The sequence below is a fragment of the Taudactylus pleione genome, unplaced genomic scaffold (assembly GCF_031769625.1).
Source record: "Taudactylus pleione unplaced genomic scaffold, aTauple2 ptg001845l, whole genome shotgun sequence".
Taxonomy (NCBI): domain Eukaryota; kingdom Metazoa; phylum Chordata; class Amphibia; order Anura; family Myobatrachidae; genus Taudactylus; species Taudactylus pleione.
Window position 1 is genome coordinate 240858 of NW_028286242.1, and position 60948 is coordinate 301805.

At 45.6% G+C, this 60948-nt stretch overlaps 1 protein-coding gene across 1 annotated transcript; it reads left to right on the plus strand.

Moving 5' to 3' along the window:
- Nucleotides 1–21748: 21748 nt before the first annotated feature.
- On the plus strand, nt 21749–52895 carry LOC148436272 (uncharacterized). The gene is made up of 9 exons (XM_088465085.1): nt 21749–21949; nt 22224–22341; nt 24374–24512; nt 30031–30222; nt 30296–30475; nt 41360–41602; nt 41709–41900; nt 41980–42103; nt 50543–52895. The coding sequence occupies exons 3-9, from the start codon at nt 24435–24437 to the stop codon at nt 52597–52599; spliced, it is 3066 nt and encodes a 1021-aa protein (XP_088321211.1). The 5' UTR covers nt 21749–21949; nt 22224–22341; nt 24374–24434; the 3' UTR covers nt 52600–52895.
- The last annotated feature ends 8053 nt before the right edge of the window (nt 52896–60948 follow it).

Consider the following 60948-nt stretch of genomic DNA (forward strand, 5'->3'; position numbering starts at 1 on the left):
AGGTAGCACTGAACAAGGACTTTCCAGCTATACAGGTTGCATAATTGTTGACCCCATGGATCGATAACTCAAGCATTTAAAGCAAATGGAAATCTCCATTGACTTAAAGTGGGACCGGAGGAGCTTAGGAACCCTTTCTTTGACTGGCTGTTTCTCCTAGGAACCCTTCTTTTGATGGCTCTTTCTCTGCTGCATGATGGTTAAAATGGCCCAAAATCGGTGTGAAGGTAACTCTGAAAAAGGGCTTTTCGTGCATTTTTGGAATCGGGACCGGAGGAGCCTAGGAACCTTTATTTTGATTAGCTGTTTCTCCGCCGCCTGATTGTCAAAATGGCGCAAAATTGGTGGGGAGGTAGCACTGAACAAGGGCTTTCCAGCCATACTGGTTGCAGAATTGTAGACCCCATGGATCGATAACTGCAAGCATTTAAAGCAAATGGAAATCTCCATTAACTTAAAGTGGGACCGGAGGAGCCTATGAACCCTTCCTTTAACTGGCTGTTTCTACTAGGAACCCTTCTTTTGATTGGCTGTTTCTCATCTGCATGATGGTTAAAATGGCCCAAAATAGGTGTGAAGGTAGCTCTGAAAAAGTGCTTTTCGTGCATTTTTGGAAGCGGGACCGGAGGGATTCTTCCAATTGATTAACCAGCAGTACCTTTGCAGGAAGGCAATGGTTACCTGAAGATGGCGTTGAAGAACCTCAGGGGAGCTTGCTAAGAGCAAGAGGTCATCTAGGTATGGCAGGAGCCTGAATCTCCCACCTAGCAGGTGGGCCGCAATGACCACCATCATTTTGGTAAAGACCTGTGTAGCTATAGAAAGTCCAAAGGGCAGAGCCTGAAATTGGATATGTTGCTGTAGTACAGCAAACCGGAGACATCGCTGATGAGAGGGTGCTATAGGTACATTTAGTTATGCGTCCTGAATATCCAGCGATACCATAAAGTCCCCAGGCTCCATAGCCAGTACAATAGACCAAAGGGTTTCCATGCAAAACCTGGGCACCCTGATGACTATGTTCAGGGATTTGAGGTTGAGTATAGGCCGATAAGACCAATTTGGCTTCTGTACCAGAAACAGAAATAATAACCATTCCCTCATTGTGACAGCAGGACTGGAACTATTACCCCTGCTTGTAGCAAGGACTGAATGGCTTTCTGGCTCAGCAGGGCCTTGTTCTGGTCTGAAGGAGGGCATGTGTAGAAAAATTGGTGGGGTGGCCGTCTTACAAATGAGAGCATACCCATCAGAGACAACATCTCTTACCCAAGCATCCGTGGTGATCTGACACTATTCCTGGGTAAACTGAAGAAGTCTGCCTTCTACTCTGGGGTCCCCTAGGGGGAGGCCCGCCCCATCAGGCTGATGGCTGATCTAACAACCTGGACTAAAGCCGATATATTAAGTTTGTAATGAATCTTTCTCCCCAGAGGGAGACTCAGTGTAAGAGAGATCAGCATTCTGAGCATCCTCAGAATCTGAGAGCTGCGTATACTGTGAAGATAGCACAGAACGCTTAGTAGTCTTACTGGGTAGGGGCTTCTCACCTTGCAACATATTTTGAAAGGCTGTAGAGGTGGCCGCTAAACTCTGTACTGATGTAGAGAGTATGTCTACTCATGGAGGCATAGGAGGTACCTGTATTGCTTGTACCTATTGAGGCAAACCCATAGGGGGTGTTACTGCCGGGACTGAAAGCAGTCCACAATAGTATTCAACACCTGAGCAAAGGAAGTCCAGGGGGGCTCCTGAGCTGGGGCTGGAGGGACTGATTGGCCTGGTGGGATATAATACCTGGCACATAGCCCATCCTGTATTAAATCCTCCTCATTTAAGCCTGCAAAACATAATTTGCATGAGAGCAGTACGGGTGCAGCTGCTTGCTACTCTTGCCTTTGCTAGGCAGATAGCTGCAGAGTAGTATAGCACAGAATATGCCGAGTAATATGCAACCACTAGGTATGTGATATACAAGTGGGAATGCAATATACTGATCCCGTCTTATGCTTGGGCAAGCTGCAGGAGAGCACACCACAAAATATAGCACAGTGCAGTAACCAGCAGTATGTGACAACATTCACTGATCCAAGATATGTGAGGTACAGACAACCCTGAATGCAAAATGTGTTAGGGCAAAGATGAGAAAAAGGGAAAGATATATGCTGACAGTATAGAGAGAGAAAATATACAGACAAGCAGTAACCCACCTTACCTGTCCCCTGCCTCCGAGTTGCACTCTGGGGTTTCCGCAGGGCCAGCTAGCAAGGTCCCCAGGAGCCCTGCTGAAATTACTAAGCTATGCTGTAGAATTGCAGCGCCTGGAGGGGTGATGGAGCAGCAGCACAGGTGTCCCACGGACAGCCTGTTGCTGCGCACTTAGTAGTAGTAATAACACGAAATAAAATAAAATAAGCTTTGGGCTGCATACGGCAGCCCACTGTGATAGCGGTGAAGAGACTCCTGCCTGACACCAACTAAACTGATTTTCCTCAGGCTCAGGGGTGGGGTATAGGGGGAAGAACCATTGCATCACGGGATGGCAAAAGCTTTAACTGTGTGGTGTCCGGTCCTCCAAGTCTCACCTACACCCCAAGGTCTCCCTGTGGAGCCCTATGGACACTGAAGAAGAAACAGGCGATATCTGTTCGGAAACACTGTCTGCTACTCACAGCATGGGGTCTACAACCTTTGTTTGAACACAAAACTGAGCACATGGGATCTATTGTGAAATATATACATATATATATATATATATATGCTGGAATAGCGGTCACTCACGGCGTCTTGAATAATAACACATCACATACTCGTGGTGAATGAATCAACGTTTCAGGACTCTTTACTGGTCCCTTCGTCAGGATACAAAGAAGATAAATGACAGTTTCTTACCTTAAGTACATGTATGCACCCAGTGAAAAGCCTGCCGAATCTCGTCCGGACGCCGCTACTGTGACGTCACTATTGAGGTGCTCCCCATCACCATAGTAACAAAAGAAGCTAAGGCTACGGAAGCCTGCAAGTGTCAAAATACAATAAAACTCATAACAAATTGTAAATTAGTGAGTCAATTAGCGCATCAAACAATAGTATAAATATTCAAATAGAATGGTATTTGTATGTTTGTGCCAAGCTGGCTGCTTAGGTGAGATCTCCTAAGGGGGAGGTATCTAACTCCTCCAATAATAAAGCTTACACAAAAATATATCAGGTGTCCCACCTTAGCGCCTGCTCCAAAGAATGATCAATTGATACTTAACTTATATGTATCACGAATGTCTTTGGACTTCTTATCTCCAAATCAAAATGAGGTGTAACCAATGTATGTCGTAATATGTGAAGAAAGACAAAAGAAGAAAAAAATCTAGTGCAGATTGTCTCACCATAAATTCATAAACTACAAATAGAATATTTTCAAAAATGATCCCGATGCTATATGCAGAATAAATGCTTGTGTGAAAAAAATCCTTAATGTATAACACACATTTATTCAAAGCACAAATTAATATAGGCACATACAATACAATATACAAAAGGAGCTTCTAGATGAATAATGAGCCTCCTTTGAAACATCAATTCACCAAAGTTACAGGTGAAGTTGGCCTCCTACCAGAATCCAGGTAAGTAGATGCATATAATAACTGGGAAGATGTAAAAAACCCGGGTTCAGCCTCAGCTATTTGTCCTCATCTATCCCACACCGGTTCTGGATGGATCCTATGGTCCCTCTTTGCTGCCAACGCGTTTCTACCATTAAGGTCTTTGTCAAGGCAATGAGGGTCTAGTAATGTGGGCCACCTTAAATACCCTTATCAATCAGGAACTGGATTACTGGGAGGAGCCACCTTCTTTACAATATATAATTCGAAACATCAATTCATATATCACAATATATATAATCATTAAAATCCCCTATACTTATATATTTAAGATTCATAAATTATCCATATTGCACCAACCCCGAATTTTTCTTTTTATTACTTAAAAAACGGCATCCATATCACTTCCGGTAAGCAGGTCCACGTGTGTCCCCACGCGTCTCCTTCCGGTGTTTCACGTAAGACACACAGCACTTTGGGATAACTAATTCCTTCCCCAGGTGTCCAATACCAATACAGGTGATGTCCTAACGTTATGTCCTTACGACGGACACAAAGTTCCGTTGCTCTGAGCGTAATGGCCGGAAGTACGCGTCACGCGGCCTTAAGGATTCTGGGATTTGTAGTCAAAAAGTCCCGCCGATCCCGGAAGTCCACGTAACACTGTGTGAGGATGCTTGGGGCTTGTAGTAGAGATGCCTCACTAGTTCTTAGAGTGACATATCGATAACCATGCCTTCCATGTAAATCGATACATCTGCACTAGATTTTTTTCTTCTTTTGTCTTTCTTCACATATTACGACATACATTGGTTACACCTCATTTTGATTTGGAGATAAGAAGTCCAAAGACATTCGTGATACATATAAGTTAAGTATCAATTGATCATTCTTTGGAGCAGGCGCTAAGGTGGGACACCTGATATATTTTTGTGTAAGCTTTATTATTGGAGGAGTTAGATACCTCCCCCTTAGGAGATCTCACCTAAGCAGCCAGCTTGGCGCAAACATACAAATACCATTCTATTTGTGTATTTTGTTGTGCAGTATCTAGGTGTTGATTTGTTTGCAGCCAAAACATGTTCTCTATAAGAGAAAATAGTAAAGTGGTTTTTGAGAATGCATTTAATGAAAACCAGGAAAAGATCATCCTGGAAGATGATGACATAGAGGGAATAATGAAAAAATTAGAATATAAATTAATGAAAGAAAGTCGCATCTGGTGGGAAGTGAGCACCCTGGAGAGATATGTGGCCCATCAATTAATTCCTAGAGGACTTCAAATTAATAAAGTTTCCTCATTCCATACAGCATCAGAGTCCTTTAAAAAAGAATGGACCGGAATTATAGAAGGGTGTTCATTCCAATTAATGAATTTAATAATTAAGGAACGTCGTTTGGAATTATTAACTCTAGAGGAAGAAATTTGTGTATTAAAAACTCTGATTGCACCTTTTTCCAAATCAACAAATTTTAAAGAGATGGAAAAAGATATAGAGTTTAGATTAAGAAAAAATGAAAGAGAATTGATTAATAGAAAGATAAAAAAATTTAATAGAGATAAACAGGAAGTTTTAGAAATCAATACCCCAGAGGAAATGGAGGGAGGAACAAGAAAGATAAGAGGTAATCTGTCAGTAAGCCAATCAGAGGAGACAGGAGATTTGGACAGATGGAGAGATGTAAGAAGGAGAAAAAATCTTAGTAATAGAAGCTCCCAATTTAAAAAAACTTATAGTAGTAATCAGAGACAGTATACTTTTAACCAATATAATAATGAACCAGTAATAGAACATTGGGATTATGATGATAGAAAATTGAAATACGACAGTCCACCAACACACAGAGGAGACAATTATAGGACTGGAAAAAGATGGGAAACTGATAGATTAGATCAAAGGCTCTTCCCTCAGATATCAAACAGATTTCAACCTTTAAAAAAAATGAGAAGTGATCATTTTTTAGAGAGAGAGAGGCAAGACTTCAGAAAAAGATAACTAATAAAACACATAGAGGTAAAAGGGCAGGTATTAACCTCAATAGAAAACATAATCCAAAGAAAAAAAGAAAACGTGATGATAACGTTTCGAATAGTAACACACAGGTAGAAGAAAAAATTAGTAAAGTAAAGATTTTTAATCTCAGCCAACATGTACTAAATCCTTATGAAGTTTCACTTTTGGAGAAAGGATTAAAATTTGCCCCCACGTGCCATATGAATAAATTTAATGTATATGTTGACTTACAAAAATATATACGTAAACTTTCATTAAAAAGGTTCTTTGCTCTTAAAACCGATGAGGATCCCACTATAGTTGAGGAACCTACGAGTTCCACTACGTTTAGACCACGTTCGGTATTTTGCCCTACATATATGAGGGGCAATTTTGTTGAAACTTTTAACCAATTAGTTCAAAAGGATTTAGAAGAACTACCTAGAAGCAAAATAAAATATAATCTGACTAGAAAAGAAAACGAAGCATTGAAACAATTGAAGGAAAATAAAAATATAATTGTAAAACCGGCAGATAAGGGGGGAGGGGTGGTATTGATGGACCGAATAAAGTATGAAAATGAAGTGTTGAGACAATTATCGGATAATACTACTTATAAAAAACTAAAAGGAAACCCTACAAATAAGATTCTAACGAACCTGACCAATTTAATTAAGGAATATGTGGAAAAATTGGCCATAACAGATATAGAATCAAAGTTTATAATTAATGAGGAACCAGTAATACCGGTATTGTACATTCTACCAAAAATCCACAAGGACCTAAATAATCCACCTGGCCGCCCCATCGTGTCAGGAGTTAATTCGGTCACAGCTAACCTATCAGAGTATATTGATTATTTTTTACAAAGTCTTGTTTTAAAAAAAAAAAAAAAATAGGTCTCATCTTAAAGATACCCTGGACATTTTGAAGTTATTGAAAACGATTAAATGGGAGGAACATTTTTTACTTATTACCGCTGATGTGTGTTCACTTTACACCATTATTCAACATCAATTGGGCTTAGAAGCAGTATCCTTATATTTAGAAGAAAGTGAATATGCTATAGTTTTAAAAGAATTTTTATTAAAAGGGATAGCTTTTATTTTGGAAAATAACTACTTTCACTTTAAGGATAGTTTTTACCTACAAAAAGTTGGGACAGCCATGGGCACCAGATTCGCCCCAAGTTACGCCAATATTTTTATGGGCATGTGGGAATCACAATATGTGTGGAATAATTGTAAATATGGGGCGAATCTGGTGTCATGGGCGAGGTATATAGATGATATTATTTTTATCTGGAGTGGAGGTCGAGAAAAATTAGAGGAATTTTGTAATTATCTAAATGAGAATACTTTTAACATAAAATTAACTTTTAACATTAGTGATTGTACAATTAATTTTTTAGATTTGACAATTTATATACAGGAGGGCAAAATCTTGACACGCAACTATACAAAACCCACGGACTCAGGAACTTTTTTAGATGCTCAGAGCTGCCACCATGAAAATTGGCTGGATTCAATTCCTAATAGCCAATTACGAAGATTAAAGAGGAATTGTTCAGAGAATAATATTTTTGAAGAACAAGCGAACAATATGATAATAAAATTTGAACATAGTGGGTACAAAAAAGAGAAGGTACGGGCAGCTATGGCAAAATGCATAAATCTCGAAAGAGATACATTACTAACTGAGAAAAGGACACAAATCCAAAATTCTAATGAGGGTTTTAAGTTGGCGTTTATCACAGATTACAATTCACAATATAAGCAAATCGAACGAATCGTGAAAACTCATTGGCCTATCCTGAAAGCAGATCAAGTTCTTAAACCTTTACTTCCGGATAAACCAAGATTCATTTATAGAAGAGCAAAAAATATTAAGGATAAGGTTACCAAAAGTGCACTTTCACCCCCTAGGACTAGTGGTAGAATTACCACTAAGGGCTTTCAGAGATGTGGTACATGTATAATGTGTCAAATAGTTAAGGGGGTTAGGAAGTGTTTGAATATAAAGATTAATGGCATAGAGAAAAAAATAGAAGATTTCTCTACATGCAACTCAAAAAATGTTGTATATTATATAGGATGTAATTGCAATAAATATTACATTGGTAGAACATCCAGACCCCTAAAGATAAGACTTGCGGAACATATCCGTAACATTAAAAAGGGTCTAGAGACCCATGCATTATCATCCCATTTTAAAGATATCCATAACAAGAATATCAGGGATATCAAAGAATTTGGGGTTTTAAAACAAGTAAAAGTAAATTGGAGAAACAATAATCTACCTTATGAGTTGGCTAAAGCAGAGATGTATTATATCTATTCCCTTAAGACTCTACATCCGGGAGGGATCAATAAGGATTTTGAAATTAAATGGTTCTTAAATTAAATTGTTTTATTTATAAGTTCATTATTTATATGTAGTTTTTATTATCTATTTATTATGTACATGTGGTCATTTTAATAATATAAGGCTGCTTTATATAATATATTTTGTACGTGTCATTTCACAGATATATTTTACCGATAGGCTAATATGGGATAAATGGACTTTCTAAACCATAAACTTCAGCTGTTATTAAAGCACTGACAATGTATCGATTTACATGGAAGGCATGGTTATCGATATGTCACTCTAAGAACTAGTGAGGCATCTCTACTACAAGCCCCAAGCATCCTCACACAGTGTTACGTGGACTTCCGGGATCGGCGGGACTTTTTGACTACAAATCCCAGAATCCTTAAGGCCGCGTGACGCGTACTTCCGGCCATTACGCTCAGAGCAACGGAACTTTGTGTCCGTCGTAAGGACATAACGTTAGGACATCACCTGTATTGGTATTGGACACCTGGGGAAGGAATTAGTTATCCCAAAGTGCTGTGTGTCTTACGTGAAACACCGGAAGGAGACGCGTGGGGACACACGTGGACCCGCTTACCGGAAGTGATATGGATGCCGTTTTTTAAGTAATAAAAAGAAAAATTCGGGGTTGGTGCAATATGGATAATTTATGAATCTTAAATATATAAGTATAGGGGATTTTAATGATTATATATATTGTGATATATGAATTGATGTTTCGAATTATATATTGTAAAGAAGGTGGCTCCTCCCAGTAATCCAGTTCCTGATTGATAAGGGTATTTAAGGTGGCCCACATTACTAGACCCTCATTGCCTTGACAAAGACCTTAATGGTAGAAACGCGTTGGCAGCAAAGAGGGACCATAGGATCCATCCAGAACCGGTGTGGGATAGATGAGGACAAATAGCTGAGGCTGAACCCGGGTTTTTTACATCTTCCCAGTTATTATATGCATCTACTTACCTGGATTCTGGTAGGAGGCCAACTTCACCTGTAACTTTGGTGAATTGATGTTTCAAAGGAGGCTCATTATTCATCTAGAAGCTCCTTTTGTATATTGTATTGTATGTGCCTATATTAATTTGTGCTTTGAATAAATGTGTGTTATACATTAAGGATTTTTTTCACACAAGCATTTATTCTGCATATAGCATCGGGATCATTTTTGAAAATATTCTATTTGTAGTTTATGAATTTATGGTGAGACAATCTGCACTAGATTTTTTTCTTCTTTTGTCTTTCTTCACATATTACGACATACATTGGTTACACCTCATTTTGATTTGGAGATAAGAAGTCCAAAGACATTCGTGATACATATAAGTTAAGTATCAATTGATCATTCTTTGGAGCAGGCGCTAAGGTGGGACACCTGATATATTTTTGTGTAAAATAGTATAAATATTGACTAACCATTTTCAAAATGTGGAATAATCAGTTAACAGCATCGGCTAATTAAAATTGATAGAAAACTTTATGCAAAGTGATACATTCCTAGATATTTAGATCCGCTTGAAATCTCTAACCCATATGTTAAGAAATGGTAGTTTCACAAAAGCAAATGTAATGCTATATCATATGACTACAATACCTAAATGAATGCTGTGAATAGACTTACAATATTATCAAATATATGTTCACCAAAGGCAGTCAAACAGGTTAATTTCATTAAATTCACAGAAAACATTGAAAACATTGAAAATTTAATTGCTCATTAAGTCCCTTTAGTGACATTGTCTCTAATCTAAAAATCCAGCTGGATTCTAGCTGAAGCAATTTTTTTTGCTCTGTCACCTCCACGAATATTTGGTGGGACGTGATCGATGATTCTATAGCGAAGGCTTGAAAGATTATGTTTTGCCTCCACAAAGTGCTTGGCCATTGGCTGATCACTTCTAATAGCACTTCTGTGGACAGCCATGCGCTCCTTGAACATCCGTTCTGTCTTGCCCACATAGCATTTGCTACATGGGCAAGTGATCATATAGATCACAAATTTTGATGAGCATGTGAGAAAGTATGACAGTTTGTACTTTTTGCCTGTGTGTGGGTGATGAAAACTATTACCGCTAATCATGTAATTGCACGTTGTGCAATTAGGACATCTAAAACATCCTAGCTTCTTCCCACTTAGAAAATGACTACCCCGACTAGTAACCTTCTTAGAAGTGACATCAGGTTTTACTAACAGATCTTTAAGACTACGTCCCCTTTTATAACAGTGCATTATAGATTTATCATGTAATGATGTTAGTTCAGGATCACTACTAATTACGGGCCAATATTTTTTAACTGTTTGAGATACTAATTGACTGCCCATACTGAAATGGTTCACCCAAGGTATCCTGTTCTCTTTAGTAGTTTTAACTTTGGCAGTTAATAAGGAGGCTCTTGAGTGTTTCAAAGCTTTATCTCTCTGTTTGATGAGGTCAATTCTTTTGTAACCTCTTCGCTGAAATTTGTCTAACATTCTAATTCGCACTTAAGGGAAGATATATTATTCGTAATCCTACAAATACGTAGGAATTGGGAATAAGGTAAACTTCTTATCAAACTAGTAGGATGAAAGCTAGAATAGTGTAATAGATTATTACGGTCAGTAGGTTTGTTAAAAACCGATGTACACAAATTGCCACCCACCAAAGAAATGTTGACATCCAAATAATTAATTGATTTTAAATTCATTTCAAATGTAAATTTCACCGGATGTGATAAGCTGTTATGTTTGACAAAAACATTTCTTAGGTCATCCATATGACCCGTCCACAACACAAACAGGTCTATATATCTAAGAAACACATGTAAATGCTTTGATATTTCAGGATCAATAAAGAATATTTCTCTTTCTACACAAAACATGTAGCTATTGGCGTAGCTTGGTAATACCGCCGAGCCCATGGCACACCCTGATACCTGTAAAAAGAAGTGGCCATCGAAAAAGAAATAATTCTTAGTTAGAATAAATTCAAATAGACAGATAAAAAAGTTAACCTCAGGGTCAGTATCAGCAGGATTATTTGTAATCAACTGTCTTACAGCCCACAAGCCTTCCCTATGTGGGATACATGTATATAGGCTTTGAACGTCTGCCGTGCACATAACTAAATCCTCCGGTATTAAGGTGAGAAAATCCAGTATCTTCAGCAACGATGTAGTGTCTTTAAGCCATGTTCGTTCTTTTTGTATACATGGTTGTAAATGGCAATCTAAATAGACTGCCACAGGTTGCGTTAATGACCCCCTGGCCAAAATAATCGGTCTTCCCGGGGGTTTCACCATCGATTTGTGTATTTTTGGTACAGAGTACATCAAAGGACAAATAGAATGATCCACTGTTAAGGCACGCTGTAACTCCAATGAAATAATGCCCTCTCCTACAGCCTGTGTCAAGATAGTCCAATTCTTTCTTAAAGGATAATTATAGGATCACCTGAGGTGATCACCTGACCTGAAGCGAGGAGTTCATGGGAGGAAACCCATCAACATTACAGAGTTGAAGCTGTTTTGTACGGAGGAATGGGGTAAAAGTCCTCCAAGCCGATGTTCAGGACTAATCAACAATTACCGGAAATGTTTAGAAGCTGTTATTGCTGCACAAGGGGGTAATTCCAGATACTGAAAACAAAGGTTCACATACTTTGACATTCAGGAATATGTGATATTGGATCATTTTCCTCAACAAAAAATGAGCATGTCTAATTTTTTGGTCTCATTTGTTTGATTTGTTTCTCTTTATCTACTTTTAGGATTAGTGCAAAAATCTGAGGTAGTTTTAGGCCAAATTTCACCAGAAATCTAGAAAATTCTGAAAGGTTCACAAACTTTCAAGCACCACTGTACATGCTCCTCCTCTTACCCTGTCCTTAGATACTTGGCTATATCTGTATGCCTCTGGACGCCATTATCTTTTGTGCAGTGTTGGACTGTGACAGGAAAGACCCACTGGGCAATAAAAGGGTAGGGGCTCACCGCCTGCTGTCGAGGCATTGAATGGGCCAGCCAATATGATATTTGTTCCTTTTCTACTTATTATAAATGACTAACTCTGACTGATTCTGGATTCTTAATCTGCTTGAGTTGAGAACGGATCTAGTTCAGCATATTTTTCTATACTGCACATGGGGCCTTGTTCCCAGTGGGATGTTTATAACACATGGTTATTGGTGAAGAAATATCACGTTTATTGAGTAAAGATATGCATAACCAGATTTCTAAGGTTATATGAACAAAGCAGTTTATTATCAAAGTACAAAACAGGTACAAATACAGTATATTGGTGCAGCAATACTCAACTTATATGTGGTCACACATGTCCTTCATATCTTCATTCATGGGATGTCTGCTTCATATCTTGACAATGGATGGTCTGGCCACTCTTGCAGGCATCTCTGCACAGGTGCATGTTAGTCATACTGCCGTCCAGGAATCCCTCATCCTTCCTGATGTATTCTCTCCTTCCCCCCATAGGGCACCACTGTTCATATACCCTGGTTATTGCTGACCACACTCTTCTGTATGTGGTTCTCTCACACCATACAAGGTACTTCATTACCAACTGTTTCAAAATGAGCTCAACATTGTACCTAGGTCCTTAATGACCAATTTGACCTAACAGTTGGCCATTCTCTAAAAATAAACATGACTGTATGGTACATTTGCTGCTTGAGACATGTAGAAATTAAAATATTAAACCTTTGATTACAGGCCCAAATGTGGTAACAGTATTATAATGTCCAAGCTATTAAAGATAATGTTTATTTTATCCTGTAGCCTCTCATAATTTTGTTTTTCTCTCTTTTTTACCCTCAATAAATCTTGAATTCCCATGTTATGAGTGTGATAAATGTTTTTCAGATAAACATGGCCTTATTAACCATCAGAGAACTCACACAAGGTAGATGTGAGTTCCATGTCCTGAGAGTGAGAAACATTTTACACAGAGAGGACATCTCAATAGACATCTGACAACTCACATGGTAGAGAAGCCATTTCCTTGCTCTGAGTTTGGGAAACAATTTACACAGAAACAGCAACTTCAAAAACATCAGCTCATTCACACAAGAGAGAAGCCATTGCCATATCTGGAGTGTGGGGAATGTTTTTTTTTTTTTTTTCATGCATTTACAACTTGTGGCACACTTCACACTGAAGAACACATTCAGAGTGTGGGAGGAATTTCTCCTTAATATCAAATCTTGTTTTGTATCAGAGAAATCGGGCATGTTCGGTTCAGAGAGAAGACAGAATGGCTGGCTAAAGTAGCCAATACACTGTTTCGGCAACCAAATGGCTGGCTAAGGTGGTCAGTGCACCTTTTCGGCGCTGGAATGGCTGCTATACCTGGTCAGAGCACCATTCAGACAGAATAGGAGGAGCATGTGTGGAACAGACAGATGAGGGGGAGATAGACAGAAGAGGCAATCAGACAATTGCTTCGGTGCCAGAATGGCTGGTGAAGGTGGTCAGAGCACCATTTCAGTGCTGGAATGGCTGTCCAAGGTTGTCAGACCACTGTTCTGGTACAGGAATGTCTGGATAGCACTGTGCCGCAGCAGCTGGTAAAGGTAGTCAGAGTACCATTGGTTAGTAAATAATTTCTGAACTCATTATGGCTTGCTAAGTTGCTCACTGAACCATTCCGGCCCTTGGATCAGCTGGATAAGGTGGTTAGAATACCGTTAACGCACCCAAAACAGCGGGCTTAAGAGGTCAGAGAACCGTTCTGAAGGTGGTAAGTGAACTATTATGGCACCCAAAATGACCAGCTCACATATTCAGAGAACCATTCCGTCACTTGGAACGGCTGTTTAAGGTGATCAGTACACCAACAAAAATGGCTGGCTAAGGTGGTCAGAGCACCTTTTCTGGCACCTGAATAGATGGCTAAGGTGGTAGGAGCACTGTTACAGTGCTGGAACAGCTGGTTAGGTGGTCAGATCACCATTCCGGCACTCTGAATTGCTGGCTATCATATTCAGTAAGCCTTTCCAGCACCAGAAACTGCTGGCTAAGTTGGTTAGAACACCGCTCTGGCACCCAAAATGACTGGCTATGGTGGTCAGAACACTGTTCTATTGCTGGAAGAGCTGGCTAAGTTGGTCACCATTCTGCCACTTGCTGGCTAAGGTGGTTAGTAAATCATTCCGGTACCCGTTGCGGCTTGCTAAGTTGGTCACTGAACCATTCTGGCACACAAAATGGCTAAAGAAAGGCTAGCTTATGAATTCAGTGAACCATTCCTGCGATCTAACAGTTGGCTAATGTGGTCAGTGCACCATTTCGGCAACCAAACAGCTGGCTAAGGTGTCAGAGAATCGTTGTGGAACAAAGACACCCTGCTAATGTGGTCAGAGTATGGTTACAGTGCTAAAACGGCTAACTAAGGTGGTCACAGCACCATTCTGGCACTAGAACAGCCAGTTATTTGTGGTCAGGGCATCGTTCTGACAAAGAGGAGGGGCATGTGAGAAACAGACAGAAGAAGAGGGGGCTAGTTGGGCACAGATAGAAGAAGTAATCAGATCACTGCTCTGGTGCCAGAATGACTGGTTGAGATGGTCAGCATTCCAGTGCAGCAACGGCAGGCCAATGTGGTAAGAGCACTGTTCCAGCACCAGAACAGCCAGATAGCACTGTTCCTGTCCTGGAATGACTGGTTAATGTGTTCAGAGCACCATTCCAAAACCAGAATGGCTGGCCAAGTTTGCCAGGGCACTGTCCCAATGCAGGAACGGCTGACTAGTACTGTTCAGGTGCCGAAAAAGCTAGCTAAGATGGTCAGAGCACCATTCTGGTACATGGAACGCCTGGATAAGGTGGTTGGAATAGGGCCTGATTCAGAATGGAACACACTTTTGCAATCGCAACGCATTCCTACTGTGAAATTATACAAATTAATGAGATTGCGAGCAATTGCAATGCCACTACAGCACAACATAAAGATGCACACTTTCCTTTACTTATATCTGTCCTACTTGTGCAAGACAGCAAAAACATCGGAAACATCGGACCCATACCCAGTTAAAGGTTGATCTGACCTTACTCAGAAATTGCTAAACTTCCTGCACAAACGCTGCATATGTCGTCGCAGTGGCTAATTTCTGCACGCCCATGCAATGGCGTCCCAACGCACTGACACGTCTCGCCTACCACCCCGTCACACCCACAAAAGGTCACTTCCTGTCAATCACTGTCTGATGGGACTGCGTGCTCACTGCGATCACAGTGACCAGTTTGCACAACCACACTGTGATGCATACGCATGTGCAGATCGGAACAATCAGCCAATTGGTTGCAAATTCTCATCTGCGTTCCTTGCTGAATCAGGCCCTCAAATCACTGTTCCTCCACCAGAATGTCTTCCTAAGGTGTTCACAGCAATCTTCCAGTGTCTGAATGGCTGGCATGGGTGGGCAGAGCCTGGTAATGACTGGCTATGGTGATCAGAGCACTTTTCTGGCACCAGAATGGCCAGATAGCACTGTTCCTGTGCTGGAATGACTGGTTAATGTGTTCAGAGCACCATTCCAGAACCAGAATGGCTGGTCAAGGTTTTCAGAGCACTGTCCGATGCAGGAACAGCTGGCTAGCACTGTTCAGGTGCCAAAACGGCTAGCTAAGATGGGCAGAGCACCATTCTGGTACCTGGAATGCCTGGTTAAGGTGGTTAGAAAACCATTCCAGTGCCGGAATGGGTAACTAAGTTGATCAGAGCACAGTTGCCGAATCAGAATGCCTGTCTAGCATTATTCAAGTGCCAGAACAGCTGGTTAAGGATCTCAGATCACTGTCCCTCCACAAGAGAGGCTATTTAAGCTGGTCACAGCTCTCTTCCAGTGTCGGAATGGCTGGCGTGGTTTTGTCAGAAGCACGGTAACGACTGGCTTTGGTGGTCAGAGCATTTTTGCCACCAGAATGGCTGCCTAAGCTTTTTCGGAGCACTTATTCACTTTACCATGCTGGCACCTAGAACGGCTGGCTAAGGTGGTCAGTACACCATTCCGGCACTGGTACAGTTGGCTAAGGTGTACAGAGCATTGTTCTGGCACCCAGGAAAGATATATAACGTATTCACCCAGAACGTCTGGCTAAGATGGTCAGAACACCATTCTGGCACTGGAATGGTTAAAAAAAAATCTGGTCTGAATAACATTCTGGCACCAGAAACAGATAACTAAGGTGGTGAGAAAACCATTCCCGCACAGGAATGGCTGTCTAGCAATGTTCAAGTGACAGAACGGCTGGTTAAGTAGCTCAGATCACTGTTCCACCACCAGAACGGCTTCCAAAGATGGTTCCGGAACGGATGGCTAAAGTGGTTAGAGCACTAACACTGCTGAAATGACTGACTAGGGCAGGCATGCCAAACATGCGGCCCGCGGGCCACATGCGGCACATAAACATTTTCTTCGGCCTTTGAGTGTGGGCTCACATATATATAATATGCGGCCCACACCCCTGCCAAGATAGGAGCACAGCTCCGGTTGGGCGGTGTTTACTTTACAGGCTGGCAACAGTGGTCTCTGAAGCGATCAAAAGCCTCTGATAGCTCAGAGGCCAGCGTTCCCAGTGCTGCAGCGCGCGGGTGAAGTCATGACGTCACCCGCGATGAGCGGAGCCTGTCGCTCTGGATCTGATTAGATCCAATCAGCAGCAGCGTCTACGCGGGACTGTGTGGACTGGAGCGGTGCCCATCGGCCGTCGTGAAGAAAGGTAAGTACTGCACAGACAGGTGAGTGGGGCCTGTTCTATACTGGGAGGGCGCATTACTGGGGGCACAACATAAGGGCATTACTGGGCGCACTACTAAGGGTATTACTGGGGGCTTTGCATAATCGGGCATTACTGGGGGCTTTGCATAAGGAGCATTACTGGGGGCTCTGCATAAGGGGCACTACTAAGAACATTACTGGGGGTTATGCATAAAGGGCATTACTGGGGGTTCTGCGTAAGGGGCATTACTGGGGGCACAATATAAGGGGCATGGGGGCTCTGCATAAGGAGCACTACTAAGGACATTACTGGGGGCTCTGCATAAAGGGCATTACTGGGGGCTCAACATGAGGGGAATTACTGGGGGCTCTGCATAAGGGACACTACTGGGGCTCTGCATAAGGGGCATTACTGGAGGCACAACATAAAAGGCATTACTGGGGGCACTGCATAAGGGGCACTTCTAGGGACATTACTGGGGGGCTCTGCATAAGGGGCATTACTGGGGGCACTGCATAAGGTGCACTTCTAGGGGCATTACTGCGGCACTGCATAAGGGGCACTACTAGGGACATTACTGGGGGCTCTGCATAAGATGCATTACTGGGGGGACTACTAGGGACATTATTGGGGGCACAACATAAGGGGAATTACTGGGGCACTGGATAATGGGCATTGCATAATGGGCAGAAATTCAGGGAGAACTGCAAAAGGGGCTCTAATACAGAGTGGAATTGCATAAGGGGCACTACTACAGGGGGCACTGCATTGGTTTTTATTAATAAAACTTTCAAAATTGCATAGAAGACTTTGTTTTTGTTGCGGCCCACACACTCGTAGAGTTTGACATGCCTGGTCTAGGATTTTCAGAGCACCACTCCGGCTCCCAGAATGGCAAGATAATGTACTCATTGAACTATTTTGGCACCCAATACAGCTGGCTAAGGTGGTCAGAACACCATTCTGGCACCGAAAATGGCTAAGGTGGTTAGAGCACAGGGCCTGATTCAGAGCCGCTCGTAAGCGGCCGCTAGTTCGCTCCGAGCGATGTTCGCACATCTGCGCATGAGTTGTAATGCGCATGCGCCAACCAGTCACTGCAGTCGGAAATCGTGTGCTCGCAAAATAGTGAGTGCCTGCTAATTTGAGTGACAGGATGGGGCGTTTGTGGGTGGTAACAGGGGAAGGTGCTTGAAAACGGGGAGTGGAGATCCAAACGCAGGCGTGTCAAACGGTCAAAACGGGCGTTTTAAGGGTGTGCATAATTAACAAAGCAGCGTCATCGACCACGTCACTTGGTTGTCTTTTAGCCTGAACTGCTCGCATGATTGCGGTAGGAAAATGCTACCAAGAATAGCGAGCAGTTCATATGCCTTTCGTTGTACTCGATTAATCTAATAAATAGCGGAGATGACGTATGATGCGAGCGGCCAAGGGGCGTCTTTACAAAATAGCGAGCGCATGTTTCATTCGCTCGCTCGCTCAGACATAGAGGCGTCAACAGACCGCAAAGAGTGAGCGCTCAATTTAAATAGCCAGCCCCTTTTTCTGAACGAGCGAGCGCAAATAGCGTCCGGCTCTGAATCAGGCCCACTGTTCCAGCACCAGAATGGCTGTTAAGATGGCCAATACACTGTTCTAGTGCCAGAAAAGCTGGCTGAGATGCTAAGACACCATTCCAGCATCCAGAACTGAATGAAGTGGGTAATAAAACATTCCAGCACCTGAGATAGTATGGGTGGGAAGACTAGTCAGATCTCTGGGCTGGTAACACACAGTGACATGATGTGAGGGGGGCAGGGCAGGAGTATAATAGTGGCTGATGGCTCCTGATGTAGGAGATACACCAGAGTGTGGGGAGGAGACTGGTCAGGTCTCTGGGCTGGTAACACACAGTGACATGATGTGAGGAAGAGAGCAGTAGTATAATAGGGGCTGATGGCTCCTGATGTATGAGATACACCGGAGTGTGGGGAGGAGACTGGTAGGATCTCTGGGCTGGTAACACACAGTGACATGTGATCATGAGTCAAATGGGGCTGAAAGCTCCTGATGTACGATTTACATCATGTCGACATTTTCAGAATGTTGCCGGTTAAGATTAGGCTGCGAGGGGAGGTTACACACTAGGGGGAGGGTTATGGATAAAATACTCACTGGAACGCCGCTCTGTCACACATATCCACCAGAACTGCTGGTCACATGGCCACTAGGACCCGGACGATGATGCAGGAGACGCTACAGCCGACGAGAACAGGTGACAGTTGAGCCACCAGGGACTTTATGTTGACATTCTATCATGATGACATGTCTCACATGTAGAAACGATAAATATTGACATGCTATATGTCTACCCAATGCTTGTCGATATGAGAACTGTCGACTAAACATACCGTACCCTTTATAGCATGAGACAACATTGCTCTGGAGACTTTGTAACTTCTATGCTTATGCCCATCATATATGCTTCTCTGCAAAACATACACTAAAGTTTCTCTACATGAGATTCTGCTTATAATATACTAGTTAGCTGTGAATATTTTCTTGTCCATCTGCGAGTTCATGCAAATAGCTACAATCTCTATCCCTGTGCCCGTGCGGCTGAATGTGCAAGAACTAAGACGCCCACTTTTAGCGCCCATGCAGGCTGTAATACTGATAGGTGCTACCTTATACACCGCCATCAAAACTTGCACCAGCCCCATTGCAGGGGCAGTCTCTCTATGTGACTGTGGCCTCCTATGTCTGCAGCTGTTACCAATTATGGCCTGTATTCAATTAGTTCCACGATAAAGTTTCGCCTGCCTCACTTTTCGCTTACATCGCGTGTTTTGGTAGCGGAAACTTATCGTGCATCCCCCCGCTATTCGCCATATTCAATTCCAAAGGACACGAAAACGTGTCCCAGCGAAAAGTGATGTCAAAAATGGGGAAATCAGCCTGACACCCCCCCAAAAGATGCACTAACATTGGGGATCAATATAGATGTCACCAAATAGCCATTTGGGGTACTTAAGTGCTGTCAATTGCTTCTAATTAGCGTCTTTGCACAAGTGGTGAAGAATAGCATTAAGCTGTTTTTTTGGGTGAAAATAAGTAGTCCTGTCAAATTTGGGGTACTTGAAAATGGGTGCTAACATTGTTTAGAGTCGCTAAAGTGAAGTTTTAAAAAATGTGAAAAACTCACCTTCAGCAAGCACCTGCAGTGAAAAGAAACACCTCCCCCATACTTGCAGACCCCCCCCAAAATGTCTGTTTCACTACTTTTTATGTTTTTACTCCAACTTTGTACTTTTCAACCCCCATTTTCAAGTCATTTTTTGGGGATTTCCTTTTTCTTTAGGGATATTTGGACGCAGTTATGCTTTGGAGGACTGTTCCAAGGGTGCTGAGTGGTTTCCGCACCCTTGCACCCCAAAACTGCAATTCTGCACTTTTTTCGCCTGCTATTCAGAGGGAATCTTTTTCGCCTATTACATTACATTGATTTTCCGCGTACGGGAAAAGTCTTTGCAATTGAATACGGCGAAAAGTTTCCGCCTGGCGAAATTATGTCATCCGTGATACTTTTTCACGGATTCCGATTTTTCGCGGCTAATTGAATACGGCCCTATATCTGAGGTTCTCACAACCCTCCAATTAAGTCATTATTTAATCCCCACATTATCAATTCATTCCATTTATACTCATTATCTCCCACAGGGTGTGACTCAGAGGTGGGGGCAATGCTGATGTATGTGCAGATGAGCGATTATTTGCTAGTGCACATGCGCGAAAAGTCTTGAAAACCGATATGGCACATACGTTCCCGAGTGTACAGAGTCCTCGGCTGCGTTTGGTGGCGCTGGCATTAGAACCGGCGAGGCAAAACCATGGGCGTTCCTTGGTGGTGTTTGGGAGGTAGCCTGGAGTGAACATACAAAGATGGCTGTTTCATGGGCATGTTATGGGAGGTTCCTGAATGCAAAACCGCAGCTACACAGGCCATGTTTATGAAGGAGACACTGTGCCTGCCATTGGCTGGTGTGTCACTGAAAATTCGCGTGTCAGACCTTCTAATGTCCGCAACACACTAGTACACAAGGGGAAGGCTGACACTAACATTTGCATACTATCGCTGATGTGACTCTGCAAAAATCTGTACTGTGAGGATATATAGATCCGTGGGGAGGAAGGCTAATATGAGGCAATTCTACGACAATCCCATCATTTTAGTTCCGTCCTCTCTTCTTAGACCTGTGATTTTGCGAGATTATATCGCAATGGTGCGGGGCCTAAGGACAAAAAGTGCCCGACCCCGTCCCTTCAGTAGCCAGGTACTTCTGAAGAGGAGTTAAAAAAAAGTCAGCAGGTAACAGTGCCTGTCCCTGTACATACAGTATGTACTAAGTATGTATGTCCCTGTAACTGTGTGCCCAGTGTACTTGTCCCTGTACATACAGTATGTACTAAGTATGTATGTCCCTGTAACTGTGTGCCCAGTGTACTTGTCCCTGTACATACAGTATGTACGAAGTATGTATGTCCCTGTAAATATGTGCCCAGTGTACTTGTCCCTGTAAATGTGTGCCCAGTGTTCCTGGGGCAGGTAAGGAATGTGCTGGGGCAAGAAAAGGTAGATGAGGAGGTGGCTGCTGGGTGAGAAGAGGCAGGTGAGAGAAGCCGCTGGGCGAGAAGGGACAGGTGAGGGGTAGAAGCTGAGTGGCAGAAGCAGTAGGGCGGGAACGAGTAGGTGAGGCAGAAGCTGCTGGGCGGGAAGGCGCTGGTGGGGGGGGGATGTATGGAGGAAGCTGCCGGGTGAGAGGTGACTGTGTCAGGTTTCTGTACTGTACGGGCTGGCGGCTGTGACAGATGATGACATTGCTGGTGGCAAAGTCCCTATTGGGACCTCCTGTAAATGAAAGCAGATGTTACAGTACAGTTACGTGGCGTCTTCTGTGCTTACGCCATTTTATGTGGGACAATCAGTGCGACTTTCACAGGCAACGTTGGTCTTCGGGACAATGGCCGACACCAAAGAAGTTTAGTTTAGAGTCACTGCATAACTCTAGTGTTTCTGTAATAGTCCAACCCCGTCTCTACACGCCAGAGTGCAGATACTGAAGGGGATCTATCCACTAATTCCATTGCCCTCTAACAGTACTTACAGTACTGCCGGGCACTAGGACACGTGTCAGGTTCCCCATGTAGGCGCCATCTGCTCCTTATTTCTCCCTCACCCCGCGCCGCTGATGAAGAGGAGCATTGAGGCTGCCGAAGAAGAAGGTGGTGACGAGGGGGATGTTCATTAAGTGTGACACAGTGGGCCGGGATACTATAGTGACAGCAGGCTGGGGTGTCGGGGTGCCTGAATGATAGGAGGCCTGAATGAAAGGAGCCTGATGTGAGGATGGGGTGACAAGATGCTGGGGTGTCAGGGGGCCGGGGTGACTTTAGGCTGGAGGCTGGAAAGACACTGGGTTGGAGGTGACACAGGGGGCACTAGTCGTGTTAAACCTCTGTTGTATGATGATGACATTGGTTATATATATTTTTACAGGAATCTTCCAGACCACGTGATCTCCTACATGAAGAGTGAGTACCGACTGAAGACACTGTCTACCCAGGGAGGATCAATTTCTCCAGAGGTTCCCCATTGCAGGGAAACCACCATATAGGTAAGGTGCATATTTATTTAGTACATTTAGGGAGGGGAATCCAAAGGGGCTTTTCGTTCTAGAACCAGTCCTGGCTGAAGGTGTTATGTCGTAGTGATTGCTCTCTGTGGGTCTTATACAGAGTCAGCCACAAGTGTAGGCTGTTTTTTCTGCCTCAATTTAAGATTACATTTTTTTCAAATTGTGCATTTGTGTCTTCTCGCAGTCCACGTGTATTTATTTGTTTCAAGCCCCTGACATCCCTGCGACTAGAGGGCAGGAAGGGGCGCGGGTGGAGGACAGAACCTGCAGTCTGTTCAGCGGGGCGCAGCGCTGGAGGGCAGGGTGCTTTCTGCCCTTCAGAAATAGGGCGCGGCGCCCCGCTGAAACAGCCTAGCGGGAACGCTACCTCTTATCTGGATTCCTTAGCTTCATAAAGTATCCTATCTAATCTGGAGAAAGGTTGGGTGAAATACTCTCATTTGCGCTCTATCTAAACCGTGCTGGGGAGAGCCAGGAGGCAGCCCAGTAAGTGATGGAAACAGGGGGGGGGGGGGGGGGTGCTGCAAGGTTACACACACTTACAGTGAGGTCGTGTCTTTTTTTGGGGGGTCCCTTTTCTGATCTCCCATATTTTGGGAGCTATGTGTAAAGATGATGGCGTCTGGTCGCATATGTGAGAAATGCACCCATTTCTTCAGGATCCATAGGCTCCACAGGGAGACCTTGGGGTGTTGGTGATGGCTTGGACATCGGACACCATGCAGTTAATTTTTTTTCCTCCCAGGATGCACCGGGCCACTCTCCCTATACCCGCCCCCAAGCCAGAGGCACCTCAGTTTCCTTTGGTGCCCGGCCTGAGGCGGGTCACTGGAGACACAGAGGGGCTGTTTACAGCCCCAGAAGATTTAAAGTAATTTCTTTACAGAGCGGACAGCGCTGGACAGTCCAGTGGACGTCCACGCTGCCGCTCCATCACCCCGCTGACGCTGGTACTGAAGGCGGCCACATGGTCTTCTGTCCAGACCTCTTTAAGGTTCTACGTATTTGATACATTTGCTTCTCAGGATGCTTCCTTCGGGTGCCGGATTCTCCTGTCAGATCAGAAGCGTCCCCACTCTTGAAATACTGCTTTGGGACATCCCCAAGGTCTCCCAGTGGAGCCTATGGACCCTGTTAAAGAAAATGAGAGAGATGGTAAAAACGTACCTTTTATCTCTCTTTCTTCGAAGTTCACAGGGCACCCACCCTGACGCTCCTTGCTTCAGATGGGCTTCGCTCTGGTCACCGGTTGTTCAGTCTCCTATGTGAGAATGTGATTCCTGTGTGTTCCAGCCTTCCTTCTCTCTTTTATCCTCCTCCAGCCTTTGGCTTATTACCAATTGAGGTGCCTCTGGCTCAGGGGCGGAGTATAGGGAGAGTGGCCCGGTGTATCCTGGGAGAAAAAAATTAACTACGTGGTGCCCGGATGTCCATGCCATCACCAACAGCCCAAGGTTTCCCTGCGGAGCCTATGGACTTCGAAGAAAGATAACAAAAGTAAGTTCTTACCATATCTCTCATTTTATTCACATGCACAAGAACAACAGTAGCAGTGTCGCAGCTCCATGTGAGAATGCGGCTGGCTGTGAGTAGGGCGCAGAGATGGTACCTTTTTAGAAGAAAAAAAATTCCAAATTTGAATTAAGTTTCAGAATGAATAATAAATACCAGTGGTTGGGCATGCGCTCTCTACAAACTATAACTACAAACTAATCAGATGTACCTCTCTCTCTTTATTTTTATTTTCTACCATACTTTAATTGATGGACCATACAATATGTAACCAAATACCTAGTGATAGATTAATAAAATAATCTGACTTTACATAGTACAATTTATTGTATAGTGTACTAAGCGTAAGATCACCTTTTATTTGTCTTCTACTATTGCCTTTCATATTGTTCAGTCTACAACTAGCAGAATTAGTTGTATAGCAAATCTCTATTATTGACTTACTGACTATGGAACTTGTAAACTCTCTCTTTATTTTAATGGTTCTATTTATTCCAAGACCATTTGGCTGTGAGGAATCGGAGAGTCTTTCCTAGAAGTCACGTAAATTACATCAGAGGATGAACGAGGACAGGAGTCACATGACTGAAAGAATATTAAACCTCGCTCTGGAGATTATCCAGCTGCTGATAGGAAAGGTGAGAGGTTCTGGGAAAATCACAGGGACCTGACTGGGGAGGTGAGGGAGTCTGGGAGTGTCACAGTGACATCACTATTATCTCTTTTACTAACACATGAACCGGACTGGGGAGGTGAGGGAGTCTGGGGGCTATATTTACTAAAGTGAGAGTTTTTAGAAGTGGAGATGTTGCCCATAGCAACCAATCAGATTCTAGCTATTATCTTCTAGAAGGTGCTAGTTGAATGTTAAGTAGAATCTGATTGGTTGCTATGGGCAACCTCTTCATTTCTAAAAACGTTCACTTTAGAAAATGTACTCCTGGGAGTGTCACAGTGACATCACTCTTATCTCTATTACGAACACAGGGACCTGACTGGGGAGGTGAGGGAGCCTGGGAGTGTCACAGTCTGATCACGATCATCTCTATTACTAACACATGGACCTCACTGGGGAGGTGAGGGAGCCTGGGAGTGTCACAGTCTGATCACTACTGATCATTGACAACATTGTAAAACCATTTGCAGGGATACTATGATGTTGGACACCTGAAGGAGTCATTGTAAATGTTGTGTGTAAGCCACTCTACCAAATGAAATGATGGTGTGCTGACGTGTCCTTTGTTTGTATAGTGATTTACATTTGCGTTAGGTTTTCACTTCTCGATATAGATATATATACTTCACAATAGATCCCATGTGCTCAGTTCTGTGTCAAACAAAGGTTGTAGACCCCATGCTGTGAGTAGCAGACAGTGTTTCCGAACAGATATCGTCTGTTTCTTCTTCAGTGTCCATAGGGCTCCACAGGGAGACCTTGGGGTGTAGATGGGACTTGGAGGACCGGACACCACGCAGTTAAAGCTTTTGCCATCCCAGGATGCAATGGTCCTTCCCCCTATACCCCGCCCCTGAGCCTGAGGAAAATCAGTTTCATTGGTGTCTGGCAGGAGTCGGTTCACCGCTATCACAGTGGGCTGCCTTATGCAGCCCAAAGCTTATTTTATTTTATTTAGTGTTTTTACTACTACTAAGAGTGCGCAGCTTGATACTTTCAGCAGGGCTCCCAGGGACCTTGCTAGCCGGCCCCGCGGAAGACCCCAGACTGCAACTCTGAGGTAGGGTGCAGGTAAGGTGGTTTACTGCTTGTCTGTATATTCTCTCTATACTTTCGGCATATATCTTTCCCTTTTTCTCATCTTTGCCCTAACACACATTTTGCATTCAGGGTTGTCTGTACCTCACATTTCTTGGATCTGTGAAGGTTGTCACATACTGCTGGTTACTGCACTGTGCTATATTTTGTGTTGTGCTCTCCTGCAGCTTACCCAAGCATAATATGGGATCAGTATATTGCATTCCCACTTGTATATCACATGTTACTCAGTGCCATATTCTGTGCTATACTACTCTGCAGCTATCTGCCTACCAAAGGCAAGAGTAGCAAGCAAGCAGCTGCACCCGTACTGCTGTCATGCAAATTATGTGCTGCAGGCTTAAATGAGGAGGATTTAATACAGGATGGGCTATGTGCTAGGTGTTATACCTTACCAGGCCAATCAGACCCTCCAGCTCAGGAGCCCCCCTGGGCTTCCTTTGCTCAAGAGTTGACTACTATTGCGGACCGCTGTGCAGTCCGGCAGTAATTCCCCCTATGGGTTTGCCTCAACAGGTACAAGCAATACAGGTACCTCCTGTGCCTCCAAGGGTAGACATACTGTCTACATCAGTACAGAGTTTAGCGGCTACCTCTACAGCCTTTCAAAATATGTTGCAAGGTGAGAAGCCCCTACCCAGTAAGACTACTAAGCGTTCTGTGCTATCTTCACAGTATACGCAGCTCTCAGATTCTGAGGTATCATCTGAGGATACTGATCTCTCTAACACGGAGTCCTCCTCTGGGGAGAAAGAGATTAATTCCAAACTTAATATATCGGCTTTAGTCTTGGGCTGTTAGATCTGTTCTTCAAATAGAGGAGGATGAGCCAGCCCCTAAAGCAAAGCAGCCACTAAACGACAAAAAGTAGCTTCTGCAGTGTTTCCTCTTTCAGATCAACTAACTGAGCATATGGCAATGGCTTGGCAGATACCTGGTAAGAGGCTTCAGCTATTGCTCGACCGAACATGGCTATGGCCTTGGTGGCTAAAGCAATTGAAAGCTGGGCATACGCTCTAGAAGAGTCTCTTCCCTCAGTGGCTTCTAGCAATCAAATGTCCTATATATCTGACATAAGAGATGCAGCTTCATATATTGGTGAAACGACTTTGGATGCTAGTCTCCTAGCCTCTAGACCAGGGGTGGGGAACCATTTTTTCTGGCGAGGGCCATTTTGATATATATAACATTATTTATGGGCCCGGTGCGGCCTCACAATTGCCAGCGATTACAGCAATGCCTGAGGATGCTCCGGGGAGCTGTAAGGGCAGCGGCGTGACAATCTGAAGTATCCTAAGGACGCTCCAGGTGGCACTGCTGCATAGATTCTGGCTGTAGGGTGCATTCTAGGCACCCTGATAGCCAGATGAAAATAGCTCCGAGGGCCAGACCACATCATTCCGAGGGCTTTATACGGCCCCCGGGCCTGAGGTTCCCCATACCTGCTCTAGAGCATCGGCGTCATCAGTGTCCTCCCGCTGTACTCTTTGGCTGCGGTTGTGGAAGGCGGATGCAGACTCGTAAGAAAGCCTTAATGGCATTCTGTTAAAATGGAGAAATCTTGTTTGGCCCCGACTTAGATAAGATTGTGGCCACACTGGCAGCATCAGAAACTGCTTTTCTAACATCAGCAGCTTCTGCAAAGCCTCGGACAACGTTCTTCAGGACCTTTCGTCCTCCGGGAAAACCTAATTGTCAGTTCAATCTGCTTCCACTAGGGCCACAAAGTCTAGGACCAAGCAGACCTGGGTCACCAGACGTCCTGCTTCAAAAATCTGAGGACCAACCTTCAGCCTGATGGGGTGGGCCTCCCCCTGGGGGATACCAGAGTAGGAGGCAGACTTCTTCAGTTTACCCAGGAATGGCGTCAGACCACCACGGACGCTTGGGTAAGAGAAGTCGTCTCTCAAGGGTACGCTCTCATTTCTAAGACGGCTACCCCACCAATTTTTCTACACATGCCCTACTTCACACCAGAACAAGGCCCTGCTGAGCCAGAAAGCCATTCAGTCCTTGCTACAAGCAGGGGTAATATTTCCAGTCCCGCTGTCACAATGAGGGAACTGTTATTATTCTACCCTGTTTCTGGTACAGAAGCCAAATTGGTCTTATCGGTCTATACTCGACCTCAAATCCCTGAACACATTCATGAGGGTGCCCAGGTTTCGCATGGAAACCCTTCGCTCTGTTGTACTGGCTATGGAGCCTGGGGACTTTATGGTATTGCTCGATATTCAGGACGTGTAACTACATGTACCTATAGCACCCTCTCATCAGCGATATCTCTGGTTTGCTGTACTATAGCAACATTTTCAATTTCGGGCTCTGCCCTTTGGACTTTCTACAGCTCCACAGGTCTTTACCAAAATATATGGTGGTCATGGCGGCCTACATGCATTGTCGGGGAATCCTGGCTGCTGCCATACCTAGATGACCTCTTGCTCTTAGCAAGCTCCCCAGAGGTTCTTCAACACCATCTTCAGGTAACCATTGCCTTCCTGCAAAGGCACGGCTGGTTAATCAACTGGAAGAAGTCCTCCCTGAATCCTTCACAGAGGATGGTCCATCTGGGAGCTCGTTTGGATTCTCAGGGTCAGAGCATCTTCCTGACAGCAGACAAGATCTCCACACTGTAAATACGTGTGCGCAGATTCCTACGCAGTTGCCGGGTGTCAGTCCACTCAGCAATGCAAGTTCTAGGATCCATGGTATCAACCTTCAACATGGTGGAGTACGCTCAGTTCCACTCTAGGCCCCTGCAACAGCTAATCCTGTCCCGGTGGAACGGGCTGCTCATTTGTACTCAGATTTTCGCAGCCTCTCCATAGACGGTGCGGCCTCTGCTACCTCAGAGGCCAGACCTGTTGTCTCAAGGTCCCTGTCTTCACCCGGACCTGGGTCCGTCTGTGTTTGACGGCTGGCTCTTGAAACATCCCTCCTGAGGTCTAAAGGGTTTTCTCACTCTGTGGTCCAGAATATGCTCTGTGTGTGAAATATCTACTTCCAATGGAGTGATGCCAGAAGCTATGACCCTCATGTTTTTCGTGTTTCTAGAGTCCTGGACTTCCTCCAAGCTGGAATGAACCTTTGAACTCCGCCTTACCTCGCTGAAAGTACATGTTTATATTCTCTCCATTTGGTTCCAGGGTAGAATTGCTTCACTGCCGGATGTCCACACCTTCCTTCAAGGTGTCCTCCGCATACAACCTCCCTTTGTCCCTCTTGTGGCTCCGTGGGATTTGTCAGTGGTTCTTCAGGAACTACAGGGAACTCCATTTGAACCCTTGAAATCCGTGGATCTCAAGTGGCTCACAGCGAACATTCTTTTCTGGATATGGCGTCCGCCCGAAGGAAATCAGATTTAGGGTCTCTCTCGTGTCGTTCCCCATTTCTAACCTTCCGTGCGCTCAGGATCTATGTGGACCTTACCAGTTCTCTGAGGTAAACAGACTCCCTACTTGTGCTCTATAGATTTCACAAGAAGGGATGGCCAGCCAATAAACAAACATTGGCCAGATGGTTTCACATGACTATCTCACAGGCTTCATGTACCAGCTACTGTCACTGCTCATTCCACTCTGTCTGTGAGTCCCTCGCGGGCAGCTCAACGTGGCGCCTCCGCTGAACAGCTTTGTAAGGCGGCCATGTGGTCCTCTTTCAACACTTTTTTTTGGTTCTGTGCCTTCGATACATATACCTCCTCAGGATGCTTCATTTGGACGCCGGATTCTCCTCTCAGCACAGGAGCGTCCCCACCCTTGAATAACTGCTTTGGGACGTCCCCAAGGTCTCCCTGTGGAGCCCTATGGCCCCTGAAGAAGAAAACGAGAGTTATGGTAAAACTTACCTTTTTTGTTAACTTTCTTCGAAGTTCATAGGGTCCACAAGGCACCCGCCCTGACACACCTGGCTTCTGTGGGCTATGTTTCCTGGTCAATCCTGTATCAGCCCAAAAGGATTATTATGTACATGAAGTGTCTATCCTATCTGTAACCATTGGTACAGTCACTGTCTAATAGGGGATATGAAGCAGTTACCACTCCTGCCATCTGTGATTGGCCACCTGTACTCTGCCTATGGCTGGACCCTACAGATGCATTGTTAGCTTTGAGCCAAGTAGCGCAAACAGCAAGGGGATGTGGCTGTGGTGGCTGTACATAGACCAATACTCCGAGCTGCTGACCCATTGGTTATAGTCAGAGAGGGAAGTGCTATATACACTGTACTAGAGAGTATATATGATATCATTACGTATAGGAATGAGGTTGTATTTATAAAATATACCATTCGTATCAGTTATGCATGGTTACTCTCACTAAAAAAACTCAGACATAGGTTCAGTGTCCCACCTAGTTTTTATTTATGTCTCTCTCAATATACAGGATTACACAGTAGTGAAGAAGACATCCGGAGAGTGTGAGACATCCAGCAGCCGTCCCCGCGTGTCAGGGGGACTTAGCAGGACTGATGGCCCCATCACGGTGCCTCCACCTCACTCTCTGACACATGAGAGACGCAATGGCCAGAAAATATTGGAACTCTACAACAAGATCATCCAGCTGCTGACTGGAGAGGTGACTGCTGGGAATGGGACATTGTACAGTAACACCAGGGGATGTGTCTGATGACTATCATTGTGTGTGTCAGGTCCCTATGAGGTGTGAGGACGTCACGGTTTATTTCTCAATGGAGGAGTGGGAGTATATAAAAGGACACAGGGGTTTGTACAAGGACGTGATGCTGGAGAATCACCAGACTGTGAAGATAGATATGACTGACGGGATATTAAATCTCTCCCTGGACATCATCCGTCTGCTGACTGGAGAGGTGAGGGATTCTGGGAATGTCACATTTTCCTTGTCTTATCCATAAGCAGCAGAGTCCTGTAGAATATAGGTACATAATAGATTCTTTATACATATGATGATTTAATTGCATTATTTCTCCTTCACCCACCAGGGGACACTGGAGCTTAAGATACTGGGGGTATAGACGGGTGGATGAGTGGAGCTGGCACTTTAAATTTATAAATGTGAATGACTCCTCCCCCTCTATCCCCTAGAACACCCAGTTTTAGAATCGTGCCCGAGGGAGCCGGTCACATAGTATATTTTATTTTATAGCTTCTCACATTGGGGACAGGCTGACAGCTGCATCTGTGAGCGTGCTACAAGGAGGCATCAGGGGACCCGTCACCACTATTATAGAGTGAGTGTCCGGGGCCCAGAAACCCTGACAGTTGCTCAGGGAAGAGACATGCAACAGCCTAATATAGAGGCTGTGTCCATTTCTTCTTTGCCCACTGTAGACTTGATGTTGGCAGCTGGTAAGTATAGCCTTTTCACCTGATTAACGGGACTAGCTGCGGTTCTCACTCCCACCCATCCTCTCTTTATAGCTGATGCTGAAACGCTCATGTGCTGCACTTGTTTAACCTGGAGAGTTGGCGGTTGCAGAATGGTTCATTCATAGTGAACGGCGCTTGGAGGCGAGCGGCTGTTACATGCGGGGGGTCCCGCGATCACAGCGCTTAATGACCAGTTCAGTCACGTCTTCTAGCAGGCGGGAGGCCGCCTTCCAGTAAACCGGCGGGGGACGCTGCAATGACAGCGGGAAAGGAAGGTGGCAGAACCTCCTCAGTGCGTCTTGCCAGTGTGTCAGACACCAAGGCAACGCATCTATTGGCTCTCTTCAACGAGAGGGAGGGCTAGGACAGCCCCTCGCATCTCTTCGGCGCCATCTTACAGAAAGGCTGCACTGATTGCAGAGAGACTGCAGCCTTTTCAGCAGCATCATCAACTGTTTTAGCACTCCAACACTCTCCCTTGGAGGTCGTGAATACACTGGGGTATTTTCTGGGCTGCTAAGTGAGGCGGAATGGTGACTCCTCTCCCTCTGTACCCTGGAGTTCCTCTCTTTAACTGTGTGTGAGGTTCCTTTATTCTATCTGTGTGTGTGCTTTCTGCCCAGAAGTTAACCGCATCATGACAGGTAAAGGGGTAGCTGCAAAAACATCCCAGAAGGTGTTTGCTTGTTCCAGATGTAATACAAAGCTATCTCAGGCACGCTCTGATGGGGCGGCCCTATGTGATTCTTGTAATTTAGTACCCCGTTGTTGCGGGACCCTCTTCAGATACAGTCCTTACGCCACCTTGGATATTTAACTTGGCAGGCGTTATGGCTGATCTATCCACAGAATTGGCTGCAGCACGCAGAGACAGGGAATCAGCTAGGTACCAGTCCTTTGTTTCAGGTTCCATGGAGAGTGAGCCTAGTTGGGCGAGAGATCTAGCCGTTCTGTGGAGGGCTTGGCTAATCGCATAGGTTCTTCTACCCCTTCCTCTTCTAGGGTCAGTGCACAACCATCAAAAAAGAGGCCTCTGCCAGCTGTCCTCCAGTCCAACAACTAAACGCAGAGGAAGAAGATGAGTTGGAGACTACCTTCACGAACAGACCTCTGATTTGGGTGTCCAGGGAGTGGAGGCCCTTATCCTGGGGGTTCGACAAGTTTCCGGACGATGAGTCCACGATATCTCCTGATGCATCCTTATTTGGAACCAAACAAAGATCTACCATTTTCTTTCCTTTTTCACAGTATTTAAATGCACAATTGTCTACAGCTTGATAGCATCCTGACAAGAAATTTCAGATACCCAAGCGGTTTTGATCCATTTACCCGTTTCCTAGATCAGTCACTGAAAAATAGGAAGCTCCTCCTTTAGTAGATTCATCAGTCTCACGGTTATTCAAAAAGACCATGTTGCCTGTACCTGCAGCCACAGCCCTTAAGGACCGTCCACTGTTCACGCTCCGCCCTCAGGCTGGTCCTTCTTTTCGGGCTCCTCATTCCTTTCAGGGACATTAACTTGGTGCCTCCTCAGCATCCCGTGGAGGTAAGGCCTGTGGTCGACAGTCTGGTTCCACCCGCCGTCCTAATCCAAAGCCTGTTGACAAACCTACCGCGTGACTGGCTCCAGGCCCACCTTGGAAGATCCATGGTGGGGGCTCGCCTCTTGCGATTTAGGGATGTCTGGTTTCAAACTAGTTCATCAGTTTGGATCCACAATCTGGTGTCTCTGGGGTACAAATTAGAATTTGCAGAACACCCTCCGCATCGGTTTTTCACCACAGGTCTTCCTATCTGAAGCAAAAGGTTGTTTTGCAAGCTATCCAAATGCTCGTGGCTTCCAAAGTTTTGATACCTTTTCCAGCCCATCAGCGTTGTCTGGGTTTTTTACTCCAATCTCTTTGTAGTTGAAAAACCAGACTGCTCTGTCAAGCCTATTTTGAATCTGAAATCGTTAAATCTTTATCTGGCATTTTACCGATTCAAGATGGAGTCTCTTCACTCTGTGATTGCAGGTCTGGAACAGGGAGAGTTCCTAGCATCCATGGATATCAATGATGCTTATCACCTTGTCCCAATCTGGAAGCCACATCAGGATTTTCTTCAATTTGCTATCAGAGAGGAACATTTTTCAGGTTCTGCCCTTTGGTCTGACGTCGGCACCTCCAGATCTTTACCAAGATATTGTTGGTGGTGATCGCTCATCTCAGATCGTCACTATTGTTCCGTATCTGAAAGCTCCATCTATTCAGATTCTCAATGATCATGTAGCTTTGAGACACCAGGTCCTTATCCATCACGGTTGGATAATCAACTTCCAGAAGTCCAGGCTGATTCCATCTCAACGCCTCCAATTTCTAGGAATGATCTTGGATACGGCTGCTCAACGAATCTTCCTTCCGGGGGACAAAGTTCTCAAGGCGAAGCGGGTATCAATTTAGCTATGCATTAGTCTTCTAGGAAAGATGGTGGCCGTTTTAATTCTCGTCCTTTCCAGTTGAATTTTGGCCCAGTGGTCCGGATCACATCTCTATATGCACCGCCTGGTACGACTGTCACCTCAAGCACGAATTTCCCTTGTTTGGTGGATTCAGCTTGACCACCTCACTGCAGGTCGCCGGTACAGCATTTGAAATTGGATCATTCTGACAACTGATGCCAGCCTCAGGGGTTAGGGACCATTACTTCCAGAGCCATTGGTCTCGACGGGAGATGAGTCTACCGATCAACGCGCTGGAACTCCAATCGATTTTTAAGGCCCCTCTGGAAGGGGTTTCTCGCTAGATGGTCAACCTGTTCGTGTCCAATCGGACAACACGACAGCCGTTTCGTACATAAATCGTAAGGCCGAGACTCACAGTCGCAAGGCCATGTGCGAGGTAAGTCGCTTTCTTCGATGGGCAGAGATACACGTGATAGTGATCTCAGCGGTGTTCGGAGTAGACAATTGGGAGGCAGACTATTTGTCGTCACGACATCCATCCCAGAGAATGGGCTCTTCACCCGGACATGTTCCATTGACTAGTACAGAGATTGGGTATGCCAGAAATAGATCTCATGGCTTCCAGACACAAACCATCTGGTACCCAGGTATTGTTTCAGGACTCGAGACGCTCCACACAGTTCCATGGAGTTACAGGCTCATTTACCTCTTTCTCCCCCCACCCCCTTCCCCTTTTCCTCTTCCACGTGTTTTCAAGCGGATGAAGAGAAGCAACAACCGGCATTTTAGTGGCTCTGAACTGACCTCTAAGAGCGTGGTTCTCTGATCTATAACAGCTCCTTGTAGGGGATCCCTTGACGTTGCCTCTTCAACAAAACACCTTCTGCTTCGAGGCCCTGCCTTTACCCAGATTTACAGCGGCTGCGTTTAATGGCGTGGCTGTTGCGTCTGCTATCTTTAGACGCATTGGAGTTCTAACCTTGGTAGTCCCTACTAGACTACGTTCACTTCGGCTCAATATTACTGTATCTGGCGCGCTTATATAGCCTAGTGTGAAGACCGGAGGTTTCGCACTTCTGCCTTCCGGATATCCCGCCTCCTTCTTTGCATCCAGACGGGTTTGAATGCAGGTTTGTGCTTTGGGTCTTTGAATGTCCAGGTTTCTGCATTATGTCTCTTTTAAGCGCCGCCTTGCCTTATTTCTGCAGGTTCAGACCGTTTGACAGGGCGTTCTCCGTATTCCGCCTCAGTTTATCCCGCCTACAGCTCTGTGGGATCTTAAATTTGTGCTAACCTTTATCTAATCTTCAGTGTATGAAGACGTGGATCTTTGTCTTCTCACTTGCAAGACAGTTCTCCTTTTGGTCTTAGTTTCTGCTATGAGAGTTTCTGAAATAGAAGCTCTTTCATTTTGTCCTGCTTACCTCATGTTTCACGATGATCTTGCAGAGTTCCGCAAGAAGGCATCCTTCTTACCGAAGGTGGTTTCTTCCTTTCACATCAATCAGCCGATTGTGCTTCCGGTGTTGTCAGATACTTCTCAGTCTTCGTTCACCCTGGATGCTGTTCAGGCTCTCAGGATTTATGTAGCCCGTACCGCTGCCCTACGAAAGTCCGATGCCATGTTTGTTCTTTATGATGCGTCCAAGCGGGGTTGGCCTGCTTCTAAGCAGACATTGGCCAGATGGATCTGTCTAGTCCTTCAACAGGCCTACATTTTAGATGGCCGTCCTCCGCCGGTCTCCTTTTCTTCCCATTCCACTCGCTCCATGGGTGCCTCCTGGGCTGCTCGTCGGGGTGTTTCTACTTTTTTGTTTTGCTGGTTTCTCTGAGCTCTCCCACAAGGTGGAAAACCTTTGGTCGTCCCCAGTGTCTTATGCTCCAGTGTCCGATGGTGGATCATAGGGATTTTACTGGTAAGTACCAAAATCCTTTCTCCGATTCCGCAGGAGACACTGGACGCCCTCCCAGTGCTTCTTTACCTGTCCTTGTGTTATGTTCTTTCTCATGTTGAATATTCGGTTGTTATGTATGTTCTGTTCGACTTTACCGTCTGTTGACTCCTCCTCGTATTCTGTTTCCGTCTCCTCGGGCTCCAATTCTCTAACTGGGGCTTCTGGAGGATATAGGGGGAAGAGTCACTCGCTTATAAATTTAAAGTGCCTGCTCCACTCATCCACCCGTCTATACCCCAGTGTCTTAAGCTCCAGTGTCCCCTGTGGAATCGTAGAAAGGGATTTTACGTGTAAGTACCAAAATCCTATTTTTTTTTTTTTTTAAATGTATTTCTTCAGTCATACTTTAGATTACTTTTTAATTTCTTAGTATTATCAGTGACCCTGAACTGACCAGAATGTGCAAAATCAATTTACTCTTCACTATCTGATACATCTGCACAATATGTAGATTGTCTTTAAAGAACTGAAACTTAATTTCTCCTTCAAACACTAAGGAGACACTGGAGGCTTCAAGACAGTGGGGTATGGACAGTGCTGAGTGGAGCTGGCACTTCCAAATAATGTAAAGTGTGACTAGATCCTCCCCCTCTATACCCCCTTACAAGCCCAGTCTAAGTTTGTGCCTGAGGGGAGCGGGACGTGTTTTACACTCCTCCTCAGGGTTTAGGATATTTTCAAGATTAAAGCATTGAGGACAGACGGGCAGTAGCTGCACTGCCTGTCTGCACCGTGGGAGCTTCTTGGGGGGACCCGCTCGCAAGTGCATGAACTTCGCCTGGGGTCCCCGACTTCAGAGTCCCCCATCTCCATATAGGTGCCGCATGCTGCTGCGGACCCCAACAGTCGCTACCACCGCTGGCAGCAAGCAGTCCTGTAAGTATTACCTGGCTCCTCGACTAACGGGGTGGCCAGGTTAGCCATTACATTACAGGCAGTGCAGGAATCGGCAAAAGATTAGCGGGGCAGCCAGGCAGTGTAAACGGCTGTGTCAGCCATGCTGGGGACGCAAATTACAAACAACGCATATATTTAAGGTGAGGGGCGGAGCTTAGCTCCGGAGCCCTGCTCCTTCCTCCCAGCGCTTCTCTGAAAGCACGCTAGCGGCCATTACAGGAGAAATCAGCATCAGCTGCACAGAAGCTGCTGCATAAAACTGAAGCCTGATCCTGGTCTGTAAGTAAACAGTGGGATTTAGGCTGGTCAAGAGAGCATCTAAGGCAGGTTAGTAACTATTTATTAGTGGTTATTCCTCCTATGCCTAGTGTTTTCTGGCACTGCTAGGAGTGCTATTAGGGCTGGTGTGGCTCTCTCCTGCCTCTCTGTATCCCAGTTTCTTCTTCTGACCTATTTCACTACACTTCTATGTTGTTTTGTGTGGGGTCTGTATGTAGCATGACTGGCAGATCAAAAGCATCTCAAACGTTATTTACCTGCAAAAAGTGTGCAGGGATGTCGGAACCAATGTCTTGGACGCAAGTTACATCCGTCATGTCCTCTCTCTCTGCTGAGCTGGAGGCTTCTTGCAAAGAAAGAGAGGCTCACAGGTCAGCGACTCTAGAGGAACCAGCATGGGTGAGGTCCTTAGCTATAGCCATGGAGGGGATTTCAAAAGCCATGACTCTTTCCCGTACCACTATGGGATCCTCTCCTCAGGTCTCAAAAAAGAGACCGTTACCCTCAGTCCTCCAATCGGAGGAGGAGGATATGCCAGCTTTAGAAGAAGGTGATTATGCTCCAAATTCGCCTAGTCTGAGTCTGAGCCGGTATCCGAGGGTATAGGGGCTTTAATTTCTGCAATCCGACAGGTATTGCAAATACAAGAGGAGGACAGAGGTCCTGCTCGACAGTCTTTCTTTCTAAAGAAACAGGCTATTGCTTTTCCAGTCTCGAAAGAGCTAGATTCTCTTCTAACGTCAGCATTGGAACATCCGGATAAAAAATTTCAGATGTTCCGGCGGATATTATCTTTTTATCCTTTTCCGGCAGATAACAGAAAATCTTGTGAGACCCCCCCCCCCCCTTCGCAGTAGATACATCAGAATTACGGCTGTCTAAGAAGACTAGCTTTCAGACCTTGGAGCCACGTCTTTGAAAGACACATCTGACAGGAGATTGGAATACACTCTCTCAAGTCCATTTACACAGCTGCAGGAGTGACTCTGCATCCTGCGATTGTTAGCTGCTGGACTAATAAAGCTATTGAACTTTGGACAAAACAATTGGCTGACGTAATGAGAGACCAGCTGCTGGTGGATGAACTTATTCTGTTGGCAGAACATATAGGTGGAGCTGCAGCTTACCTTGAAGAAGCGTCCAAAGACGTTAGCAATAACACCTCCAGAACTTCAGCTCTGGCGATTTCAGCACGAAGGGCGCTGTGGCTTAAACATTGGCAAGCGGACGCAGAATCAAAGAGCTGTGGAAGCACTTCCATTCACGGGAAGTGTATTATTTGGATCGGAACTAGATAAGTGGATTTCTCAGGCTGCAGGAGGTAAATCCACTTATCTTCCTTCTGCGGCTCCTCCACCTAGACGATCTTACTCGGGACCCTCGTTTCGGTCCTTTTGCTCCCCGGGTCGTTCACGTGGTCGCTTCAGAGGAGGACCATCAACTTCCCGTGGTTCCAGAGGTCGGGGCAGAGCAACAACAACCTCTGCTCAACAGGAGGTTAAGTCCACTAATAAGTCCAGTGCATGACTGGCTTCCCTCTCACCTGGGGACCCCAGAGTAAGAGCGCATCTTCGGGACTTCAGAGAAGTATGGAAGGAAACTTGTACGGATGCTTTGGTCCGGGATCTCATCACTTGGGGATAAAAGCTTGACTTTCAGTTTCAACCTTCACCTCCAATATTATTTTATTTATTTTTTACCACAGGTTTACCAGTTTCCAACGACGGCAGTGTCGTTCTACAAGAAACAATAGACAAGCTCCTATCCACGAGAGTTGTGTTCCCAGTTCCAGACCGGAAAGGGTTTTTACTTCAGTCTCTTCGTGGTTCTGAAGCCGGACGGCTCGGTCAGACCTATTCTGAACTTGAAGGATCTCAATCCATACCTAAAGATGTTCAAGATTGAGTCTTTTCAGTAGGTGATTGCGGGATTGGGTGAATTCATGGTATCTCTATATATCAAGGACGCCTACCTTCACATCCCTATCTGGCCACATCAGGCGTTTCTGAGATTTGCAGTTCGGCATTCACATTTCCAGTTTCAGACCTTACCCTTCGGCTTATTATCATCTGCAACTGACGCAGAGTGTACAATTTCTGGGAATGATCATGGACACATTGTCTCGGCGTGTGTTTCTTCCTCAGAAAAAGGTAACTTCCATTCAGGAGATGGTGAGGACGGTCCTTCGACGTCGTCAGGTTTCGGTGCATGTGTGCATCCAACTCCTGGGGAAGATGGTGGCTGCCTTCGAGGCCATTCCTTGCGGTCATTTTCACTCCAGGACTTTTTTTTTTTTTTTAGCTAGATCTCCTCTCACAATAGACAGGATCCCATCTTTTCCTTCACCAACGGGTAAGGTTAAGTCCCAGAACTCGGATATCCCTTCTCTAGTGGTTGATCTCGTTTCACCTAATGAAGGAAAAGAGATTCGTAGTGTGGGATTGAACTCTTCTCACCACAGACGCGTCTGAGAGGCTGGGGGCTGTGATTCAAGAACATCACTTCCAGAGCCACTGGACATCACAGGAAGCAAGTCTGCCGATAAAATATTGGAACTTAGGGCAATCTTCTACACTATCCAGACAGCAGATCACCTGTTGCCGAACCGAGCAGTCGGGTCCAGTCTGACAACTCCACGAAAGTGGCATACATAAACAGACAAGGCGGTACCAGAAGTCGAGCAGCTATGAAGGAAGTAAGCCCGATTTCTAATTTGGGCGGAAAAGTTTGCAAGGGCAATTTCAGCAATTTTCATTTTTCGGACGTCGGACATTCGGGAGGCAGACTACCTCAGCTGGCAGGATGTGCATCCAGGGGAATGAGCACTACATCCTCAGGTTTTTCACCAGCTGGTCCAACGGTGGGGTCTTCCGCAGGGCGACCTCATGGCATCAACACACAATCCTCAACTTTACTGCTCTCGGACGAGAGACCCGCAGTTGGTGGCAGTGGACGCACTGTCAGCACCGTGGCAGTACCAATTTGTCTATCTGTTCCCTCCGTTCCCCCTTCTCCCTCGAATCCTACAACGCATCAAAAGGGAGAGGGCCAAGGTTCTATTGGTAACTCCAGACTGGCCTCGCAGAGCTTGGTATTCCAACATTCAACTTCTGCTGATCGATGATCCGTGGACCCTACCACTGAGAGAAGATCTATTACTTTAGGGTCCTTTAGTCTATACAGACTTAAAGCGGCTACGTTTGACGGCGTGGCTGTTGAAAGGGTCATAAGATGTAAAGGGATCCCATCCAGGGTAATCCCTACTATGCTCAGAGCCCGAAAGGAAGTTACTTCAAAGCATTACTACCGTATTTGGAAGGCTTATGTTTCATGGTGTGAACGTAGAGGATCTCCGCCTACAGAATTCAAACTAGCCAGATTTCTATTTTTCTACAAGCAGGTTTCTCAGCAGGTCTGCATTTGGGTTCACTGAAAGTCCAAATTTCAGCTCTCACGGTTTTCTTCCAAAAGAAATTGGCCTTGATACCGGATGTGCAGACTTTTCTGCAAGGTGTGATTAGGTTACAGCCACCCTTTGTTCCTCCTTCAGCTCCATGAGACTTGGATCTAGTCCTTTCCTTCTTACAGTCCTCCCTGTTCGAACCTTTGGAGTCTGTGGAGTTAAAATACCTTTCATGGAAGGTTACACTTCTTGCACTGGCATCAGCCAGGAGAGTGTTAGAACTGGGAGCTCTATCCTGTCATTTTGAAATTTCTTCATAAGGTGGTTTCGGCTTTCCACATCAACCAACCTATTGTGCTACCGGTTCTTCCACAGGATTCGCCTTCGTCAAAATCCTTAGATGTTGTTAGGGCTCTTCGGATATGTGGAGAGGACTGCAGCCATACGTAAAACGGACACTGTTTTGTATGATGCTGTTCGTCCTGGTTGGCCAGCTTCCAAACAGTGGCTGGCTCATTGGATTCGCCTGACCATCAGACAGGCGTATATGGCCTTATCTAGAGAGCCTCCACTTTCTATTCCAGCACATTCCACTCGCTCAGTGGGTGCCTCGTGGGCGGCTGCTCGCGGGGTTTCCTTGGAATCTCTTTGCCGGGCGACCACTTGGTCCTGGCCGGCATACCTTTTTAGTTTCTACAGATTCAACACGTTTGCGGCCACTGCAGCGCAGTATGGCTGGTCCGTTTTGCAGGGTTCTAAGCACTCTCCCGCCCGTGGTGGGAGCTCTGGGACGTCCCCACTGTCTTGAAGCCTCCGTGTACCCTAGTTGATGAAGGAGAAAGCACGATTTTGGTACTTACCAATAAATCCCTTTCTCCGATTCGACGGGACACTGGACGCCCACCCTGCGCTGTTCCTACCTGCCACGCTTGTGGTTGTTTTTACATTATGAATGTTAGAGACCTGTTTGCCGTCTCTTGTTGTATTTCTGTTTTTTCAACCTTTTCAAATATTTGGTGTACTTTCACCTCCTCCTCTTCTGTTCATCTTATTTCTCTACTTCCCTCGGACACAGTTTCCTTAGACTGGGCTTGTAAGGGGGTATAGAGGGGGAGGAGATAGACACACTTCCAAAAAAAAGTAGTGCCAGCTCCACTCAGCACCGTCTATACCCCACTGACTTGAAGCCTCCAGTGTCCCCTGTGGAAACGGAGAAAGGGATTTATCGGTAAGTAGCAAAATCCTGTTTTAAGCAATAATTAAAGTGGGCTTTTATGATTGTTTTGCATTCTTCTGAATCAGTAGATCTCATAACTCTTAATGATATTCGACACATATGTAAGCATGTATTGTTCACAAAGTAGAATTTAATAAATCTTCTACACAGGATTACATAGTAGTGAAAACCTCCAGAGAGCGTGTGACACCCAGCGGCCATCCCCGTGTGTCAGGAGGACTGAGCAGGACCCAGAGCCCTATCACGGTGCTGCCACCTCACTCACGGATACATGAGAGACACAATGACCAGAAGATCCTGGAACTCACCAACATCCTGGACTCCTCCTGCTCCACCTATACCCATCGTCTCTACCTGTGCCCCTATGGAGTTAGAAGAAAAGGCCTTAACCAGGTTAAGACATAAGTGTCCTTATCTCTATTTCTAACACAGGGACCTGCCCGGGGAAATGGGTAATTCTGGGAAAGTCACAGTCTATTTATTGTCTCTCAATATACAGGATTACACAGTAGTGAAGAAGACATCTGGGGAATGTGAGACACCCAGCAGCCATCCCCGTGTGTCAGGAGGACGGAGCAGGACCCAGAGCCCCATCACGGTGCCTCCATCTCACTCAATGATACACGAGAGACACAATGACCAGAAGATCCTGGAACTCGCCAACAAGATCATTCAGCTGCTGACTGGAGAGGTGACTGCTGGGAATGGGACATTATACACTAACACCAGGGGATGTGTCTGGGTGATGACTGTATCATTGTGTTTGTCAGGTTCCTATAAGGTGTGAGGACGTCACTGTCTATTTCTCCATGGAGGAGTGGGAGTATATAGAAGGACACAGGGGTCTGTACAAGGACATGATGATGGAGAATCACCGGCCCCTCACATCACTGGGTAAGAGGAGACTGTCATTTATAGTACTGCTCACCACTATTGCATATACCTTGTTACAGCATTTATCATTTATAATAACTCATATGTTTATTCCAGCACTTGATTTAAATGATCTTCAATATCATATATTTGGTTTACACAATTATATCAAACGATGATTCAAACTCTTAACTAACTGAAATGTCTCATTACATAGTTGAGTAATATTATCAAACAACATATTTAAATGAAACTGTTTTCTTGACACAACACCTATCAACCTAAGGCACATCCAACAATACCCTGACCTTTTTGCCAAGAGGTGCTCAGGTATATTTCCCATATTACTCTCCCTACTGGCAATATAAATAAGTAGTATTAAAAATGTTTAACCATCTTTAGCTTTTAACTGTACTTATACAAATACATCATTCATAATCATTAATTATCATTCATAATGAAAATAGCCCCAGATCCCTGACACTCAGACAGACATATTATTCAGTTCTCGATTAGACATGAAATTGACTTTTGTATGATCACAATATATTTTACCTAATTGTCGCTGTAATGCATGAAGAGTCCTGTCATTATCTCCCCACTCTGCAGTGGTGAAGATTCAGGGCCTGATTCAGACCCGTTCGCTAGCAAGCGATCGCTCGGAGTGCGCAATGTTTTTCAGTGTGCGTGCTCAACCTAGTAAGAGCGATGGGGAAACTCTCACCAAGCATAGACAGCCCACCTGAATGAGTGACAGGAGAGGCCGTTTGTGGGAGGTAACAGGGTCAGGCCACTTAAAACGGGGGAGTGGAGGTGCGAACGCAGGCGTGCCTATGAAATTCTACGCCATTTTAGAGGCGTGCATAATGAACAGCCAGCGTCATAGGACGCGTCACTTGGTTGAAATATACACTAAAGTCCTGCCAGTGCTTGCGGAAGGGTATAGCGCTGCGATCGTTTCCGAAGGTTCTCGATGTACCAATGGTTTCAAGCACTTTCTGGAGATAACGTACGCAAGTGGGCATCTTAAGACCGGCTAGTGGGTGTCTACAATCACAAAGTGATGGTTTGCCAAGACATAGTAGGCGTGCTTATGACTTGTCCTGCGAGCGGATGCCTTGACGTCACTTAGCTGAATTTACATACGCTGGGAGCGAGCGATCGCATCTAGTGAACGGGTCTGAATCAGGCCCTCAATACGAATCCAACAGTCTTCCACCTATAATCATCGAGCAGCTTAATATATGTGAAGGAACGCGTTTCTCCATACTCCATGGCTCCCATAGTGTCTGATTTAGTAGGTAGAGAACTAGTATCAAAAGTCCCCAAATCCACATAAGAGACTTCATCCTTCTCAATAGTACAACATGAAAAAAGAACAACAAGTCTCAATTTCTAATCAAAACAACATAAATTTGCCCTATAGATATAATTGGGATGCGTTCGACATCCCAACCACCGGCGTGACGAAGGTAAGTAGCGGGGTTGGGAGGAGGGTTAGGTTTAGGGGTTAGGCACTAGGGAGAGGGTTAGGTTTAGGGGGTGAGGATAGGGTTAGGCACCAAAGAGGCAGGGAGAGGGGGAGGGTTAGCATACCGACTAACAAGTGTCGATATGTTAGTAACCCTGTTGGGATCCCGGCGTCTGGATTCTGACCGGCGGGATCAAGACTATCTGCATTTCATACCAAACCCGATATAATTTCCCAATGTGATTTGCCAGCCGGCAAACTCTATGGTATGCAGTCGGGAAGCCGGCATACCTAATCCCGACAGCCGGCTTCCCGACTGTCATATCCCAGCAATTGACTGACAGGTGTCGAAATCCCGATGCCTGTCATTAGACATACGCCGGGAGACCGACACCCGGAATCCCGACAGAAGGGACGCAGAGCACGGGTAGCCGCCGGTAGGGGGAGGGTTAGGTTTAGGGTTCCCGGGGGGGGACTTGGGGTTAGGCACCCCGCCTGGTGGTTAGGTTTAGGCTAGGGGAAGGGAGGGTTAGGGTTAGGCACCCCCCCCCCCCCGGGGGACTTAGGTTTAGGTGGTGGGGAAGGGGATGTTAGGTTTAGCCACTGGGGGGAAGGTTAGGGTTAAGCACCCCTAAAGGAGGGTTAGGGGGTAGAAATAGGTTAGTATATACTTACCTTGGACGATCGGGATTTCCTCCTCTGCCGGGATGCCGCTTTTGGGATTCTAACCGCCAGGCATGGGCTCGGCGGTAAATCATACAGATTCCAACTCTACATCTTTACCCCTAATAGTTCATAATCCTACTGAATTAAAATATACATTTGCTTTAATCTACTACCACTCTCTAATAAACAGCAAATACATCTTACTGTAACATCTAATGTATGTATATATTTGAACTTTTCAATTCCGTTACACTGGCAGGTTTGTGGATAGTAAGGAATATAAATGACCTGTGTGCTCCATGTTTTCTTCTTATCCATAGAGGAACATGGACAACGCTGGGGTATACTGCTGTACTGGAGGACTGGGCACCAAACAGTTCATCTTTAACAGATCTCAGAGCAGCCCAGTCTCCTTTTTGCATCTACCCCGCACTCAGCCCCAAGCAAGTCAGTTCAAGTTTGATGCCGGTAGGAGCCGGGCACACGGAGACGGGGCTGCCATTGTAATAGCCAGCGCTGCCCACTCAAAGTAAAAATATTTTCAATGGCAGTCCCCAGGGGCCAGGGAAAGAACTAATGGGGAATTGGGCAGCGCAGAGTCTGCTGTCACTGTAGACCCATGACAGGACCGAGCCGCCAGTTACAGCGCGCTTGGTGCCATGTTCACATGCTGGGCCAGGGGTGGGGCTAGCGGCGTTTCTCTAAACCAGCGGCCAATAAGATTCCTGCTGGGATTGGGGATTGTTCTTGCGAACATCCCATTGGCTCAGGCTCCAGCCCCGGAGGTCCTCCCTCTTTTGTTGGCGCGCTTTATACGCTGGAGGTAGCGCCATATTCATTCTTTTTTGCAGACACAAGCCAGTTACACCAGTGAGACAGTTACTTCCCAGGGACTGTGAGTTACACTGGGGAGAGTGTGTCAGGGAGTGTGCATAGCGGCTCCACAGTTAGGGACCTCCTCCTCTCTCTATAGCCTGTCTCTACTCGGATAACTCTGTTTATCTCTATATACTGCTAGTGGACAGGTTGTGTGTTTCTGTGTGTGAGTGTTGTGTTCCACTGCAGCAGTATGGCGGGCAATGCCACTGACAAGGGAAATACATATCAGAAGCTATTTGCTTGTTCAAATTGTAAAAATAAGTTTTCCTATCCACGTTCTGAGGGAGGAACTTTATGTAATACTTGTGATTCTGAGGGTTTGTCTTCAGTGATTGCTCCACCACCTGCAGATTCTCCTCACTCTTCATTGGCTGGGCCTATTTCAGAGATGACATAGGAGCTGTCTGCAGTGCATAAGGAGAGAGAGCGTTCTCTAGGGGAGAGGGTTCCAAATCGGGGTCCGTTCCTTTGTCACAATTGTCCACTCCTGCGCTAGCTCAGGTTTAGCCTGTTCTGATGAGGCTTTGGCTTAGGTTTCTTCCACTCTGGAAAGATTGGGAGACAGGATGTTGGAATCTTCCTCCCGGGGTGCGGAGGGTGTAGCTAAGCACCCATCCCTCCCAAAAAGTAATCTTCCGGCTGTACTCCAATCGGTGGATTCCGATGCCGACTGTTCTTCGCAGGGGGAAGAGGGAGAGATTGAGGAGTCCTTGGTCTCAGAGTCAGACCCTGGGGCGCAGGGGTTGAGTCCTTGATTTTAGTTGTCCGGCAGGTTCTTAAGATTATGGATTCTAAGGTGGAGCAGTCTGCGGACGCCACTGTTTTCGGTAAGAAGAGGCGAATGGCAGTTACTTTTCAGTCTACTCCTCAGTTGGATTCGCAGCAAATGGAGGCCTGGAAACAGCCTGACCAGAAATTTCAGGTGTCTAGGTGTTTTCTGTCCCTCTACCCTTTTTCTTCTTCCAACAGGGTTAAGTGGGAAACTCCTCAGGTGAATTCTTCCATAACGCGTGTCCAAGAAAACAGCGCTTCCGGTGCTGGGAGTTTTTTCTATGAAGGACAGTTCGGACAGGAAACTAGAAAATAAGTCCATGTACACTGCGGCAAGTATGTCCCTCAGACCAGCTTTGGTTGGTGTTTGGGTGAATAAGGCTGTGAAAAAATAAGCGGAACACATTCTGCGGACTGACCTTATTTCCCTCGCGGAACATATTAGGGAGTCAGCCATTTATCTGGGAGATGCCTCCGTGGATGAGGGGCAAGTTAGTTCCAGAATTTCAGCTTCGGCAGTGGCTGGTCATTGTGCTCTTTGGCTTAGAACTTGGCAGGCAGATGCTGAGTCGAAAAGAGCTGTTGAATCCTTGCCGCTTGCGGGTGAGAGATTGTTTGGCCTGGAGTTGGATAAATGGACTGCCCTGGCTACAGGGGGAAAGTCTCCCGCGGTGGCGCCAAGATGGTCCTATATAGGACCGTCATTTCGCTCTTGTCGCACCTCCTCCCAGTTTCGTGAGAGGAGCTGGATCAGCAGATCAAGGTGGTAAGTCAAAAGGACGACAATTTGTCCAGTCCCGTCGCCCAGACCTCAAGGCTGCAGATAAGCCTACAGCATAACTGTTTTCCCTCCCACCTGGAGGTTCCCACGTTGCGTGCTTGCCTTCTGCGGTTCAAGGAGGTTCAACCTCGTTGGACTTTTGGGTCCGCAATCTGGTTTCTCTAGGTTACAAAATAGTTTTTTTTTCCTCCTTTAGTTCGGTTCTTTACCACGTGTCTGCCCGTCTTGGGGCAAAAACAAAGAAATTTGCAGCAAGCAATAGACAAGCTCTTGGCTGCAGAGGTAATGATTGCGGTTCCAGTTGCCCAGCGGACAAGGGGTTTTCATGAACTTGTTTGCAGTTCCGGATCCGGATGGTTCAGCCCAGACTATTTTAAATCTAAAATCCTTGAATGCTTACGTGGCTTTGCACCGATTCAAGATGGAATCCCTGCATTCGGTGATAGCGGGTCTGGAAGTGGGGGAATTATTGGTGTTCTTAGACATCAAGGATGCCTACCTTCATATTCTGATCTTGGAGCCTCGTCTAACTTTTCTTCGATTTGCCATTCTGGACTCTCATTACCAGTTACGGGCCTTGCCTTTGAGTCTCACATTGGTGCCCAGGGTGTTAACCAAGATCATGGCGGTGATGGTGGCTCACCTGCGATCAATGGGAGTGACTATTGTCACATATCTGGATGACCTTCTGATCAAGGCTCTGTCAGAGGAGTCTCTTCGAGACCATGTCCAACTGACTTACCAGGTTTTTGTCCCGCATGGCTGGGTGGTCAATTTTCAAAAGTCACACCTCAGTCCCTATCAGTGTCTTCAGTTCTTGGGCATAATCCTAGACACCTCTGTGTTTCTTTCGTTGGACAAGATTCAGGCCATCTAGACCTTGATCAGGATGTTACTAAAACGGAGGAAGGTTTCCATTCATCTCTGCATTCGCTTGCTGGGCAGGATGGTGGCCTCCTTCGAGGCCTTTCACTCCGGCAGATTCTACTCCAGGACTTTCCAACTGGATCTGCTGTCCCAGTGGTCGGGATCACACCTCCAAATGCACAGGTTAGTTCGGTTGTCTTCTTGAACTCTGATCTCGCTGCTCTGGTGGCTCCAGACGGATCATCTCTCAGCGGTGCGCCATTTCGGCATTTGGAATTGGGTTCTCCTGCCCATGGATGCGAGCCTTTGGGGTTGGAGAGCAGTGGTCTCGACCTCGTGGTTTCAGGTCCGCTGGTCTCGCGAGGAAGCGCTCCTTCCTATCAATGTCCTGGAGCTCAGGGCGATTTACAATTCCCTTCTCATGGCTTTTCCTCAGCTTGGAGGCCAACTGGTTTTTTGTGTGTAGTCTGACAATGCCACAGCTGTGGCGTACATAAATCATCAGGACGGGACACTTAGTCGGATGGTCATGCGAGAGTCCTCTCAGATTCTGCTTTGGGTGGAGCGACACGCAGTCGCCATTTCCGCAGTGTTGACTCCCGGTGTCGAGAATTGGGAGGCAGCTGCCAGGTTCTTCATCCGGGAGAGTGGAGTCTTCATCCAGAGGTTTTTCAGCAGCTGGTCCAGCGCTAGGGCAGACTGCATATTGACCTCATGGCCCCTCTGCACAATTGCCAAGTTCTCCGGTACGTTTCCAGGTCACTGGATCCGGTTGTGGAGGCAGCGGACACGCTTTCCGTTCGGTGTCGATACAATCTGATCTACCATTCTTCTTCAGGGTCCATAGGGATCTACAGGGATACCATGGGGTAATGTGGTTGGAGAGATCCATCCACCCCACATTTTAAAAGCTTTCAGCTCCCAGGATGCAGTGGGTCCTACTCCATATATACCCCACCACAAGCCATATGCCTTCAGGTGTTTGTTTGGTGTGGCAGGATCAAGACACACTGTTTTATAACGGGACTGCTTGTGCAGTCCTTTTAGCTTTTTGTGTTTTAATTAATTTCTTATGTTTGAGTCAGCATCTGTATTAAGACTCGTATACTACAACTCCATCTACCTCCGCCGGGCCAAAACATTAGTAATTGTGCTGGTGATTACGGCGGGTCTCTGCTAAGCTTGCTAGCAGCGACGCTGGGACCAAGACTGCAACTGGACGCATGGAGATGACAGATAAGGCGATTCCTCGCTTACAGGGAATCGCACGCAGTAGTCCTTGCTTCTGGTGTTGGACGCACCAGAAGCCGCTAGAGTCAGGCCCCGGGATTGTCCGCGTCCTAACTAGACCACCGGGGCCTTATCGTCAGACACCGGGGATCGGCAGCAGACGCATATCTGCTGCCAGGAGGCCAGTGTACCGGGCTGGTTAATGCAGCTTAGGCGAAGATAGGTGCTCCCCCGGCAGCTCCTCCCCGTCCCAGACTTCAATAAGATTTTGCGCCTCTGGGTCGCTCCGCCTACCCTCCATGTGTATATAACACACTCACAGCCCACAATCTGTGCGCTGTTGGTCTCAGAAGGGTTGGGTCAGTCTCCATGTATACCTCTCCCGTGGTATACAGTGCTCTATATGCTACCATGCCTTGTGTTTGAGCAGTTGATTTAGAGTATATTGTGATTAGATTGCAATTATTTACATATACATTGTATGTGACTGTTTGCTCGATGCTGTATTTATACTGTCTTATTTCTGACTGTCAATTATAACTGTCACTGTGTTTTCTCTCCATCCCTCTGGGTTGGGGGGGTTTCCTCTGGGTACTTCACATTTGTGAAGGCTGTCACATTGCATTTATATTTTTCCTTTACTTTGAAAATGTCAAGAGATAAAGGAGAACAGGACGCAGAGGCTCCTGTGCTGATATCATGTAAATCCTGTATGACAAGTTTGTACTTAATGGATGTTATTAGAGATGGTTTGTGTGTTGCCTGTTTTAAAGAGCCACATCAGTCCAATATACAAGAACCATCTTGTGTATCCTCTTTGTCTCAGGTAATGAAGCAATATGTGCATCGCATGGCTGCTCATACTATGCCTTCTTGTATGGCGTGTCATGTTTGTACCTCCTATGCATCCTTCAGGGGGGAATGTTCACGGTCACTCTAGTCAGTGTATGGATCCGTCAAATGTTGAAAACAAGAAGGTCATTACTATGGAGCCTAAACGCAAACCATCTGCTCAGAATCCGTCCTAGATATTCAGGATGATGAACCAGACCCCAATAATCTATGCAGCAGTGACATCTGGAGCTTCCTTAGGACACTTCAGATGGTCACACCGCTTCCCTTACAGGTCCCCGGAGCATCCTCAGGATGCATCGGGCATTGGTCTAATTACTGGGGATTATGGCCCTGCGTGCCGTCGGGTGGAGGGATCGTGGCCTGCACCAGGCCCGTGAATAATGTAATATATATCAAAATGTCCCTCAGCAGAAAAAAAGGTTCCTCATCCCTGTCATATAAAGTCGCAGTACAGATTCAGATGCACGCGCAAAGTATTGTATGGGGCATTCCTGGGCAGTGACTAGGGGGTAACGGGTGACTAAACGGAAGCACACAGAGGTAGCGTCGTATGGGAGTGTTGCTGATAGCGGTTGCGTAAAGAGGTGCTCACCTGATCACATAGGAGGCCATACTCAGACAGAGACTCTGCACCTGGCATAGGGCTGGTAAAAGTATGGTTGGTGTGACTAAAGACGCACCAGATAGATGCTGCAAGTGGTGGCAATTACATAAAGTCACTGACTTGAAAGCGGCAGAATACGCAAAGACTGTCACAGCTGCTCATTTGCTCCCTATAAATATATTTTTCTTTCCCACTTGTTTCCAATAAAATGGAATCGGGGGGGGGGGGTTTGTTATTTTTTATGTGCTTTTTCTCAATTGAATGAAGGGTTAATGCTGTGGAGTGAATTATACGATTTACATTTTATGACTCTAACCTCTGTATTTTTACCCACAGAATGTTCTAAAGATCCAACTACTTATACCAAGGAGGAATCTGCCTCATGTGATGGAGGAAATCTCACTGACAATGACATTTATACACCCACATATACATCTACTCATGTTAAAAGTAACTGCAATCCAAATATATCTTGCTTTGGAAGTGGACAATGTTTTACTCTCAATTCACAGCTTGTTGTACATCAGAGAAGTCACACAGGAAAGAGGCCGTATTCTTGCTCGGAATGTGGGAAAAGGTTTAAACACAAATCACAACTTGTTAGGCATCAGATCATTCACACAGGAGAATACAAATATTCCTGCTCTGAATGTGGGAAAGGTTTTACATGTAAATCAGAACTTGTTAGACATCAGAGAATACATACAGGAGAGAGACCGTATTCTTGCTTGGAATGTGGGAAAGGGTGTAGTAGTAATATAGAACTTCTTGTACATCAGAGAATTCATACAGGAGAGAGACCATATTCTTGCTCTGAATGTGGGAAAGGGTGTACAACTAATGCAGAACTTGTTAAACATCAGAGAAGTCACACAGGAGAGAGACCATATTCTTGCTCGGAATGTAGGAAATGTTTTAAACAAAAGTCACAGCTTGTGAGACATCAGAGGAGTCACACAGGAGAATACAAATGTTCATGCTCTGAATGTGGGAAAGATTTTACATGTAAGTCAGAACTTGTTATACATCAGAGAAGTCACACAGATGAGAGACCATATTCTTGCTCAGAATGTGGGAAAAGGTTTAAACAAAAATCACACCATGTTCGGCATCAGATGATTCACACAGGAGCATCCAAATATTCTTGCTCTGAATGTGGGAAAGATTTTGCAAGTAAATCGCAATGTTCCCAACATCAGAAAATACACACAGGAGAGAGACCGTATTCTTGCTCGGAATGTGGGCAAGGGTGTGCAAGTAATGCAGATCTTGTTATACATCAGAGAATACATACAGGAGAAAGGCCGTACTCTTGCTCGGAATGTGGGAAAGGGTTTACAAGGAATTCACAACTTGTTGTACATCAGAGAAGTCACACAGGTGAGAGACCATATTCTTGCTCAGAATGCGGGAAATGTTATAAAGAAAAGTCTCAACTAGTTATGCATCAGATGAGTCATACAGGAGAATACAAATATTCCTGCTCTGAATGTGGAAAAGGGTTTACAACTAATTCAGAACTTGTTGTACATCAGAGAATACATACAGATGAGAGACCATATTCCTGTTCGGAATGTGGGAAATGTTTTAGAGAAAAGTCAAAACTTGTTAGGCATCAGATGATTCACACAGGATCCAAATATTCCTGCTCTGAATGTAGGAGATATTTTACATGTAAATCACAACTTTCTCAACATCAGAAAAAACATAGAGGAGAGATGCCGTATTCTTGCTTGGAATGTGGGAAAGGGTTTACAAAGAATTCAAGACTTGTTGTACATCAGAGAAGTCACACAGGTGAGAGGCCGTTTTCCTGTTCAGAATGTGGGAAACGTTTTACGCAAAAGTATCTACTTGTTCTGCATCAGATGAGTCACACAGGAGCATTCAAATATTCCTGCTCTGAATGTGGGAAAGGTTATATATGGAAATCACAACTCTCTCAGCATCAGAGAATACATACAGGAGAGAGACCATATTCCTGCTCTGAATGTGGGAAATGTTTTGCATATAAATCAGAACTTTCTCATCATCAGAGAATACATACAGGTGTTTGGCCGTATTCTTGCTCGGAATGTGGGAAAGGGTGTACAAATAAATCGGGACTTGTTATACATCAGAGAAGTCACACAGATGCAAGGCCATATTCTTGCTCGGAATGTGGGAAAAGGTTTAAAATAAAGTCCCAACTTGATAAACATCAAATGATTCACACAGGAGACTACAAATATTCATGCTCTGAATGTGGGAAAGGATTTCCATGTAAATCACAACTTTCCCGACATCAGAAAATACACACAGGAGAGAAGCCGTATTCTTGCTCAGAATGTGGGAAATGTTTTACATGGAAATCAGAATTTTCTAAACATCAGAGAATACATACAGGTGTTTAGCCGTATTCTTGCTCGGAATGTGGTAAAGGGTTTAAAAAAAAGTCACAACTTGATAATCAGATCATTCACACAGGATCATAACATGCTCTGAATGTGGGAAAGGTTTTACATCTAATGCAGAACTCAACATTCGAGAACACACACAGGAGAAAGACAATATTTTTTCTCGGAATGTGGGAAACGGTATAGAAGTAATTAAAAGCTTATACATACAGATGAGAGGCCATATTCTTGCTCGGAATGTGGGAAAGGGTTTAAAAGTAATCCACAGCTTGTACATCAGAGAAGCCATACAGGTGAAATGCTGCATTGTTTAGAATGTGGGGAAGGGTATGTAAGTAATTCAGAACTTTTTAGACATCAAAGAAGTCACAGGAGAGAGCCCGTATCTTGCTCTGAATGTGGGAAAAGCTTTAAACAAAATTCTCTACTTGTTAGACATCAGGTGAGTCACACCGTGTAACCATGATCATGCTCTGACTGAGGAGAGGACGTTATAGTAATCAGAACTTGCTGTATATAAGAGAAGTCACATAGTATACCCATGATCATGCTCTGACTGTGAGGAGAGGACGTTATAGTAATTGGAGCTTGCTGTATATAAGAGAAATCACACAGTATAGCCATAATCATGCTGTGAGGAGAGGGCGTTATAAAGATCAGAACTTGCTGTATATAAGAGAAGTCACACAGTGTAACTTATGATCTTGCTCTAAATGTGAGGAGAGGACGTTATAGTAATCCAGAACTTGCTGTATATAAGAGACGTCACACAGGAAATGTGGGAAATGTTTTAAAACAAAATTCAAAAACTTGTTACACATCAGAGAAATCACACAGAAGCATACCAATATTCATGTAGATGTTTATGTTCCGTGCTGCAGAATATCTGTGTGATATTAATAACTTATAATAAATAAACTGGATCAAACCTGGAGTGTGGTTATCTGACTTAAAACTTACGCCTTTGACTCACAGCATAAAACTAGCACCTTGCTTTTAGGTACCAGTTTTACAAGTTCCCCATGTTTGTGGGGTACCCCTTCTGAAACCTCATGTGGATAATTGGTTTTCTCCTTCATCCACTAGGGGACACTGGAGCTGAAGACATTGGGGTATAGTTGGTGATAGAGTAGAGCCTGGCACTTTAAATAATTTAGAAGTGTGACTGGCTCCTCCCCCTCTATGCCCCAGTTTACAAATTGTGCACGAGAAAGCCCGTGCACAGTAGGGCTGTCTCCAGCCCTTTAGTATTTTTTCTTCAGGGTCCACAGGGTTGCCCTTGGGGTATAGCTGGATCTGGATCCACGGGCACCACGCAGTTAAAGCTTTAGCTCCCAGGATGCACTGGGTCCATCCTCTATACCCCGCCTCTGAGCCACAGGCACCTCAGTTTAAGTTGGTGCCCGGCCGGAGTTGGGTCACTTAGCGCAGGGGGGCTGATTAGCAGTCATTTAAGCTTATTTTTTAGTTTTTTTATTTTACTTTAAAGACTTCAGAGTGGCAGCATTGGACTGTCCATTGGATGTCCAAGCTGCCACTCCTCCACCCCGCCGGCGCCACCAGTACAGATCTGGGGATCGCAGCAGGACCCCAGAATCTGTGCTAGCCGGACTCTGCGGATGCCCAAGATTGCTGTTGGATCGACGGGGACAGGTAAGATGCCGATCTAGCTCGGTCAGCACGATGCTGCAGTCGCGCAAACCTTCCTCCGCCAGGATTTACCAGAGTATGGCATACCTATTTTTTGCCAGGAGGGTGTCAGAATTGGGGGCGCTTTCCTGTCCTCCCTTTCTGATATTTCACCAGGACAGGGCGGTGCTTCGCACTCGTCCAGGTTTTCTTCCTAAGGTGGTTTCTAAATTCCACATTAATCAGGAAATTGTGCCGGCCTTTCAGTCACCTGACCTCGGCTGGTGAGGCCTCCTTGGATGTTTTCCGAGCTCCAAATTTATGTGGACCGGACTAGCTCCATTCGGAAGTCGGATTCTTTATTAATCCTCTTTGGATTTCACAAGGGGGGTTGGCCTGCCAACAAACAAACTTTGGCTAGATGGCTTCGTTTGGCTATTTCTGAGGCTTATACACAGAAGGGCTTGCCTGTTCCAGCCTCTGTTAAGGCTCATTCTACTCGGTCTGTGGGCCTCTCGTGGGCAGCTAGCCATGGCACCTCGGCTGTTCAGCTGTGTAAGGCAGCCATGTGGTATTCCATCCAGACCTTTCTGAAGTTCTATGCTTTTGACACCTTTGCCTCATGATTGTTCCTTTGGGCTGCAGATTCTCCTCTCTGCACAGGAGCGTCCCCACCCTTAAAGGGAAGGCTTTGGGACATCCCCAAGGTCAACCCTATGGACCCTGAAGAAGAAAAAGAGATATATGGTAAGAACTTACCCTTGTTATCTCTTCGAAGTCCATAAGGTCCACAGGCCCCACCCTGACGCACCTGGCTTCGTATTGGCTGTGTTGCTGGTTACCGGTTTTCTGTTGTCTTTCTGTGAGTATGGTCCTTGTGTGTTCCAGTCTTCCTTCTCTCTGTTGTTCCTCCTCCGGCCTTGGCTACTTATCAACTGAGGTGCCTGTGGCTCGGGGGTGGGGTATAGAGGAGGATGGACCCAGTGCATCCTGGGGGAGCTAAAGTTTTAACTGCGTGGTGCCCGTGGATCCAGGTCTAGCTATACCCCAAGGTCAACCCTATGGACTTCGAAGAAAGAGATAACAAAGGTAAGTTCTTACCATATCTAATTTATTTTAACATTTTTTTTTTATATTTCCTGTAAGGACAGGCAGACTGCGGCAGTCTTCCTGCTACGTGGGAGCTGCAGGGAATGGTCCACCATGGCTACTGCTGCCTGTGTCTGGTGCGCTGAAGGGGGTTTCCTGCTTTTAGACACCGGCCTCTGTGAGGCCCGCTACAGCTGGAAATTGCTTGTGTCTGGGTTCCTCACTGCCCACTGAGCCCAGCATCCCAGCCAGCAGATGTAAGTATTACCAGCGCTCCTGATTAGCAGAAGTGGTGGAGAAAGACTGGGTTTAGTGGCATTCCTTCAGTGTACAATGGGCCTCATTCAGAGCCGCTCGTAAGCGGCCGTACGCTCGTCCCGAGCGTTCGCCCATCTGCGCATGCGTACGGTTTGTAATACGCATGCGCGAACCAGTCAGTGCGGCCGAAAATCGTTTGTTCGCTATATAGCGAATGCCTGCTATTTTGAGTGACAGGAGGAGGCGTATGGGGGTGGTAACGGGAAGGTGCTTGAAAACGGGGAGTGGAATTCAGAACACAGGCATGCTTAAAGGTCAAAACGGGCGTTTTATGGGTGTGCATAATTAATACAGCAGCGTCATTGACCACGTCACTTGGTTGTTTTATAGTCAGAACTGCTCGCAATATAGTGGTAGGAAAAACCAGCAACAAGAATAGCGAGCAGTTCATACGCTGATCGATGTACTCGATTAATCCAATAAATAGCGGACATGACATATGATGCGAGCGTCCAGGGGGCGTATTTTTCAAATAAACGACGGCATGTTTTGTTCGCTCGTTCAGACATAGAGGCGGCAACAGACCGCAAAGAGCGAACGGTTCATTTGAATAGCCACCCCCTTTTTCTGAACGAGCGAGCGCTAATAGTGTCCGGCTCTGAATCAGGCCCAATGACTATTGGGACAGTGTTGGAGTGTCCACGGCCTTCAGCAGTCAACGTCCGGGTCTCTGGATAATTGTTCCTCCCTTGTTTTATTTCCCCTAATTATTGAGGGGATGGACAAAGCTATAGTCGCTGCGCTCTCTCCTTCCACCTGATACTAGTGGGTGGAGGAGAGTTGGTTTAATTCTCGGCTGAGACTATCCCCCTTGCCTAAACTCCCCGCTGCACAGCGCCACCTAAGAGCACCTTGTTGGTTACATCATACTGTGCTAGCAGCGGTAAGTCCCCGTTCCCCCTGTTAGCAGGAGTGGGGTGGTCTTCACAGTGTGGACCCCCTGAAGATGTATACCGCCATTAATCTGACACCGATGCGGGTACCAAGGCTGGAGGCAGACCTTAGCGGCGGCTCGGCATATCCCGCTCGTAGCTTCCCGCTATGCTTAGAATGGAAATTCGCAGCTATGATTGGTCAGAGGGATACATTTCCTTGTTATCTTTGTAGCCTGATCTGATACTGTCCAGATGCTGCCTGCTGGCCGTGACGACTGACCAATAACCATTACTCCCAGAGCAATAGTGAATGTGGCTCATGTTGTAACAACTGTCGGTGTGTGGCTATCTCCCGCTACATGGATGGCACACAGCTTGACAAGTAGCCCAGCTATCTCTATGAGCTCAGGAAGGAGGCTTCCAGCTTCCTCTCTGGTTGACACGCACTCCATGCGCCGATGCCTGCCATTTCCTGTTAATGGCGTCCTTTAGCAGCGCTGCATTCAAGGGGCCTGATTTACCATGGACCGCGGCTGCAAATTCAACCCGGTCGATTGTTTCACACTGCGTATGTGCAAACTGTTAGCTGCGATCTTGCAGTCTCATCACACATTGAGAGGAAGTGACCGTTTGGGGGTGGTGATGGTAGACTGGTCAGTGAAACACAGGCGTGCCAGTGTGTTTGGACACCGTTACAGAGGTGTGCACAATTAAGCCCCTGGGACGGAAGATGCTGCCTAACGTCTAGTTACACACAAAATTTAGCAATGACTGCGAGAGGGTCAGGTCAACTGCGTACGAGTCCGATGGTTCTCAATGTTTGTGATGGGTGTCTACTTATTGTGCTGCGGTTACATTGTGTATGGGTTCATTAGCATATTTCACAGCGGACGGATGCGTGTGTACGGAGCCTTGGGATCCGTGCTGAATCTGGCCCAAGGTCTTTCCATGTCACAATCGGGTTGGGACATACTGGGGGAGCTTCCCCTCATCTAAGCATCAGGGACAGTACTCCTTGTGTGTGTGTGTGTATGTGCACACTTTGACAGTATGTATATTCATATTAAAGATGCATTTATATTTTGCATAGCATTACTGTTTCACAGCTCTGAGGTCACGAGTACTTTTCCTGCTACGACCCTATCTGTGTGTAGTTTGTATATTATCCCTGTGCTTGTGCAGGGAGCCTACTAGGCACAATAACCCAAGTTCTAGCCTCACAAGAGACATTCCCCTGGGTGCTCCGGTTTACTCCCACACTCTGAAAATTATACTAGTAGATTAATTGGCTCACAACAAAAAAATTAACCCTAATGTGTAAGAAGAGCAAGGCTTCAGAATCGACAGGAGAGGCGGCATGCATTTGAGGAGTGGGCAGGTGTGTGAAGGAAGATGATGTCAGATGTAAATGGGAGTGGATTGAGTGAGGGTTTTGAAAGAAGCTTGAATTTGGTTCTGAAGGGGAGGGGGAGCCAGTGTAGGGCTTTCAGGAGAAGGGAGAAAGTTGTACATTTGAAAAGAAAGATGAGCCAGGCAGCAGCATTGAGGACAGATTGGTGAGGCGGGAGGCCAGAAAGAAGGAGGTTACAGTAGTCCAATCTGGAGATGACCAGTGAGTGGAAGAGAATCTTAGTAGTATCCCGGGTGAGAGAAGGTCTGATCCTGGAAACATTTTGGAGATGGAAATGGCAGAACTATGAAAGGTACTGAATGTGTGGTTTGAAGGAGAGGGAGGAGTCAAGGATAACTCCAAGACAGTGCTTTCGGGGGCTGAATGAGATGGTTGTACCATCAATAGATAATTAAATTGTTGGTGTGATTATGCGGGATGGGGGGTAGATGATCACCTCAGTTAGAAACATGTTAAGAAAGCACTAGGACATCCAGGATGAGACAACAGAGAGACCTTAAGAGATCAGTGAAGAGGGGGAGACTTCAAAGGAGGAAAGGTAGCTCTGAGTATCATAAGCATAAAGATGATATTGAAGGCCAAAAGAGCTGATCAGGTTCACCTAAAGAGGACATATTGAAGGAGAGTAAGAGAGGTTCAATAATAGAACCTTGGGGGACACCTACTGTTAGTGGAACTGGGTGGTAGTGGAGTCATGAGACGAGACAGAGAAGAAATGGTAGGACTGCCAGGAGAAGGCAGTATCGCGTAGAACAAGGGAGTGCAGGATTTGTTTGAGGAGAGAATGGCCCACAGTGCCAAACCAGCAGAAAGTTTGAGAATCTGCATAGAGTAGGAGCCCTTGGAGTTGGCATCAAGGAGGTCATTGCTAACTTTCAGGAGGGCAGTTTCAGTGGAATTGAGAGAACTGAAGCCAGACTAGAATGGGTCAAGCAGGGAGTGGGAAGTAAGAAAGGTGGTTGTAAGAAGCAAAAGCTTGATAGTTTGCTGTTACTGGAAATATTGTTTTTTGTGCAGACTTCATCCACTGTGGGTTGACTCTTTTGCTGTACAGCTCTGCTCTCTCAGTACTTTGTCTCATTCCCGTACAGTGGGCCTGATTCAGACCCGCAAGCGAGCGCATAGCGCTAACAAGCGGGTCGATGGTGGGGTACTGCGCACGTGTGGCATGCACATGCGCAAGCCCCGGAGCGAGTGAGAAATTCACTCGCTCCGGGGCTCGCTACAAACGGGGCGGCTGTCGATGTTGATCGACAGCTCGCCCCATTTTGTAGGCGGGGTTGCTACACAAACGGAGGCGTTCCCGAAGGAACGCCTGCCGTTTGTGGGAGGCACCACTGACATCACCAGTGGAGAGCTTCCTGCTATTTCAGGAAAATAATCCAATATCGCATATCTGAGTGTCAAAAGTATGTGAACCTTTAGGATTAGCAGATATTTAGAAGGTGAAATTAAAGTCAGGTATTTTCAATCTATGAGATGACAATCAGGTGTGAGTGGACAATCTGTCCTTTTAAAAGAAGAGGGATCTATCAAGTCTGATGTTCACAACACATGTTTGTGAAAGTATATCATGCCATGAACAAAGGAGATTTCTGAGGACCTCAGAAGAAGAGTTGTTAATGCTCATCAGGTTGGAAAAGGTTACAAAACCATCTCTAAAGAGTTTGGACTCCAATCAACAGTCAGACAGATTGTGTACAAATGAAGGAAATTCCACACCATTAACACCCTCCCGAGGAGTGGTCAATCATCAAAGATCACGCCAAGAGCAAGGCACTTAATAGTTTTCAAGGTAACAAAGGAACCCAAGGTAACCTCTAAGCAACGGAAAGCCTTTCTCACATTAGCTAATGTTCATGAGTGTACTATCAGGAGGGCACTGAACAACAATGGTGTGCATGGCAGGATTGTAAGGAGAAAGCCGCTACTCTCCAAATAGAACATTGCTGTCCGTCTGCAGCTTGCTAAGTTTCACCTGGACAAGCCAGAAGACTATTGGAGCAGTGTTTAGTGTACAGATGAGTCCAAAATAGAGCTTTTTGGTTTAAATAAGAAGCGTTATGTTTGGAGAAAGAACACTGCATTCCAGCATTAAAACCTCATATCATCTGTGAAACACGGTGATGGTGGTATTATGGTTTGGGCCTGTTTTGCTGCATCTGGACCAGGACGGACTTGCCCTCTTTGATGGAACAATGAATTCTGAATTATACCAGAATATTCTAAAGGAAAATGTCAGGACATCTGTCCATGAGCTGCATCTCAAGAGAATGTGGGTCATGCAGTAAGACAATGACCCAAAGCACACAAGTCATTCGACCAAAGAATAGTTAAAGAAGAATAAATGTAAAGTTTTGGAATGGCCACATCCTGATCTTAATCCAATTAAAATGTTGTGGAAGGACCTGAAGCGAGGAGTTCATGGGAGGAAACCCACCAACATTACAGAGTTGAAGCTGTTTTGTACGGAGGAATGGGGTAAAAGTCCTCCAAGCCAATGTTCAGGACTAATCAACAATTACCGGAAATGTTTAGAAGCTATTATTGCTGCACAAGGGGGTAATTCCAGATACTGAAAGCAAAGGTTCACATACTTTTGACATTCAGGAATATGTGATATTGGATCATTTTCCTCAATAAAAAACTGAGCATGTCTAATTTTTTGGTCTCATTTGTTTGGTTTGGTTCTCTTTATCTACTTTTATGATTAGTGCAAATATCTGAGGTAGTTTTAGGCCAAATTTCAGCAGAAATCTAGAAAATTCTGAAAGGTTCACAAACTTTCAAGCACCACTGTACATGCTCCTCCTCTTACCCTGTCCTTAGATACTTGGCTGTATCTGTATGCCTCTGGACGCCATTATCCTTTGTGCAGTGTTGAACTGTGACAGGAAGGGCCCAATGGGCAATAAAAGGGTAGGGGCTCACCAACTGCTGTCGTGGTATTGAATGGGCCAGCCAATATGATATTTGTTCCTTTCCTACTTATTATAAATGACTAACTCTGACTGATTCTGCTTG

Bases quoted from the DNA above. Each gene is read 5' to 3' on its own strand.
- LOC148436272 (XM_088465085.1), top strand. From the start codon at position 24,435: ATGAACGAGGACAGGAGTCACATGACTGAAAGAATATTAAACCTCGCT. The intron at 41,603-41,708 runs GTTAAGACATAA...CTCAATATACAG, and splicing joins GAAGAAAAGGCCTTAACCAG to GATTACACAGTAGTGAAGAA. The intron at 42,104-50,542 runs GTAAGAGGAGAC...TTTTACCCACAG, and splicing joins CCGGCCCCTCACATCACTGG to AATGTTCTAAAGATCCAACT.